At 45.2% G+C, this 70,016-nt stretch overlaps 3 protein-coding genes and 1 long non-coding RNA gene across 6 annotated transcripts; 3 read left to right on the top strand and 1 right to left on the bottom strand.

Moving 5' to 3' along the window:
• Positions 1 to 4,165: 4,165 nt before the first annotated feature.
• On the top strand, positions 4,166 to 21,430 carry LOC135403058 (Ig heavy chain Mem5-like). The gene is made up of 7 exons (XM_064636677.1): positions 4,166 to 4,397; positions 4,617 to 4,937; positions 16,485 to 16,541; positions 18,701 to 18,976; positions 19,600 to 19,671; positions 20,014 to 20,130; positions 20,756 to 21,430. The coding sequence occupies exons 1-6, from the start codon at positions 4,340 to 4,342 to the stop codon at positions 20,127 to 20,129; spliced, it is 900 nt and encodes a 299-aa protein (XP_064492747.1). The 5' UTR covers positions 4,166 to 4,339; the 3' UTR covers position 20,130; positions 20,756 to 21,430.
• LOC135403059 (uncharacterized) lies at positions 5,913 to 7,012 on the top strand. Its single transcript, XR_010425304.1, has 2 exons — positions 5,913 to 6,653; positions 6,690 to 7,012. It is a non-coding gene; the product is annotated as an uncharacterized LOC135403059 (long non-coding RNA).
• Positions 21,431 to 41,836: 20,406 nt separating the features above from the next.
• Positions 41,837 to 62,680, top strand: LOC135403053 (M1-specific T cell receptor alpha chain-like). 3 transcript variants are annotated; one of them, XM_064636672.1, is made up of 5 exons: positions 41,837 to 41,915; positions 59,372 to 59,635; positions 60,098 to 60,145; positions 61,206 to 61,312; positions 61,750 to 62,680. In XM_064636672.1, the coding sequence occupies exons 1-5, from the start codon at positions 41,852 to 41,854 to the stop codon at positions 61,753 to 61,755; spliced, it is 489 nt and encodes a 162-aa protein (XP_064492742.1). In that variant the 5' UTR covers positions 41,837 to 41,851; the 3' UTR covers positions 61,756 to 62,680. The 3 variants fall into 3 exon arrangements, with proteins under 3 accessions (XP_064492742.1, XP_064492744.1, XP_064492743.1); XM_064636674.1 differs by lacking the exon at positions 41,837 to 41,915 and adding an exon at positions 44,866 to 44,950; XM_064636673.1 differs by lacking the exon at positions 41,837 to 41,915 and adding an exon at positions 46,067 to 46,396.
• Positions 62,681 to 66,729: 4,049 nt separating this feature from the next.
• DAD1 (defender against cell death 1) lies at positions 66,730 to 68,806 on the bottom strand. The gene is made up of 3 exons (XM_064636676.1): positions 68,567 to 68,806; positions 67,459 to 67,609; positions 66,730 to 66,920 (listed from the first exon to the last, which is right to left on the bottom strand). The coding sequence occupies exons 1-2, from the start codon at positions 68,775 to 68,777 to the stop codon at positions 67,479 to 67,481; spliced, it is 342 nt and encodes a 113-aa protein (XP_064492746.1). The 5' UTR covers positions 68,778 to 68,806; the 3' UTR covers positions 66,730 to 66,920; positions 67,459 to 67,478.
• Between the last annotated feature and the right edge of the window lie 1,210 nt (positions 68,807 to 70,016).

Here is a 70,016-nt window from a genome sequence, read left to right as displayed (position 1 = left end):
CCCTGGCTCGACCTGTCCCACCATCCCTGTGGAGCAGGGTGAGAACAGCCCTCCTCCTCTTCTAGCTGGGAGTTGATCACCTCCATCCCAGCTGCCTCCTCTGCAGGGTGGGGACAGCAGGGCATGGCCCTGCTGCACTCAGATCTTGGGCCAGAACACTTTGCACTTGGACTGGACACTCTGCTCATGGGGCACTGCAACTCATCTTGCAAAGCCCAGCTTGAGGATGGCAGCACAGGACCCTAAGCCCCACTTGCCTGTGAGAGGTATTTGCCTCTCTCATGTGACTTCACAGAAGTTTCAAGGACAGGTTAGGTTTGTTCCTCACCATCTAGGAGTGGTCATGGCATGTTCTCTCTCTCTGCAGCAGTCACTGGCCAGGTGGTCTTGGAGCAACACCCCAGGGAAGTGACTGTGGGAGAGGGAGATAAAGTCACCTTGCAGTGCAGCATGACACAAGGTGTTATGTGGAATTACTACATGTACTGGTACCGTCAGGACTCACATGGCACTCTGGAATGGATTTACAGGGAGGGTGATATCTATGGAGAAGGTTTCCAAGATCACTTTAAGGGATCAGTGAAGAGCTCCGAGAACAGAGTCACACTGCAGATCCTGGCAGCAAAGCCAGGGGATGCAGCAATGTACTACTGTGGTGCAAGAATCACCCTGGAGCAGCTCTGCAGCAGAGTGGAACAAAAACTGACTGATGGGAGAACAGATCTCTCAGCATTTCTTTCCGGCAGCTGCTCCCCAGGGGCTGTTGTCGGGCAATGGCAGGTGCAGGAAACAGACCTCTGGCTTGCTGGCAGTCCAGGCAGTGGAGGGAAGTGTGGTAGAAGGGCTGGTACCATTTCTGATGCAGGAGGATCTTTTCTGGGAACTTAAGGGACTGTTTAAGCAAGTGCAGTTTTAGTGCACTTTGCCTGAGCCTCTCTCCAGCACAGCCTCATTCTTCCTCTGTGGTTTGGCCACGGAGCCATGGGATCATGGAGATGTGTTGTGGTATCTTCCAGTTCCAGTTCTGTGGAGGATGGAGCCAGGCTGTTCAGGAAAGACAGAGCAACAGATGACATTGCTCTGGGTGGCTGCTACAGATCACCTGATCGGGAAGAAGAAGTAGAGAAGGTGTGGAGGGTTGATGTTATCTGTCCACCCGGTGCCCACCAAAACACTCCTCTCAGTCCCTCTTCTCAACTGGACAGGGAGAAAAATTGGAATGAAAGGCTTATGGAGCAAGATAAGGACAAGGAGATGTCCCAGAGCTTCCCATCCTGGGCAAACAGATGGACTTGGGGAAATGAATTTAATTTGTTGCCAGTCAAATTAGAATGGGATAATGAGAAATAAGGACAAATCTAGAAACCTCTCCTCTCCCTGATCATTGCACCGGGATGGGGAATGGGGCTTGCAGTCAGTTCATAACCTCTTTCCTCTGCCACTTCTTCTGTCTCACGCTCTTCCCCTACTTCAGTGTGGAGCCCAACCCGTGGAAGACATTTCTCCAGGAACTCCTCTAATGTGGGTTCTTTCCTCTGGCTGCAGTTCTTCACAAACTCCTCCATCCTGGGTCCTTTCCATGGGGTGCAGTCCTTCTGGAACAAACTGCTGCACTGTGGGTCCCCTGCAGGGCACAGGTCCTGCGAGAAAACCTCCTCTGGTGTGGGCTCCTCACTCCATGGGAGTGCCATTCCTGCCAGGAGCCTGCTCAGCATGAGCTCCCCAGGGAGCCACAGATCTTTCCAGGACATATCCATTTGCTCCAGTGTGAGCTCCTCTGTGGGCTGCAGAGTCAATATCTGCTGTACCATGGTGTGCAGAGGGACAACCTGCACCACCCTGATCTTCATCAGGGGCAGCCAGGGAATCTCTGCTTTGGCCTCTGGAACAGCTCCTGGTCCTCCTTCCTCAGGGACAGTCAGCATGGCTTTGTGAAGTGGAAATCATGTTCAATCACATTTACAGCCTCCTACAACCAGTCGATGGGTGTTGGTGGATGAGGAGATAGTGGATGTTGTCTATTCTTCATGTAGTTACGTTTTCAGCACTTACTTTTCTGGAAACGTGGACAAAGTCCTTTATTATGGACTAGGAAAAGGGTCAGTGTCATGGATTGTGCAAGGGAACACGTTACTTGCTCCAGACTCTCCCCCAGACTCTGGGAAGTTGGATTCCTTAAGGCCGGTCTGGCTGGTAAAGCCTGAGGTGAATAAGTAATTCAGTACCTCAGCCCTTTTCCATGTTGTTGTGGTTTAGGAATAGTACTCCCCAATTCATTGCCCCCCACTGAGACTCTCCCAAATCAGATGCCACCTGCTCAGTCCCCTGGCTTCCCCTCCCCCTTCCTGCTCCTGGAATGGAGTTGAGAATTGGAGACACAAAGGCTGAAAATTATGGGTTAAGATAAGAACAATTTACTGGAAACAGCAATGAGATAAGAAAACAGGAACATCAACAATATTCGTATAAATTAGTACGAGACAAAGAAACAATGTGCACGGAGTAAAACAGTGTCAGATCATTCTGCCCATACTGTCTTTCCCCACACCTCCACCTCACCATACCTCTCCCCTGGAAATGAGAGAGGGAATCCCTTACTCCAGTCCAGGAACTTGAGATGGTATAGAATAAGAGTAGGGGCTGGCCATGCCCCCTCCCAGCTACTGTAAAAAATTAACCCTGTCCTGGCTGAAACTCAGACATATGTCCTGGTCAGCAGATCCCCATCCCATTCAGCACTGGGTCTGCATTTTCCCTGGCCTTGTTTATCCAAGCAGCCTCCTGGCATGTTGACCCGACTCTTTGCTCACTGGGGAGGAATCCTCTTGAGCTCAAAACTGGTGAGACTGTGGACTGCTGTGTCTCCTCCTGGATGTCCCAGAATGAGAAGGACATGGACATATGGGAGCAAGTGCAATGAAGGGTCATGAAGACAAGGAAGGGAGCAGCTGATACATGAGGAGAGACTGGGAGAACTGGGTTGGTTTAGTGTAGATAAGAAGTTGCTGTGGGAGAAATTTGTCACTTGTACCCCCAGCAATCCTCCAGCAGTGGTCTTTGGGTGGCTGTGAGGGGGAAAGGGAGAGCTTCTTCTCATCATTTCCTGATTGAATTTCCTCCCATGCACTCTGCCCAGGAACGCAGCCTCCAGCAATAAGCGAGAGCCAGCAGTAGACCTCGCAGGTGCCAGGCAACTGGTCAAATGAGAATGTTCTTTCCCATCTTCCCAAAGCCATGTGCTTAGCTAAATTATAAAAAATAACTTCTCTTGGTACTTCTACACTAAGAATCCTTGCCTCCCTCCTCAGGTGGCCTGTAACTGACAGATATTGCAAAGTAAGTTTTCCCCTTGCTGGGGCAAGATGTGAATGGGCCTGTGAGTGAGTCTTTCACAGGATCACAGAGAGGGTGAATTCGGAAGATGCCTCATTTATACAAGGAGGGCTTAAAAGAAAGATGGGCACAGAATTTTTAACACAGTTTGCAAGGACAGGACAAGGGGTGGCAGTCTTAGACAGAAAGAGGATAGATTCAGACAAGATACAAGGAAGAAATTTTTTATAATGACGGTGATGGAACAAGTTGCCCTCAGAAATTGTATCTGTTTCAACCATGAAACAAATAGGGTGGGGCTTGATCAAGTTAATGAAGATTGGCCTGACCAGATTGAAGATGGTTCTGTTCATTGCAGGAGGGTTGAACTAGATGACCTTGAAATTCCACTTCCAACTCAAACTAGTCTATGATTCTAAACCGCTTTATATTTCTATACATTGAGAAGGGAACATCTCCCCCTCCCCAACCCCCAGCTTTTTCTTCTCCAGGGTAAACAGTCCCACCTCCCTCAGCCTTTTGTCATGCAAGAAGTACTCCAGTCCCATAATCACCTTCATGGCCCTTCGTGGGCCTCTTCCCAGTAGATCCATCTCCCTAGTAGGGGGAGTCAAGATGTGTCCACAGTACTCCAGGTGCGGCCTCAGCACTGCTGAGCACAGAGGCCCCATCAGCTCCCTGACCTGCTGGCAGTAGTCTGTGTAGCACAGCCCAGGATCCCAGTGACCTTCTGTGCTCCAAGGGCAAATTTCTAGGCAAGTTGTCCACAAGAACACTCGGTCCTTTTCTGACAATGTGTTCTCCATCCGCGCAGCGCTGTTTTGTGTCCGCGGCATCCCCGTGCTCGCCCCTTCTCGTGTCCCGGGGGGTCCGGGGCGGGTCTGTGGGGTCGAGCAGAGGCGCCGGCGCTGCCCCGGCGAGGCGGGGCCGGGCAGGAGCGGCCCGAGCGCGGCTCCGCTCGGCTCGGGGGCGGCTCCCGCGGAGCCCTCGGCCGCGGCCGGGCACGATGTCGGCCGGGCTGGGGCCGTGGCTGCTGGGCTTGGCCTTGGCCTTGGGGCCGGCAGGTGAGAGCCGGGCGGGGAGGGCAGCGAGCCCGGCGCTGGGGAAGGAGGGAGCGGGAGAGGAGAGGCGGGAGCAGGGGCAGGGACAGAGGCTGGAACAAAAGCGGGGAGGCGGCAGGGGCGGTGGCTGTGTCTGTGCCGGGGCGGGTGGTACCGGGGCAGTGGGGGAACACGCTCGGTCCATGGTCGCGCCCTGCCCGATTCCTGCGCTCTCCCCCGCAGGGCTGTGGGCGCAGCTGAGGCTGGAGGAGGCCGGCGGAGGGCACCGAGCGCCCGGGGAGTCCGTGCTCCTCTCCTGCCGCGGGTCCGGCTTCACCTTCGAGAATCATTATGTTCGCTGGTACCGTCAGGCACCCGGAGTGGGGGTCGAGTGGGTGTCCTGGATAAGCCATTTTTCATCACAGATTCAGTTTGGGCCAGCAGTGGAGGGTCGAGCCACAGCCTCCCGGGACAATTCCCGCTCTGAGGCATCTCTCAGCCTGCACCTCCTGCACGCTGGGGACTCTGCCCGCTACTTCTGTGCTGTTTGCACAGAGATACGAAATCGGCTGAGCTTGAACACAAACCACCCACCAGTGTCCCAGCCTCGGAGCTGGAAGGGGCTGTGTCCCACAGATGTGCAGGTTTGCTCCCAAAGAGTCCTGTGGTCACAGCATAGAATTTTCAAATGTTTGAGTGTACCTTTTACTGTCCCCTAATGAGCTCTAACCCTTATGCTTGTCTTCTCCTCAATTTTCAAGTCAGCTCATCTCTCACCTCCCAAACTGCTTCACCTTTAGAAGCAACTTTTCCTGTTTCCCTTGGTTCCCAGTATTACGGGTACCCAGTGCAAATGGTGAGGTGTGAACAGCCCTGCTGTGGTTTTGGGCAGGGCTTATGTTCACTCAGTCTAGCTCATGAGTTTTGCTCCCTGAGGGGTGAGAAGAGGAAATGGGGAAATTCTAGATGGTCATTTGGGAGCTCAGTGGAAGATTACGGAACCCTGTGTTTCTTTACCAGATCTGAGATTCTAAAGGGAGCAAGGTTTTGCAGCTGCTGGATCCTGGAGATCACAAGCAGAAACCCAGGGATGTGGTGGAGCAGTTTAAGTGACTGCTTAAGCTGTTCCTGTCTGTTCATCTTTGTCTCCTGGGGTTGCAGGTGGCCTTTCCCAAGTGCAGACAAAGGCCTCAGGCCCCACAGGAGGGAAGATGTCAGAGTCTGTCTCGCTTACCTGTCACATCTCTGGTGTCCCCATCACCGACAGCAGCTATGCATGGGACTGGATCCGGCAGACTCCTGGCAAAGAGCTGCAGCACATAGTGCTGCAATATCCTTTCACAGGGCTCCAGCACATCGCTTCATCCTTCCAGACCCGAGTCACCAGCTCTGCAGACCCCTCCAGGAACCAGCTGTTGCTGGAAGTGCTCTCACCAACAGCTGCAGACACGGCCACCTATTTCTGCAGCACTCGAGAACTTGAAAAGGGCACAGTGCTTGAAACACAGGCAGGGCCAGGGCAGAACTGGAAGGAGGGGCTTTAATCCAGTGGGGTCTTTTGGGGTTGCTGCAAGGCAAGACTCTTCCCAGACTTCTCAAGACTAGTCTGGGCTGTCTTTTCCCAGAAACAGATGCAACAGTAGCAATAACAGCAGCAGTCTCCCACAAGCACACCCCAAACCACGAACATGTTGTTAACTTATCCTTCTCAGTATCTCCCACAGGCAGAAAGAGCCAGGGAAACAGGGTGTTTGGGGATTTGTTTTTGTTTGTTTCTTTGCTTTTATTAAATAATGTGCTGATTCTGGCTGGAGTACATTTCTTTATAGTACCTAGAATGGGACTATATTTTGAATTTGTACTGGAAACCGTGTTGATAATTCAGGGGTGTTTTAGTTATTGCTGAGCAGTGCTGACAGAGAGTCAAGGCCTCCTCTGCTCCTCCTACCACCCACCGGGGAGCAGCTGTGGGTGCACAAAGTCTGAGAGGGAGCACAGCTGGTTCAGCTGACCCCAACTGACCAAAGGGGTATTCCAGACCATATCACATCATGCTCAGCATTTAAAGATGGGGGAAGAAGAAGGAAGGGGGGGACATTGAGTGATGGCATTTGCATTTCCATGTAACTGCTGTGCTTTTCTGGAGTAGGCAGAACTCTTGGGTGTTGATGGAACTAGTGAATGAATTCTTTGCTTTGCTTTGCTTGTACTCACAGTGTTTGCTTTATTTATTAAACTGTTGAGTTCTTTATTAAACCCATGAATTTTCTCATTTTTACTGTTTCAATTCTCTCCCCCGTCCAACCAAGGGGAAAGGAGAAAGCAGCTGTGTGGTCCTGAGTTGCCATCTGTGGTGAAACCATGACAAAGAAACAAATGAGCATTGAATGAGTTAAAATTTTAACATGGAAAGGCAGAAGTCAACTGCATTTGGACACTTCATATTGTTTAGGGAGTCTCACAGGAATGTTGCAGCAGCCCATAACCATAGTAAATTAATTGTATCTTAGAAGAGAGTGGCCCTGCACCAGGAACTGCACTGCCAAGATGTTTTTTTCCCAGGAGATGATTAAAAAAATTCCTTCTCTGCACTCCTGTCTTTGGTTCCATGTGAATAAACACAGGTGTTCTTATTCTGAGGACTGACCATTCATTTCTTTACTTGGAAGTGTAGATTTTCAGGGAAGGTATTTGGAGACCCATGCAAATGCATCCATGTGCTTGTGCACATGGGCACAGTGCCCGAGGCATCCTCTACAAGAGCTGAAGATGCCGGAGGGTCATTTGTCCCCAGACTTTGCCCCCCATTTGGCTCTGTGGAAGAATTGCTGCAGTGGATTAATCTAAGAGCCATTCAACACAGGAGACTGTCAGGCCATTGTCAAATGTCTTGCAAAGGCTACAAATACAAAGGAAAGGCCACTTTATTTCTTCTGTTACCACCCTCTTTTCTTGTAGGTGTCAGCAGCTCAGGGACTTCCCCCAACAGACATTGTAGCTCACTTTTTCAAATCACTGCTTTTACCTGTCCTCTCCACAGGGAATGTTGTGACTTACTGTTTCACCTTAAATATCCAGTTTCCTATGATCCCTTATAGTGTCTCTAGAGAATCCATGACCAGTAACATCTGTTTTGGAAGAAAGGTTGAATGGGATGGTTCTGTCCACAGAAGAATAGAATTCCCAGCACAGCCTTTAAGAGAAAAGTTGCCTTCTTGACCCAGGTGTTCCAGAACCAGCTCTCCATCAATAAAAATCCACGGACACAGGCTCTTGTAAATGTGTGATGAAATCAGGTGGATGTGTGTGAAAACAGGCTCAGAGTGAGCTGGTCCCCCCCACATCTCCCCACCAAAAAAAGGAGAAACTTTTGTTAAAATACAAATGGAGATTTTGGGGGGAACAAGAAGAATTATGCTGGAAGGGCCAGGATACTTTCTTCTGGAAAACAGCAGTGTCAACCTTTCATCAAGGACTGAAGGAATTCAAACAAACTCTGAAATGTATCTTCATCTGCCTGTGACACATTTCTAGAGGAGAGGGGGACTCCCTCTGTTCCCGTTTCCTCTGAAGCAGAACTCAAGGAGGGCTCTTCAGTATCATGTAGTGGAACACAAACATCCTCTCCAACATGTCACTGACACTACTGGGGCACCTCCAGTAATTTTTTGGAGGGCCTGCACCGGGACAGACATAGACAAAAGAACGGCAGAACTGAACTTTAAGCCAAAGGGATTCAAGCGTGTGGCTCGTGGGAGGCTGTGAGCACAGCTGTGCTCTGTGGCACTGCAATGGGAACAGGCTGTTTAACGGCCTCGGAGATCTCAGGGACGAGCAGGGCGAGGTCTCCCTGCTGGGGAAGATTTGCCAGCGAGTGAAGGGTGTGTGAGAGGCACCTGTGTGAGCCCAGGCCTGTTGCAGGAGGTGTTTTGAGCTTGTTCTCTTTGTCATGCCAGGCTGAAGGTATCACATCAGCACATTCCACAGCTTTCCCGGAGCAGTGAAGCAATAAGGAGGAGAAAACAATTTGACACACTAAAGGGAAGAGCAGATGAACCTGCCCGTGTTAACAATGGAAAATAGCAGCACTGGGATTAAAAACTGTTGATTACAAATGAGAAATACACTTGGTGACAATGATAATACAAACAGGATGAAATAATGCTATATTGGTTTTGTATCCTAGAACTGGATCTGAGGATTAGGAAACTGCTCTACAATTCCAAGTTACCACTAATAAAAATCACAAAAGTAAGATAAAAATCAAATTAAAAGGCAACTATCAGCTAAACCAAAATAACTTCTGAACAATTCATAAACATGGACTGATTTTTAGTTTGGAGTGAAAATAGGCTTTGAGGACAGAAATGCTTGAAGGTCCAGAAAAAGTTAGGAAATACAGAATGAAAATAAATTGAAAATTAATAAGCCTGCTGCTGATACCCAGCTGGTCTCCAGATACTCTAAAATATTTCACCCTAACTCTCTTGATGTTTGTTAAAAGACAAATCAGTAATCAGATCCTCTCAGTGAGAACAGTTCTAACAGCAAAATTCCTTTTCTACAAGCATGGGCAATATTTTAATGAGATTAATGCTAACTACCTTATCTGTCAGAAAAAGCAATAATGATAATGTTATTTTTAGTGTAGAGCATCCTCTGGAATAGTATTAGATGTTCAGAAGTAGAACAGTATAGAGGAACAGGAAAATAAAAGCCAGCTCCTCAAAGACATGAAAGAGCAGACATCACCTGCCACTGAAAAAAAAAAAATATTTTTGTAAAACTGTCTACCACAGTGTAGTACGTACCACAGTGATTTAAAATGACTGAACCATCGTACACAAACTATCTCACTTCCATGCTCTGAAGGTGGAAACATGGTACCCTACATGGTCTATTTTTCCTCAGACAACTCTGTGCACATACACAAATTCAATTGCCAGAATCAAACAGCAGAAAAATCTTTTTACGCGAAACTAATTTCTTCAACACTCAACATCAGATCTTGGATCTTACAAACATGTCATTTTAGACATCTGATCACCAGCTCAAATTGAAAAAGTGGGCGTTAACCTATTGTATTTAGATGTTTCCATTTTTAAGCTCAGCGTTATGTTTTTCTCTTTGTCTCAGAGCACAGAGGAGGTTTTTTGCTAAGAACAAAGATCCTTTTAACTTCATGTCCAGCACTGGCCAGAAGCAGGTGCCTGAGGAACAAGAACAGGAGACCAGAAAGGGCACTTCCCACTAGCAATGTCCCAGCTATAAACGTCAGAGCAAGGACTTTGAGCCACATATGATTGCTTTGTATTCACCATTTATGAGTTTATTCAGGAGCCCTTTGTTCATTGTTTTGGCCTTCTACCACCTTTGCTTGACTTAGTGCTTTGTCAAGATGAACTATTCTTGAGTTTGAAGGAGTTAATCTCTGAAAATGAGCAGCTCTCCTAGACCCCTCCTCTGTCCAGGATCATAACCTGTGGAATTCCTCCAAGATCCCTGAAGAGCCCAAATTCTGCTCTCCTGAAGTCCAGGGCTCCAGTCTTTTTTACATTGCTCTCTTCTCTCTGGATCCTGTGCTCAAATGTTGCATGGCCACTGCAGCCAAGGCTGCCCCTGGCAACCTCACGGCCACCAGAAATTCTTCCTCGTTTGCAAGTAGGAGGTTGTCACAATTTAGGAATGGTGTTCTCCAATTTAATACTCCTGCTAAAGCCACCCCATTGCTTGCTCTGAGCAGTGGTACGTGGAGGTTTTGACTGGGCAGGCCCAGCTCAACTGGTGGAGCTTTGGGTGCTAAATAACCAGGTGGCCTTTGCTAAATGTAGATCCCAATGCTTGAAGGTCCCACCACCCATTGCTTTCAATGTAGTTTTTAACAGTCCATTGTACAGTTCAGTTTTTCCCAGAGGCTGGTGCATGACAGGGAACGTGATCCACCCACTCCATCCGGTGCTCTCTGGCCCAGGTATCCATGAGGCTGCTTTTGAAATGAGTCCCATTGTCCAACTCAATACCTTCTGGGGGGCCATATCACCAACATCTTGCTTTTCTAGACCCAGGATGGTGTTCCAGGCAGTGCTGTGAGACACAGGGTGTGTCTCCAGCCATCCAGGGGTTGTGTCTACCACTGTCAGCATGTAGCACTTGCCTTGGCAGGTCTTGGGAGTGTGATGGGATCAATCTGCCAGGCTTCTCCAGATTTATATTTCAATTCATCATCCACCATTCCAAAGGGGCTTTGCACCCTGGCCTGCTGGATTGCAGTGCGTGTTTACCAGTTATGGATAACCTGGGAGATGGTGTCCATGGCTGAATCCACCCCTTGATCGTGAGCCCATCTGGGTGTTGCATCTCGTCCTGATGACCTGAGGTGTCTTGGGCCCACTGAGCCAGAAATAATTCTCCTTTATGTGCCAGTCCAGATCCACCTGAGACACTTTAATTTTGGCAGCCTGATCCCCCTCTCCATTGTTGTGATGTTCTCCACTAGCCCAACTCTTGGGTACCTGTGCATCTACATGACAGACTGTCACAGCCAACTTCCCTACCTGGGGAGTGATGTCTTGCACAGTTCAGCAGCCCAGATTGGTTTCCCTCTGTGCTGCCAATCGGTCTTTTTCCATTGCTCCAGCCACCCCTACAGAGCCTTTGCCACCATCCGTGAGTCAGTGGAGAGGTAGAGCTCTGGCCATTTCTCTTGTTCAGTGATATCTAAAGTCAGCTGGACGGCCTTCAGCTCTGCAACCTGACTTGATCCGCCTTGTTCCTCAATAGCTTCTGCAACTCACTTCCCTTCTCAGTCTGACTTTGGTAATCAGCCTTCAGTTGCTACAATACTGCTGAAAGCTATCCCTCCACATCTCCATGATCTCACAGCTCTGAAACCAGTGTTAAAACTGCAAGGCTGAGAGAACTGGGCTTGTTTGGCCTGAAGAAGAGAAGGCTCCAGGGAGACCTTCAAGCCCCTTCCAGTGCCTAAAGGGGCTCCAAGGGAGCTGGAGAAGACTTTGGAAAAAGAGGCACTTAGGAAGAAATTCTTCCCTTTGAGAGGGATGAGGCCTGGGCACACATTGCACAGAGAAGCTGTGGCTGCCCCATCCCTGAAAGTGTCCAAGGCCGGGTTGGATGGGGCTTGGAGCAACCTGGTCTAGTGGAAGGTGTCCTTGCCCGTGGCAGGGAATTGGAACTGGATGATCTTTAAGGTCCCTTCCAACCCACACCATTCCAGGACTCCCTGTTGGAGAGGAGCCCGGGCAATGTGCGCTAACCCACACTGCACCACCCATTGTAGTTCCTGGGTCACATGAGCTGCCCCACCACATCTCTGCTGCCAAAGAGATTGTAGCCCTGCAGCTGCTGTTGGAGCTCTAATTTCTCTTGTTTGTTCCCCACCCTGCAAGTGTTCCTGCACAGGCACTGTACAGAGGCACCCAGCCATGGTAATTTCCCAGAAGCCCAGAGGTATTTCTTTTTCCCCATTGTATCAGTGTGAATTTATGCTGATACTTTTGGTCTGTGTTTGGCCCAGACAACTGTAAAGGTTTTGTTCTTTCCCTGCCAAGTTATAAGAAAACAAGTACTGATAAACGGGCGCCTCGTCCTTGGAGAGAGAGCTTCTTGTATAAACTGCTTTAATTGGTGTTCTGTGATTGGCTAATCGTTCTCCAAGGTCACTTGAAGGAGAGATTCAGGAGGATGAAGTAAACCCACTGACTCAATTAAGAAAGACCCCCCGAAAGCAGTACATGGGCGCAGGGAAAGCCACGTGTGCGCAGAAGAGATGCACTTACATAACCAGGGGGTGGGACTGAGGGCCTCTGGCTGGGTGGTGATGACCACTCCTGCCTAGGCTGAGGTCACTCAGTTAATTGTATAAAAGCAGATAGCGCTTTCTTGGAGGGAGCTAACTTCACATCAGGGACAACGTTGCCTTTGGCGGGGACGCCTGCCAGTTTGTGAACTTACTGACTCTCCAAGGATGCAACTTCTGCTATGGGTAATTATGGGTATGCTAGGTCCGTAAGATAATTTTATGGGCAACAGCTGGGTAACTGGGGAGGTCGTACTGGGGCCTTATTTCTCTCCTCCTTCCTCCCTTTTGAGTTTGTTCATTTTGTTGGCCACCTCTTGGTAATAAATATTGGTTTTTGTTGAGCTTTCAACGGTGTCGTGGTTTCAAGATTCAGTATGATCCGAACCCTCCCTAATACACCCATAAATACTTCCTTATTTAGTGCACACTCTTGAAGTGCAACCCTTTCAGCCCTTTTTTCTCTTTTCATAATGAAGCCTGTCCTGTTCATCCCATTTCTCACTTATTTATTTTCTGCTTCCTCCTCTGTTGTTCCCAGTTTAAAGCTTTTATCAGGTTGGCCAGTCTGTTGGCAAAGAAGTTTTTGCCTGATTGAATCAGGTGGGTCTCATCACTTCCAAAGAGCCCTCAGTCCTCCAAAAGGATCCCATGGTCATAGAAACCAAGTCCATTTGTCAATGCCAGCTGTGTAACCAACTGTTGACCATCAGGATTCATCCACTCTTCCTTCTCTCCACCTCCCTCCTCATCAGCAGGATCAAGGAGAATCCCATGTGGGCCCACACACCCTTGGCCATCACCCCATGTGAGTCAGCACAGACAGGCAGCTGGAACTGGACTCAGGACTAGAACACAAAGAGTAAATTTGTTTCCATTACCTTGGTAACCCTGGGAATCTCAAAGCAACACCCAGGCAGAGGCACAAACAGAGACAGTGGCTTCTGAACTCGGTCTGTGCTGGAGGGTCACTGGCTGCAGTTCACTCTGGGTTATCAAGGGTTATTCCCCACTGCAAGGTCACATGAGTGATTTACAATCCTCCTCACCTCTTTTCTGCTCTTAACCCATTCCTTCCAACACTCCCAGAGCCTGCCTGCTACTTCCCAGGACTGCCATGGCACTGTCATTAATACCCCCAAGGAAGAGAAGGAGGGGTAATGGACTGCAGGTGCAATAAGTTGAGCAGGTCCATTAAAAGTGACCCCAGTTTGAGTCCATGGCAAGGAGATGACTGGTCCAGCAGCTTGGAGCCTTCCATTGCTGTCACTCACCACTTTTTCTGGTGCTCCTGTGTGGCTCGTGGGCGATGGGCTCAGACACCTTGTTTGGCAGAGCTCCCAGCTCCTCCTTTGCCAAGACAGCACAGAGTCTACTCTGTGGCTGCAAATCTTCATGTGAAACAAGAGCCTTCACCTTGGTGCCAGGAGCTCCCAGCCTCTGTCACCATGGCAACCTCCATTTCCCATCCTAATGGGCACAGACTCAACCTGCCTCTCCTTTGGTAGAAAAGGGAGAAGTGGGCTCTTGAAGCTGCAGAGACTCAGAGGTGGAGTCCATCTTTTGCCATCAAGGTCCAGATTGTGTTAATGCTGCACAAGTTGATCATCATGAAAGATTTCATAATTCTGCAACAGCTCCTTTAATCTCTGATAGTCACTCCCATGGCCACAGTGCCTCTACATAACAAAGAACCATCATTTAGCCTACTTTCTCATCTTACCCAAAGCAGCCTAAATACTTTCAAAGGTACTAAGTGACCTCCAGATACCAATTCTAAGAGCCAAGAGAGGCACATTTCTCATGCTTCTGAGCATGACACCAAATTACTGGTGAAAATATAGACAACTTCCTGCAAGTCAGAAGAATTTTCTGAAATGCTTTGAAATAACACTATGTGTACTGATTTTTTTCCTGCTTTCTATCCAGCTTAAATTCATCAGAGTTTTCAGAGGTGTCATGTAATCCCCAAGTTTTCATTTTTAATTCAACCTTGCTGAAATTTTCTTAGACCGTTCCTTCAAAGCCATATTGTGTTTCTTCATGTGGTATGTTGGGTCTTGAACCACTTGAGAAGTCACGTGACTCCCTGTATAATCCAAAATTCTGTGTAGTGGAAGAGAGGCAGTTTTTGCAATGAAATACACCACTGTGTACAGGGGCTGGAGTACCACAATGATATAAACAGCACAGGGCCCTGTACAAAAACCCAAAGAAGGTAAAAAGGCAATATATTTTGGGAAGGAAAGGAGATGGGTGACTGTAATGAATAAAGAGACAAATAGAGCATTCTTTTTTATACTTCTGTTTATCCTGGAAAGATAGAGCTCATGGAGTCTCTAAAATATGAAAGAAAGGGTGAACTTGGAAGTCCTATACTCAATCAAGCTATTTGAAGTCATTAACTATTCCATTATTGTTTTTCTCTTTCCAGTTTTGGAAGAAAATATGCCTCTGGATACCCTCAAGGAGTTGCACACATGGATAATTAGGAAAAATGTCTAACTTTTCATCTCCTGTTTTTTCTACCGTTTTGATTACCATGTGGAAAGAGTGATTTATTGCAATGAGTATTAGCAGTGTGAGGATGATAAGCTCGTATTTGGACCAGGGACCACCATCACAGTTGTACCAAGTAAGTACCTTTTTTAATCTATTTCTAAAACTTGTGTTAAAATTAAAGTGGGGGAAGAAAAAGGAATCTAATGGTTTGGGTTCACTGCAAGAATTTTCTGCTGCAATAACCCCTTGAGTGCACTCTCTCTCTCCAGCCAGGCTTTCAAGCCAAATCCTCAGCTTGGAGCTGCTTAGGAAGGTTTCACAGGAACAACTGGCCTAACTCTGTGTAACACCTTCATTCCATGATCCCCAAACACCAGGTGTGCACTACTGAACATGTTACAATTTATTCCCAGTTTGGACACCACTCTGGCCCAAACTGACTCTGAAGGCTCCTCTTCTCCAGTGATCTTCACTCACTCCCTCTGGGCAGGAATGCACAGCTCAGTGGAGAGCTCACAGTGGGGAGAAGTTTTGAGACAGATCTTTAACTGTCTGGTTGGAGAAGTTTTGACACTGGCACCACACTCACAGTGTCCCCAGGGAAGCAATTCCACTGGAGACAGAGGAGGAAGGAGGATAAATATCCCTGGCCTTCAGTTTTCACAGGTGCCTCATATCCAAGACCTCCTAGAATGAAAGACAACTGGCTTCCAAGTTGTCTGGGCTTTGAAAACACAGGTGTGGGGAGTAGGGATGATAACAAGCCATAGTTGTTATTCCTGTCTTTATTTGGACTTTCCTGATGTACAAAAAAGGTGGATGTCCCACCCTATGGGAATGTGAGTGTTGGGGTGCAGAGGAGATTGTCAGGTTGCTCTGTGTTATCCTGAAGATAACACAGACTTGTTGCTGTGCTTTCAGAGATCTGCATGTCTTTATAGTGCTGCAAAAATGTCTCATGTCATTTTACATTCCTAAAACACCTTGCTCTCGTTTCAGAAGGGCTTGGGACTGCCTGAGGTGCTGCCTAATATCTGCCCATGCCTGTAGGAGATGTTGCATGGGAATAAATGTCTGTTTTGGAACAATCTCAGTCCACTTCCATTTCCAAAGGGGCAAAGGAATGCCAAGTTATCCTTTTGAAGAAAAACCTATTCTTTCTGTGCTGTTAATGACTTTCTTTTTGTAGCTAAAGATGAGATATTTTCAAAGCTGCATGAAGGCTTTCAGATTATGTGTGACAGTAAAAGATAATGGGCCCTAAGTATCTAAGTCTCTCAGTGTCCATTGAAATACTTAATAAGTTGAAGCCTAAATTTCCAGAATGTGAACAACCTCACTCTTTTGGTTTTGATTTTTCTTTGGGAGCTACTAATATGCATTTTAAGATGTTTAGAGTAGATATACTTTATTATCCAAATCTTTTGAGAATCGCTCCAAATCAAAATGACATCAAATAACAACCATTAGTGTTACTATAGAATACCTCAGTCATATTCTCTTGAGGATAGACAAGGTTTTTGTTTTGGTGGGGGTTGGTTTATTCCAGACAAAACTTCCATTAAGAATACTAAGGCCCATGACTCTACAGAATATATGACTCTTCCTGTGACCTCGTTAGACTAAAATGAAAGAGACTAAAATGGAGAGGAGAAAACATGAAAAGCCTTTAAAGATCTTCTCAGATAATGCAGAATGCACAATGCTCTGGCAAACCATGTTACAACACCTGGGAAGGAAATGTGTGTAGGAAGAATAGAAAAACAAGCCTTTTTTGATGTATGTGTTTTAACTGTGTGTAACTGCTGCTCTTGTCTTTGGGAAAGGAACTCAACTGACCGTGGAGCCAAGTACGTGTCCTTTATGTATTATCCTTTTCTGAGTTGTTATTGTTTGAATTTTGCCTTTTTTTCCTGCCGATGAATGTCTGATTTCTGTGGGGTGTCTGGTTGCTGTAGGTATGGACAAGAGTGTAGTTTTGACTGATTTATCAGCAGAGCTGACCCCTGAAGTTGTGGCAGAGCACGATTTGGCTTTCACCTCAGTTCCTTACCACTTTAGGGTGATGGGGAAAGAGTGTAAAATCAGAGCTCCTTGATCAAACTTTGGTGAAGTGTCCTCTGATGCACAAGATGTTTGATATGAGAGATCCCTTGACCAGACTGCAAGGCAGACACCATGCAAAATTAAACCCCTGATGCTCCTCTCTTTAGCAAAGAGACCCACCAGGATGCTCCTGTCAAATTAAACATGTGAATCTCTTTTAGTATGTCTGACAGCCTTTCATAAGCTAAGCCTTTCTGGCAAGGAAGGGTGATAGAGGATTCCTTTCAGTTACATGTTTTTACTATATTTCAAATTACTAATCTGAATAAAGTCCTGACGTTGGTTTGTGAAGTCATCCTGGATTCTCCAAATATGGCCTGACCTGAAGGAAAAGATATTTTGTGTAAAAAAAAGCCCCATGGTATCACAATGATTTTTTGGTTACAAAATTCTTTTGAGACCAACTGTTACCATAAAAGACAGCTCCTGGAAGTAAAGCAATCTTATTTCATTACTTGTATGTCTTCTAAGAAATTCCCAGAGAAGGCTTCTGCTATACCATTGAAATTCAGTCTGTTTTAGTTGTCAACCTCTTGTCATTCATGTATTTCCAGGGGAATTCAACTCTAAAATTCTTTCAAAACTGAAAAAATACATGTAACATTTTCAGAGTAACCAAATTTCTGACAGATCAGAGCAAGCATCTCAAATCCTGTGAAAAGTTGTCAGCATCTTTTAGATTCTGTCTAAACTCTCGTTTTCATGTCTCGATGTTTGTTGGTATTTTAGTGCTAAAGGACCACCACTGAAGGTTATTACACTACTCGAAGGAATATTGTAAGATTTGTCCATGAACATCATGTTTGTAGCCCCAGGATATTCTTTCCCTCCAATCAGTTTATTAAACTCTGCATTACACTTCCCACTGCTCCGGAGCCGTGGGTCTGACGACACGGCACAGCACAGGGGTGAGAATGGTCACACTTTCTGGAACAGGCACAAGAGTTGTTGAACCAAGGACCAATCCTGTTCTCTCCTCATCGCCTGCAGACTGGTTGGAATGTCTTACACCTTGTGCAATGTCTAGGGGGGAAAACCTCCCCCACAATGAAAGTTCTTGGCCTTGTCAGGAACTTCTGGAGCAGAACTAGTGAGTGACATCGCTGCCCATGGCAGGGGCTGGAACCAGATGGCCTTCAGGGTCCCTTCCAACCCAACCCATTCTGTGATTCTGTGATTCTGTGTGGAGATATACAATTCACAGACTTTTGATTGCTTCTCTCCTACTTTCCCATCTTACAGACAGAAGTCCTTCTTGCACCTGAGCATTTGTTATGGAAAAGCTCAGCCTTGTCCCCCCCTGCAGCAGCAGGACTTCATTTCTGCAAGTAACGTCACTCAGAGGGGGAACCTCGCACAGCAGTGAGGCAACAAACTGACCTCTGCTCTCCCTGCCACTCCTGCTGTGGTTGAACCTTTCAACCACAACAGGTGATTTGGGGAGGGGAGGGAGAGTAAAGGGAAAAACAGTTATTCCCTCATGTCTCACGAATATGCAAGGCAGTCCTCATAGAGTTGACATTGTTTGGAACTAAATTGTTGAGAAAGCAGAATAATTGGACTCTTGGAGTGACATGCACAAAAGTTCCCTTCTCCTTTGCAGGTCCTTAATTTATAAAATGAAGAATTCACTTACAGGCACCAGCTTTGGCAAAAGGAAGCTGAGATTCTGTGGAATTAAATCTTCTATAAAATACCTGCTCTTGTACACCCTTTCTGCCTCTAATTTGATCTTTTAGAAGCAACAGCAAGAAGTAATGGCAAAAAAAAAAAAAAAAAGGCAGTTGGTCATTGATAATGCTACAAATCAGTCCCAGGTGGTGTGTCTATTAATTTTCATGACTTAACTCTCAAGCAGGCTTGCAGTAAAATCCATCATGCCCAAACCATACTTTTTTTACAGGCAGTCCAAAACATTCTGTCCCACAAGTCATTGTGATGAAATCAAAGAAACTGGAAGAAGGAGGCAGCACTGGGAAAGCAGCTTGTTTGGCAAGGAATTTCAGTACAAAGAACATCAGCTTGGAGATGTCCTCTGATGAGGTCGTGTATGAACAGAGCACACCCATTCTGGCGTCAGAGGGGCTGTACAGTGCAATGAAGGTGGTCAGTGTGACAAAAGACACAGAGGTGACCTGCAAGGCCCATTTGGACATTGGCACCATTACAGCATTGTCAGGTACAACTTGGGGGCACAGCTGGAATGTATTTGTGGAGACAGTGTCTTGTGGTGCTGCTCTTCCCTGATAGTCTGCACTGCCCAGGGTGGGCAGCAGAAATGAGAGAGACAGTTGGTACTTAAGCAGGGAAAGATGAAAGATGTTTAAAAGCATCTAAAAGAAATGGTCTCAACTGTTTAATAAATTGGAGAAACTTCTCTTTTGATGGGGGAGGAGAGAAGGCACAATCCATTTTTTTAAAATGGGAGTTTACTTTATTTGCAGCAGCAAACCTCCTGGAGCACAACCTGAAACAGCCTTTCTAAAGCCAACAAAAAGTTAAACTGGTGGTGTGATTTGGTTTTGGTTTTTACTAAATCACTTTTTCCTATTTGAATGACCTTCAAGATGACAAAAACAATCGCACAAAATATAAAAACAAAACAACCTAGAAATTCTTTTGTTTCCTGCAACTGCGGGGAGAAATTGTCTCCTCAGATTTATGTTGGAATTAATGACTGATCATCTGAGCCCCAGACTCTACTTCCCACATGTCCCTGTGGAAAGGGCCGTAGGAATAGTTTTTTAATACTTTCTAAAAATTGGATATGGGTTAAAATGCCTTTTCTTTATCATTCTACAGAAAAGGAGGCTGAAGAACCAGTAACGAGGCCCAGTAACAGGGTTTGCAACAGCACAGACACCTCTGCCCAAGGTTAGTGACCGAAACAGATTGTGAAGTTACATTGCTGGTTGGGGGATAAATGCATAGAAAGGTAATTTCTCGAGGGGAGAGGAGGCAGATTATGACATATTTATCAAACACAAGCTGCTTTTTCAGGGTTGCTGCTGTAGGAACACACAAGCAACAGGAAGTAAAAAGCAATGGAGACAGACACCCTCCTCCCCTGGTGTTGCCATGTTCTCTGGCATCTCTTCCTCTGCTGCTGTTCCTTTCCCTGAAGCTGTTACCTGTGGCTTTTTCCACTTTCTGCCAAGATCCCAACATCCAGACTTAGGCCATGGTCTCTCTCCTCTTTTTGCTGTCCCTGAGCAGGTACCACAGTGCAGAGAGTGAACATGCTGTCTGTGGCTGTGCTGGGTTTGAGAGTCCTGCTGGCAAAAAGCATCGCCTTCAATACACTCATGAGTATCAAGTTGGTTCTTTTCTGAGGTAAGGAAGCACTCAGCTTGATTTGTAGAGATACTGGAAGCATGTGGCAGGAGTGACTGCCTGTCTGTGTGTACTTCTCTAACCCCACAGGTAACGACACCTATTCATCTGCTCCTGATTCCATTGAATAGCTCTTGCAGGTTTCTGGGGAAAAAAACAGCAACGATGAGCAAAACCCACAAAAAGCGCCCACACCAGGCCCCCTCCCCAAAAAATAAAACAATTAAGAGAAGCCCACCCTGCCTCCCACGTGACAAAGGGAACAACACTTTTCTATATCCAGAGCTCAGTTCTGGTGGCTGGTTCCCAAATTTTCTTTGCCCGAGCAACTCAGGTATTGCCTGAAGAGCCTAAGAGGTACCTCCTTCACTACTTCAAGTGCCAGAGCACAAAGCCTGGAGAAAACTCCAAACAAATAAGGATTCAGAAGCAAGGATCCCAAAACACAAACCTGTGGGAGTAAAGAGAGGGGAGGCAGGGGGGATTTTCAAATTAAAGTGTCCAAAGAGGCACAAAAGATAGTCCAGCCTAAATTTTGTACTGTACCTGTCTTGACTGGACAGCTCTCAAACAGTGGTTTATTGCTCCAGTTGCATTAAATGTGGTTTAAAACACCCTTTTCCAGACATGTGGAGTCAAGGCAAGAGGGACCTGAAGAACTGCAGGAAAGAACGTGAACCAGCAGCACAACGGGCTGGACAAGCAGTGTCACATCTGCTGACTGAGCACCCAGAACACAACACAGCCCCTTCCCCTTTAGACATTTGATGCTGTTCAATCCTGCCCAGCCAGTTCATTAAATTTAAGAGTTGTAACTGCTTTTGCTATTTCTTTTTCTCTGTGCACTGAGGAGAGTGCATTTCTCCTCATCCTCCTGCTGAGTAGATCTCCCCACTGTTCTGGCATTTACACAGGAATGTCCAACCTGCCTCAATAGCTGTAGAAAAACCCAATCCTCACTATCAATACATATAGATATATGGAGAGCTATGTAACATTTTAAATCAGGTTTCACAGGCATGTTGTGTTACTGTCTGTAGAACTGGTGTGTTACTGCAGAGACAATTCAGGCACAATAGTTGCCATTTATAGCTTTGGTTTTTAGACAGCTTTATTAACAATAATTTCCTATTGTGGTTGAGAAGACCTGTGTTGGATCTGAAGTGATCCAATTCAAACAGATAATGTTCAACCATAGAAGAATTTCTTTCTTAAACCTGTATTTCTTCTGCAAAATATATCCCACATGCATTTTAGTTTCCTGTAATAGTGATGAAAATAAAATTTTCCTTGACCAAAATGCTGTGGTTTGTTCTGTGCTTTTTCTTATGAATTTGGGATGGACATTGCTGAAACCCAACTGTCCTAATGACCACTGAGATTAGAAATACAGCTTTGATAACCCAGATTTCCTGTTGGCTGGATTTGTCTTTTCTAGACTTTGTGCAGGGAAGTATCTCTTGGGACATTCAGAAGCTTCAATTAAGAGATAGCTTGCTGAAAGCATGAGGGAGGAAAACACACAGAGCAGAAGAGAAGAAAACATGCTGGTTTTTTCCACTCAGTGATATGAGGAAGAGACCAACAGGAAATAATATGTGGAGGTTTGATGGGGTGATAGTTTCCACAGCAACTTGGTTATGAACTAATAGACCCCACCACACACATGCCCCAGCTCACCTTTTTGTCCCAAGCAACGGGCAGGATGTTGTGGCCAACATTTCTGACTCAGTTGCACCGTGCAAGATTAACCCTCCCCTTGTTTGGAAAAACAAGTTCACCACATCCTGGAGGAGAAATAAGGCTTTTCTCATACTGGCTGAGTTACTGATGGCTTCAAGACAGGCTCTGCAGAGAACATTGCAAGGTCTGCTTCATTAAGCTTTGTCAGGTTGTCCCTCAGACCCTGCAGACCCCTGGAGGAAGACCCTCACCCTATGCAGAAGAGAAGTGAAATTTGCCTGGCAAATCCAAATCCAGTAAAATGCTTGTTTAGTGCATCCTACCACCATAATGTAAATCAGGGGGAGTCGCTCACTAGTATTTTTATCCTGATTTTCTGATGACACTCTGAACGTTTTCATCTTACACTCCACACCTTTTCCCAATCTCTCAGGCAGATTTAACTTTTAAGAACACTCCCTTAGAGAAAAATGCTGTAATCAGGTGGACAGGAGGGAAAGCTCAATGATTGAGTGCTGTTAAAAACCTTTGCATAAACTGTTGATCAAGTCTGGGACTAGGAATGGTTCGATCCACACCTCCCCTGAGAGGCAGTTGAGAAAACAAGGGGGTCCTTTCTGTACCTTGTGACTCAGTGGGATGGTCTCTCTCTAACAACTCTACCTTCTTTTTGCCCCCCCCCCCCCGTCTCTGCAGAAATCATTCTAAATTAATTCTAATTCGATGTTCCTGTGTATGTTTAATAAATAGAGTGACCATTGCTGTTGGACTTTGCTGAGCTTTTGCAAATTTCTATTAAACCTGCTTTTCCTGACATCTTTGACAGTGAGTGTTTAATCGACCTCAGCCACTCATTTCATGAGAGGCCTCCTCATTGCCTCCCGCTGAGCAGTGGCTTTTCACTTTACAGTTGCAATGCATCACATAGAGTTCAAAAAACCAGGAGAATAGAATTGTTTCCAGAAGAAACCCCATAATAGGGAGCTTTTGTACAGTGCAATAGTAAGATTGTGTTAGTGTGGCTAATTCCACAGAAGAGGACAGAGTCTGCAGCTCTCCCAGCTCATATGATCTAAGGAAAGCTTTTGTAGAGAAATTGCGCTCCACAGTAAAATACTCTCTGTTAAAACTAGCACCTTTGCATTTGGAATTATCCCGAAATCAGAAAAAACTAAATTGTCCAGTGAGAAATCCAGAGATACCAGAAAAATGGAGGACGATTCTAAGCCGAACTCTTTGGTACAATACCTTTTAACAGTACTATCTATATTCTCCTTGAGATTTAATTGTGTCCATATTTGATTGTGTTCAGAGAGCCTTTGAATATCTCCGGGGGTGGAACCACTGTCCCTGGAGATATTCAAAAGCCGCCTGGACATGGTCCTCGAGAAACAGCTCCAGATAGTCCTACCTGAGCAGGGGAGACCAGATGACCCCCAGAGGTCCCTTCCAACCTCAATCATTCTGTATTTCTGTGATATCTTCCTCATACAAAGAATGTTTGCCTAGGAATTTCAAAGAAGAAAGTCTAGTTTAAGAGTATAATTATTAGGACTATTAGTTATTCAAAGGTATTGATTCCTTAAGCCTCTATTAGTTTTTTTATTTTTCTAATTTTTGCAAGCTTTGTAAGTTTTATAAGTAGTAGAAGTGGATTTTAAAAGCAGCAGCCCTCATTCCCTTACCCTGTAGCACAAGTAGTTTACACATTCCTTAACTCTCTTACCCCATTCCATGCACCCCATATCAATCCTACCCCCAAATCCAGTAGAAATGTTTAGTCTCTTGTCAAGGCAAGGCCTATAGTGTTTAGAGAACACTCATATCCAGGCCTGAACAACAGAACAGAGTCAAGAACTAGGTGACCGTGTACCCTTTGTGCTCTGAGGATGATGAGAATGATGAAGAGGTGGTCCCAAAGGCCCTCAGACCCAATTCTCAGGGGGTGGACTTGGGGCAGACCAGAGCAAAGGCTACAGAGTGGACACACTTGGGATTGGACGGATGGTATCATAAAATGCGATATCTCAGGCACAGCTGGGGTGCGTCTTGTAACATCTTGTAACATCTATTGCCTTGGCACAAATTAAAACCCTTTCCTTATCTCACCCTCAATTAACTGCTCCTGAGTTATTTTTTAGCATCAACATTTTACGGCATCAGTATAAATGAGCATTTTTATAGCACAGAAAATGATTCCAAAATCACTAGTGATGATTGTGCTTTGACCTTTCCCTCCTGTCCCTCTGATTACACCATTTTTGTCTAAGGGAGTATTCTTCACATTAAATACTGGCCTAGGGGCTAAAAAATTCCTCCCAAGACTGTTATTGTTTTCATAGAATGGTTTGTGTTGGAAGGGACCCTAAAGCTCATCTCGATCCACCCCCTGCCATGAGCAGGGACACCTCCCACTAGCCCAGGTTGCTCCAAGCCCCGTCCAACCTGGCCTTGGACACCTCCAGGGATGGGACAGCCACAGCTTCTCTGGGCAACCTGTGCCAGGGCCTCACCAGTTCAGGATAAGAAAAACCTTCAGAGATCCATTCCCCCAAGCCAAAGCTCTCTCTCCACCCAGTGTTAGAGCCAACAGCTGATGTGAACATATGGCTCAGTATGCAGGTGCTCATATCCAAGCTGCAGAGTCTGTGGACTTCTATTTTCTCAATGCTCCTGGCCCTTCCCAATGACGCATCCCTGTCCATTCTCACCCCTGGCCCCAAGGATCTGTTAACCAGGTCTGGGTCATGCTGAGTCACACAAAAAATGTGCCTTGTGGGTGAGGAAATTTTCATCTTTGTAGGTAAAGGTCACATGTGTGTCAGACAAGGGGCTCACATGCCTGGAAGCTGTTCATTGTGAGCATCTCCTCATCTCTTCTGTGCAACTCCTGTTGTCTTGTGGGGCCTTGTTTGTTTGATGTTTCTGATTCACAACCTTTCTCCTTTTAATACAGCCCTAAGAAACTCGAGTCATAAAAGATGTTCTTCTGGTCCAGACCAGTCAGCAGCAGGCCTGTAACCCCCAAAGCTATAACTGAAGTTACATTTATTGCAGTGAATAAGACAAAGTGCATGGGCTCTTAGATGGATTGAAAAGTATTCGAGAAGGATCCCATTACTTTATTATCAAAATTATTACCCAAGAAATAAGACACAACAAGAGCACAGACAGTGTCTGTGTCTGCTCTGGCATCTTGGGAGAGGGTTCACCTGCAGAAGAGTTATTCCTCCTTCTGTGTACCTTGGTGATCCAAGATGTTCAACTCTAAGAGGTGCAAAAGAGAGATCTTAAAAAGCCCTCAAGGTCTGATGTAAAGTGGCAGTTAAAGTTTTTGATAGTTTTAAGTTCAGGATCCCTTGCATCCTCAGGGAGTTCAGCATCAGATTCAGTGCCAAAACTTTGGAGAATACTTGGTCCAACATGTTCAATAATTCAGGTTTTTTCAAAGGATTCCAAGTGAGTCAGATGATTTAGGGGTGAGAGCTAACACACCATTCCCTACTAAGTACATGGAAGAAAGTATGGCATTTTTTATTATCATAAACATTAATTGTTTGATTTTTTCTCAGTATTTCTACATCTTACTACATCAGCTGCAATACAATCCCAGTTTGGAAAAAGAGCATAAGGAACCAGTTTCACCATCAGTACTTTTACTTACACAAAATGCCAATATTTACAATATTTAATCAACTTACATCATATAACAGCTTTTTGTAAATCTAAGTGATTTGGTTGCATGTTTCAAATGGTTGTATGGGCTTGTATTGTATTTTTTGTTTTATTTCAGAGTCTCTCTCATTTGTCTAGGCATCACCATGGTTATTTCTCTGCTAGATTTATGTTAACTGTAGAATAACTTCTACAGTCCAGCTCTTCAGAAAACTAACTTACATTTCTGTGGAAGAGTTCACTAACATGATGATGATGATGTCTAGCGTTCAACTGAAAATCTAAACTACTTTGCTAACTCCTGAAAATCTCTTCACCTGGATGCTACTGAAAGAGAACACTGGATTTTAGAAAAGTTGAGCTGGTTAACATTTCTTTGCCAATGGTTCATTAAGTGTTGTTCAATTTGGTCACCATGAGGAAATCTGAGATTTGTGGGTTTGCTTGGTATTTTGTCATGATGGTTCTGCTCTAATCTGTTTTGCTTTTTGGTTTATTTTTTTTCATTGTTTTCTTACTTTAACTTAGTGAGGTCCATGTATTGTGCTCAGCCATCGTTTTATCTCTCTGTAGTCCTCAGGTCTCATCCTGGATCAGGGAGGCTTCAGACCCTTTTGAACTGTGTGAAGCATTAAATCCCCATTGCAAATGGTGTCTTAACCTAGTTTAAGTCTACAGTTCTTTTCTGAGGGCCACAGAGCCCCAGGGCATTCTCTGGCAAAAGTTTACAGCTTCTTGTAGGCAAAGGTTCCACTTTCACCTTTCTCCTGGGGATCTGCTGCCTGTCACTTTGACAGCTTCTCCTCCAGCTGGGAATGTTTCTCAGAAGCCCTTATCCTTCAGGGCTGCTGTGGGCAGGGTGGGAATGCAAAGAGGTCCTGGAGCCCAGTAGGACTCAGAAAGTGCAACATCTGCATTTCTATGGACTGGAGACACCTGCAATTGATCAGACACAAGAGCTTCACTCATCACTGACAGAAAGCAAATTCCGGCCTGGGAAAATCAAGGTGTTGCCTTTCATTTTTCAGCCTCTTCTGGTTTTACGGAGGCTGAGGCTTCTGCAGCCACCATGAACTTTGAGACTTGACTCTCAAAACACCTCCAGACACCTTCTCAACCCTTTTGCTGCCAGCAGGTCATGGTACAGTATGTTTTGTGGCTTCTCATTTTAAAAAGGCACATGCCACCCACAATGTGAACTTAAATAAAACCTTTTAAGTACTTTTTAGGCAAATTTTCACCTCTGGGACATCAAGTTTGATCTTACTCCCTTCTGATGGGCCTCACCCGTAGAGTGTAGTATCTAAGATCTGTCCTGCTGAGCAAGTCAAAATGGTGAGAGCTCTCTCTTGTGGTAGAGAACATTAAAAGCACCTGAAAGAATAAACATCTTTCCAAGAGGTTAAATGGAAAAGCATCACAAAGAACAAGGAAATCTGAATAGCAGGGAGAATATTTTGCATTTCCCCTCATATTTTTATTCATGTATGGGGATAGGAGTGTTTTTGCTTCCGGTCTACACATTTCTTGCTTCTGCAGAAATGTGTGGGAATGCCCCAAGCAAGATTCAGTATCTGAAAGGTTTCAGTGCCCAAACACAAAGGATGGTGAAGCTTCATAGGCAGAAAGGCTCTGGCAGCACCAGGCAGGACTCCCAGTCTCATTCCTGAGCATATTGGCTCAACTGGATGAACATCTCCCCTTTCCAGCTCAGCCCCTGAACACACATACAGTCTTACCTTTGCAGGAAGCCTTGGTTTTTTTTTCATGTGATGCCCCACAGTCTTGTAGGGCCAGAATTCCTCCCCCTCAAGTCTTTAGCTGCTTCTGTGTCCAGCACAGCACCCTGACCTGGGGTTTCTTTAGTTCTCTCTTTCAGAGGAGAGCAGGGAAGTTCGCTGCCAGGTGCTGTTAAAATGGGTCTGGCTGTGACGTGGCTCGTGCTGCTCATTTCTTTCTGCTGTGAACCCGGCTGGGTGTCAGAGCTCTGTCTGTGACCCCCACTGTCTGTCCGGGATCCCCTGGGTAGGGCCTGCCTTTGGAAAGAGGAGTGTACCTATATTCGAAAGGATACTCAAAGCAAACCTCAAAAATTCTGTGAGTTTTAGTCTGGTAAAAGCAACTAAAGTATATGGAATTAGGTGAAAAAATATCCCATCCTTTTTTTTTCTTAAATCAAATTTCGCCAGAATACTCTTTTCAATTTAAACTTTATAGTTGCGATAGTAAGACAGATTTTATTCCACTTTCTCTTTAGAGATGTTTTAAGATGATAAACTTATTGTTTTATTCTTTTTAATTTAAACAATATCAAACTCCACGAGAATGGTAAATACTAAATACCTTTTTGTATTGCTGAATTCTTCTGTTGTCTTACACAGCACTAAAAATACACGGTGAAATTAATATTTCTGCATTTGCTTGTAATAATCTGACCTGCCTCTTCTGTTTCCCCAAAATACCAAGGAGTTCCTGATAAAATTACATCTATTGATGGAAACTGAATTTCTTTGTCTGATCTCTCCTGCTACCTGCTGGTCAAAGTGTTTATTGTTCTCATAATATTTTTGATTTAATGAAATCCAGTAAGTAGGGCAAACAGAAGGAAAAAAAAACAAAGCCAAAACCAAAAAAGCCAGCCAATCACCCAACCAAAAAAAACCCCCAAGCCCCCAGTAAATGTTGTGTCTGCACATGCCACAAATTAAACTGCTTTGCTCTTCACATGCATTTTTGCCTTGCCAGCAGGTGCAGTTGAAAACTCTTGCTGTGTAATACAGAGGCTTTAGAAAGTGCAGGCCCAGGGAGCTGAAAGAAGATGAATAACTGCCGTGAGATTCAGAGAAGCTTTATTTAAAAATACAAACTAAAGCAGGTGCAGAGCTGTGAGTGATTTGTACCAGAAGAAATGGAGTAGAACGTGGGGAGCACTTGCAGCACTGCTTTCACGAGTTATTAGTATTTCTAAAGGAGCTTTAAACTGTATGTTGTTCAAGAAACTTGGTGGTCAGAATGTCCTCGGCTGGAGGAAAGATGCCTTGCTGGGATTAAGGGATGTGTCTGTGCCCCAAAAAGCCATTATGTCTCAGTCAGGTCTCCCAAAGATGGGGATGTCTTGCTAACCAAGGAGGAAGTCTGAACCAGCAAGGAACACAGCACAAGCCTTCGGGCTTCAGGCACTGAAGAGGCTGATAAGAAGATGAGGGAATGCAAGTGCCAGAGTGGCTGGTGCCCTGGGATCAGGGAATTGTGGGAAGCTGTTCCGTGCAGGAAGGCTGTCCTGGGGAGGCTCCAGTCCTTTGAGCTGTGTGGTGTCTGAGGAGGGGGTTTCTCACTGGGGTTTCTCACATCAAGTTCTGCCCATGGACCTGGCTCTTTCTGCACACAGGTAAGTCTGTCTGCATGGCACAAACCTATGGATATAATACTTCTGGAATTTCATCCAGCTGGGAATTCAGAGTGCCATACAGTGGAGTCCTTCTCTCCTTTAGGTATCACAGTCCTCAGGGAGTGCTTTGAAGAGGTGTGATGGAGTCCATGGTACAGGCAATCAAGGGGAAGGTGGGTGTAAAATAACTTATCCTATGGTGTCTACTCTGTGAAATAGGGGAGAGAAATTAAATTCCTTAAAAATTCTTCTGTACCAAAATGCTGCAGGGACTTGGAGGAAGATGGAATGACTTAAAGAGACAGAATTGATCTGTTTTTGTTTTAAATGAATATAAAATTTTCTATCTATTTTATATAAATATATAAAATGTTCCAATGATATGTTACAGTAGCATCAGTGGGAGAGTTTCCATTGTTGAACAAGTTTGTGTATTTAGAACTCTGGCTGAGAGGTTTAAAACTGTTTAGTCACGTGATCTGCTGCTTTCCAGCTTGTAATGAACCAAGCAGTTTTTCCTCCCTCATCTCAACCAGCTTTTAGCAGAAAATCTTCTACTCTAGAAGGAATTGCACATACAGAGCAGCTTGGAAAGCTAGTGAGTTTGTATAGAAATCATTTCTGCATGGGCAGGCACAAAGGTTTCCTATCATTGAACTTATAATTTTAACATTAGAATTCCTCCATTCTTCCCTCTCTCCCTTCCTTTCCTTCCTTCCCTCCTGCCTTTCCTCCTTCCTCACTTTGCTGTACAGTAATTTTGGAAATGGCACTCAAAGAACAATTCCAAATGCCAATTGTGCTATGGTGACCTACAGAGAAAAACTCAGCTGGACATGGGAAGAAGGGATTGTTTTGTGAAGTACTGTGACACTGTGATACTGGGAGCGACTTCTGTGCAGGAACCACAGAGACCCTTCAATTTAGCCACTGTCACAGAGTAAAGACACAAGCCCTGCTGTACTTGCCATCAAGAAGAAAATATCATTAGATGTTTTCTGTTGACTTCAAGTAAAGGCACTTGAGTATTGGCTGGAATGGGAGTGGTGGACTAAGTTGTTTCAAAAGGGATGCCCAGATTTTTTTCATCTGGTCCTGAAAATCCGTTCAAAATGTTTTCCTTCTCTATGGAGTGGGACATAGAAAGAAAGATTACATTCCAGGGAAAAGTAAAAATTTGAAAAAATGTTTATTTTGCTCTAAGGAAAGTCTGCACATATTTGCCGATTGTAGAAACTATTACAGAATTATTGATTTCATCAAATCAAATGAAATTACTTGATTTCTTCAAATCAATGTTACCATACTGAGAAATGTTTTTATTGGCTGGTTTTAGAGGTGCTGATCTACCTAATGGATTTTTCATGGCTTTGAATATTTAATTCCTGTGTGTAGTTATCAGGTTCCTTTAAAATAAACATTATCGACACTTCTATGTGATAAGGAATAATCAAAAATCCTAATGTGCCATGGAAACATTAAATTTCAGGAGGGGATGGAGGTGGCATTTTTGTAAAGGGCTGAGCTGCTGTGGGCGCGTTCATTGAGACGCTCAAATTTGTGTCTGGATTTCAGCTGGTGGTGGTTTCAGGTGAGCTGCTCATGTTTAGCTCAGGAATATGAGGATGCTATTCCCAAGGGTCTTGCTCCCATTTACCATTCCAAAATCAGGGGGGAAATGCTTTTTGAAGAACAAATCCCTTCCCTGCCAACTATAGTAGCCAGTGTGGGGAAGTAAAAGGCAGATAATCAGTAAAATCCTGCTTACAGTGGTTGCTTTCAAAGCTATCGTCTAATATAGAAATGAAGCAGCTCCACCAGAGGTTCCTTTCACAGCAGAAAGTGCAGTCAGGTAAGAAAAATTGGGAAAAACCACTGCAAATGAATGGATATGAGCAAATTAGATCACATTATTCCCTGTGCATTTAAATGAACTTGATACATACAGATGGCAAATTTAATTTTAATGTTATTTTAATTAATTTATTTTTAATTATATTTAATTTTTAAATTAAAGTTTAAATTCATTTTTATTTTAATTTCTTAAATTTGATTTTAATTCAAGTTCATTTAACTTTTGAAGGCCAGGAGCAGTTGAGATCCTTGCCACTAAATTGTGTCTTTTCAGTTTGATGTCATTCTGCAGATTAAGACCTGTTTTCTGACTGGACAAACTGGTTGTGATTGCCAGTCCAGTGTTACACGAGAAAGAGGTTGGAAGCTTCTGCCTGTTCAGAGACAGAAGCACCACGTAGGGTGGTTTGTCTCTGTGGAAGGGTTTGAAGTTATATTTGAGAAAGGAAAATTGGGATTTAAAATCCTGCAATGCTTCTTTTCTGTACTTCAGCAGTTTCAACAAAAAAATATGAAAAAACCCTAGAACTACTGCAGGAGATGAAAAAATAAAATAAGGAGATGTTTCAGTCTCCTCCTCTTTCTTTTTTTTTTTTTTTTTTAACTCCAATTATGTTTTTTTCCAAAGATTTCTATAGTACTGAAAACACTTGGGGCAAATACCAACTGATTTTTTGTCAAGGGGATATATCTGACACTAAATCCCACTCACCACAGGAACTTCTGGGCTTTTTCCCCCCTGTTTTGGTTTGTTTTTTTTTTCTAAAAGAGGGGTTATTTCTTCTTAAATATGAGAAATACACAGACCTCTATAGGCTCAATTACATCCAAGTAAATCCAAATGGGGAAAACAGCTCCATGAGCTCTCTTGGTTTACAACTAAACTAGACAGACAGGAGCAAATAAGTTCTTGTTCTCAGTTAATCATCAGCAATAATCCAGTGTCCCGTGAAGTCCAAGTGAACAATTCACTCTGCTTTGAACATACTTCAGTGCTTTATCTCTCACCAGTCATATCTTACAGAGGAGTAAATCCTTAAGGGTTCATCATCCTTTTGGTGCTGTTCAGGGGATGGGGGACACTTGGATGAGGAGTTCAGACAGTTTTGCTGTGAGGTGCCTCATGCTGCAGGCTGGTGCAAGCTGGGACAAGATAAGCACTATAACTGAGGTGGATGGACCAAGTGCTGTAGGAAAAATTCTGCTGTCTTATGCTTTTTCTTATTCATTTTCATGCTCACAGTTAATTATTCTGACTTCTACAGTTGCTGTTATCACAGAAGAATGGAACTACAATCTCCTCTGTGATAGACACGAGCTGGGCTGGTGAGAGAGGATCCCACAGCTCTGGGATTCATGTAGGGAGTTGTCAGGAGAATTTTTTCAAGCATTTCAATCATAGAATGGTTTGGGTTGGACGGGACCGTAAAGATCACCTCATTCAAACTGCCCTGCTATGGGCAGGACACCTTCCTCTAGAGCAGGTTGCTCACTCAGACTTTTGATCTAGAAAGCTTGAGAATAAACACCCTGAGAAACCTGTGAATACACATCAAAGTTAAAAAACTCCTTTGAGTCAAAAGCTGCTGCCAGCAGTTTTGGTAAAGCTCTTTGTCACAGTGAATCTCTGGAGGCACCTACGAAAAGCTGACTTTTGGAAAAGGAACAAGGCTGTCTGTTCATCCAAGTAAGTGCCAGAAACAAATGTCACAAAAACTGGGCTTGATGATACTGAGATGAGCTTTGGTCCATCCCTGGAAGTGTTCAAGGCCAGGCTGGATGTGGCTCTGGGAAACCTGGACTAGTAGAAGGTGCCCCTGCCCATGGCAGGGGGTTGGAACTGAATAATCTTTAAGGTCCATTCCAACCCAAACCATTCTCTGATTCTATGGTTCAAGGATTTAAAGATAATTTTCCACTTAATGACAAGCTTTCCAACTACCAACAGTCAGTGGATGTGCCACCTTTCAGATAAAGAATAAGTGAATATTCATCTTGAAATTGTCAGACGTGTGAGTTTACTCTCTCTCATACAAAACATTCAAGGTCAAACCTACCAACCCAGGGGGATTTTGCTTCCATCTTCATCACTGCTTTTTGAAGTGTTTTTTTTTGAAGTAGTATCTTCAAGATGAGAATGTGCTTGAAAAATGCCCATATTTTTCTATGGATTATAAGGGACACTGGGACATCTGTAGTAAGTTTAGATAACTCGTGTAGGATGTGTTTCTGGCCTCTCAAGGCATCTCATTTCCCTGAACATGTAGTTCAGAGTGCCAGTTTCTTTTCAAATTAAGGTTCAATTATTTTTAGAAATTGAAAGAGCATTTAATAAGCAAAGAGAAAAAGTCTGTCATGGATTAGAACTTCTGTAGCCAAGATTTTGTAAAGCTCTGCCAAGGTGTAACTTTGGACATGAAAATCAAGAGCTTAAATGGGAATAAGGAATACATACAAAATTAAGCCATGTCAGTTTAAAAAAATCGTGAAAGGCTTTAAAAAGCAAGTGCCTGTAGTTCCAAGGATTGCATGCAGGTAGATTTGGGACACACATGTCCACAATCAGTCCCCCATGGAGTTTAACTGATGAATTGGGTAATTGCATTATTCTAAGTTTCCAGAATGGAAGTGGGGATTGGCAGGTGAGTACTTAACATTTCAATGGTCCAAGAAATTTCACTTTTAATTTTTATATAACTTAGAATTTTAAAAGCACTGGAATATTCTTCCACTGGCTGAGAAGAATTCATGCATGTCATTGCCTGACCCTGATCACTGAAATCTATTGACAAAATATTCTTGAGTGTCTTTATCCTCCAACAAATTTTCTTTGTGCTTTGACAACTAGCATTTTTAGTGTTCAGAAAATACAAGTATGCATGGATTTTTGTCCCAAGGCAGATTATCAGACTGTAGATAGGAGTAGGTAAGAACTTAGTGTTTTCCAGAAGTGCCCACTTGCATCTGTCTTGAGGTGACATTCCAAAGAAGGTTTCATTTCAACTATAGTAGCTCAGTATTTTGGATGAGACTATTCCTGCCTGTGTGATTGGAGGTGGTCCAGTCTTTACGCAGAAGAAGAATCAATTTACTGCAGCATGTTTTGGCAAAGTTCATAGGGAGCAACTTCCTTTGATTTTTAAGCCAGAGCTGATCATGTATTTTACAGCAAAGGAGGTACCAGTAGAAACTGAGTCCATTAAAGCTTTTATTACTGCAGATACCATTACTCTGAGTTCTCCTTGCAACTGGTAATTCTCCTTCAGCAATAGGAATAAACTATTGGTAAAAACAGGTGTTTTTTTTTTCCTAGTGAGGAACTGCCTTGTAGATGCTTTTGTAGCTGAAAGCAGATATATAACTGAGATGGAGTGATAATTACACCTTGGTGAAGGAAATCAATTTCCAGTTTAAAGAAGAAAGAAAAGAAAGGGACACATATAATTATGAGTAATAGGTTCATGGTGATGTCTTTAGTTAAGCCATGAGTCTCATTCCATAACAAACTGTGGATATCACAATATACTACTCCCAGATGGGTTTTTTTAGCTTCTCTTCTAGAAAAGGAAGAGTTATAAAAGTAAATCTGTTTCTCTGCATAGTTTTTGTAAAGCAGTTTCTGACTGTGTGAATACAGGAAACTTTGGGAAAACAACTTTTGGAAAAGGAACAAGAATTATTGTAAAACCACGTAAGTGAGCATGAATAATGTAAGAATTACAGTTCCATGTGCTTATTTTCTAAGCATTTCATTTGTTTGAAGGTATAGGAAAACTTGTCTCTGTTCTGGTGAGAATCCATAAGACTGAAAAACCTTTCAATACTGATTTTTTGTATGCCAACCCTTCCCAAATGTACTGTGTTACAAGGGCAGTGGTGTGGAATGACTCAGACAATATTTTTTTTGGTTTTTTTTTATAATTAATATGTTGGCACAATAATGGTTGCAGGTGAATGTGTCAATACTAAATACTGTCTTTTTGTATCCATGCTTCAACTGAAATATCTTAAATGGAAAAAAACAGGGAGACATAAAACTTTTTTGCTTTTACAGACCCAAAATATATGCTGATGTGAACACTAAAGTATTAATTAATGACATTTATGATAAGATTTAGTTTAGCAAAATTTTAGTGAATAAAAGTAAATTTATGTGGCTACAATCATCAGCAGAGCAACATTTTGCTTCATGCTTACCTCTCCAGATTTTGGAAAGGCAATAGTTGACCCTGTCATTTAGTGGTGATTGGGAATCTGTTCAAGTCAGCCTGCAGTGGTTTATAGAAAGCACCTTCTCACAGTGTGTTTGGTGCTTATGGAAAGTTCACTTTTGGTAGAGGAACTCGTCTGTTTGTGTTTCCAAGTAAGTCTTCCAGGAAAAGCAGTGTTTCAGCATTTGTTTTCACTCCAAAATAGCATCTGGGCACATCCCAGGTCCAGCAGAGTCCATTCCGTGTGACTCCCAAGCACTCAGCAGAGCTGGATACAGAAATGTCCTTGTGCTCTGGGCCTAGAGATCTTCTCCCAGAGATTCAGCAGGGAATAATGAATTCAGGTTCATCCTAGAGGCTTGCAGCAGAATAAACAGGCAGGGTAACTGCAAGCATCTGTTAAATTCTGTCCTGCCCTTGCAATTGCCAGGAGGTACTTTATAATGGGGTTTGTATTCGAGCCTTTGGTGCCAGATTTTTGTTTCCAAGATAATATCTGTCAAACTGCAGAGATTTTTTCAGGGGCTGTGATACAGGTAGGGGGATGCTGGTAATGAAAATTGACATGTAGAAAATTATAGGAGGAAATCAAAGGTTTTCTTAGTAAGTGGGCACCACAATGTGTAGGTTAATTAACCTACAGAATTCATTGGATCTGGATCCTATTCCGGATCCAGCGAGTGATTTATGCCCTGATTGGGTGCAGAAAGGAGAACTAGATGGGGTTGCATTTGTGACATCTTCATTTTTGCATTTCTAAAAACTTCACATAAACAAGTTATCCACTTAAATCTATGTGAGACCACACAGGATAAGCAATGAATAGCTGAAAAGGGCCTATCTATCACAGAAACTCGTTAAGAGGATGGTTAATTATCTGACTGCAAGGGCAAGTTGTCTTTCTCTCTCTCCCTTAGATTTCAGTCAGCATATATGGCTTGAACTCTTAGTGAGGAACAGCGAATGGAGGTTTGTAGTTCAGGTGAGAGCATTTTCCTCTCCAGTAGCTTAAAGAATGGAAAAAACTTATTGAGATCCCAAATATATGCCTAGATTTTCTTTGCTGGGTGCAGTAAGTCTGGGATGGGATTATCTTAGTTTGTTCCTGTGCAGAAATCATCACATATCAGGAGTTTCCCCATTTTGTTGCAGAATAGGAAAGGTTTTTTGCAAAGGAGTTAAATGACTTGTGAATCTAGCATTAGCTATAAGCTGCAGTTTGGCAAAGGAACGAGTCTCAGTGTTAAACCAAGTAAGTGCATGATCTGAACAAAAATGTTTTGAAAAGTATTGGAGAACCTGATACTTGGAATTGGTTTCATGTAATTATCCTGGGAGGGGAATCTCCTTCTGTATCTACTGTTTGTAAGGATGAAATGATAACGTGGCTGGACCCTTCAGTGTAAACTCAGCAGCAAGAAGAAATCTGGGGTTTTTTTGTAAGGTCTGAGAGTTCATGGAGAGTAGCTGTTATGGGAGGAGTGCTTCCAGTAATTACAGTTAGTTTCTACTCACACAAAGGAAGCAAGGACTAGATTCTCAGCAAAATGGAAACCATGTAAATCAGAGTGAGGTGCCAGAGAGAGAGAAATCTTTCCCCAAACTATAGAGCTGTCTCATTACTCAAGTTGCTCAAGCTTCATGGTATTCCTTGGTAGAAAGAGACACTTCAGACCATAGGAAAGAATGGATTTTCCTTGTGTTTTTCACAAGGGCTCACCATGTGTGGAATTACGTGAGCAAGAAGCAGAAAGGAGAAGATGGCCTTTCAGAGAACTGGCAAGTCTCTGTCTTATAAAAGAGTGATTTAATATGCATTAACAGATATAGGAGAGCTTGCAAAAGTTCTTCTCCTGTGAAATTCTGGGCCAGGTGTCATTGCCAGATATTCTGACTGTCCAGTTACATCTTCCCCTGCAAAACTCTTCAGGACTGGGGAATGAAGTGCTTCTGGTAATGTTTCTCTCTCTTTCCAATGCACAGCTTTGAAAATAGAAGTAATAGATGTATGATTTCTGTATGGAGGGCGGAGTCTTAGTTTATTCCTCCTATGACAAAGCATCCTGTGTTCAGGGCACTTCATCTTTCCTAAACTGTAAAAATAATTGACAAGAAATCTGAGAGGAGACAGAAAAGAGACAACCCAGCCTACATTTTGTAAGGATCTGTAACAGGCATTTTGCACATACAGTTTTATTTCAATGACTAATCATGTCTCCTGCCATGGAACTTGAAACATTCAGAAGACCATGGAGTTTTTGTAAGGAAGCTATTCGGTGTGTGTATTCAGGAAATGCAGACAGATTGACCTTTGGAAGAGGAACCAGGATGCTGATAAAGCCCAGTAGGTATCTCTTCACCAATAGGGTTAGGACAGACAGAGTCTTTTAGGTCTTTTGTTAGATCTCCCTCAAAATGCAGAAAAGCTTCTTTTTTATATGAAGCACAGAGGGAATGGGGAAGGAGATCACATTCTGAACAATTAGCTTTTAAGTTGTCTTGTTGCTGGAGTGGAACAGCTTGGAAATTGCTCTTCTGCTGAAAATTAGTGAATGGCCTTTTTATTGTCCAAGCAGTCAGTCAGTCAGGAGACATCCTGAAGGGGAATGTATTTAAGATTAGTGTTCATGAATAGCCTTTGTTTACTCAAAGCATTAGACAGAGCTGGTCTCTCGGACTTGGGTTTGGATCCCTTACTGTGTTCCTTTACAACCAAATAAACAAGAAAAAATAGGACCTTAAATTGGTTTTCTCTGGAAGTTTCCTTCTGCTTAATTTTTCAGACCATGAGAAGTTTTGGAAACAGCTATGATAGTTGTTTAAAAAGTGGTGGAAATTTTATCTCCCTCTGAAATGTCTAGCAGCCTGTTCTGGCTGTTAAAGGCTGGGGCTTCTCTCCTTTACGGTTTTTGTATAAAGGGTGGTTACAGTGGGATAACTGTCTTCCTGAAAAGTCACCTTTGGGAGAGGCACAAAACTAATTCTGAGATCAGGTACATCTTAAAAAAATTGTTATTTCACATTATAAGTGCAAGGCTAAGATTCTCCTGTCTCTTAACCATGACAAAAATCATTCTACTTAAAAACTGTCCAAGAACTTCAGCTGCATTATGCTAAGAGGGAACTGGGCTTGGTTTTCTATTGCATTCAGGATTGTTTCTATCTGAATTTCTGTGGAAAGATCAGAGGCATGCAGCTAGAAAGACATCATAATTTAGAGTCAAATGTATGTGACAAGGATGACACCTGTGTTCCCTCTTGATCTCTTTTGAAAAACACACATATTTGTGTGCCCCAAAGTTGTGTGTGGTTTTTGTTAGTGAATGTATCACTGTGTGAATTCAGCATCCAGCTGGAAAATGACCTTTGGAAGTGGGACACAACTGACAGTGAAACCAGGTAGGTAGAAAGCCTGAAGGCTGAGTTGTCTCTTTTCTGTCTCCTCTCAGGTTTCTTGTCAATTATTTTTACAGTTTAGGAAAGATGAAGTGCCCTGAACACAGGATGCTTTGTCATAAGGATAGGAAAGCTTAATTCCTCTTTGAAACAGCCATTAAAATTCCATTGCTCTGTCCTTCTGTGGGTAGAAGGTCAGCACTGACCCTGTACCAGAAAAAAAACTTATTTGTAAAGCTAAACACCTATTTGGAGGACTGGACTTTCTTGTGTCATTGAGAGCTGTAACATTTGAGTCGTTTTCTTCACTACTGCATATTCCCAGAAAACTTCCAGTCCTGCAGACCTCACACTGTCCTTTTATTTCCATTGTCCAGAACCCAGGCAATGTCCCAGAAGATGCAGTTCCTTCTCAGCTGGGAAAACTGTCTTACCCCTTGCTCAGCTGCTCCTATGTCTGAATACAGGCAGGTTTTGCCAGGTTTTCACTCCTTGGCAAAAAAAAAAAAAAAAAAAAAAAAGCTGGGCTGTCATGGAACGAGATGGGAACAGGCAGGGCATTGTTTGTTTGGGGAATCAAGAAATGTATTTTGAAGCCATGTAGGATGGTTCAGGGGAAGATCTCTGTTTTAATTCTGATCTAATGCTGGAGGAGGAATTTTGGTGTAGCATTTAACTGCAGGAATGAAGGACAAAACTTGCAGTGAGTGACCATCTCTGACCAAACTGAAAGTAGCCATCAGCTAGGAAAAGTCTTTAAAGGAAATGGAATTTACTCCGTAGACTAAGTTAAAAAGATGTTAAGTAAGATCTAATCAGGTACTGGAGGAGAAAAAAAGGTTTTTGTTTTGAAGAAAAACACTGTATGAATAGTTATGGAAACAAATTCACCTTTCGAAGTGGAATGCAGCTAAGGGTAAAACCAAGTAAGGTTAAGCCATTATTTGCTCAATGTGTAAATATAAAAAAGAAAGATACAAAACATCATACCAGTGATATATGAGTTGAGACAGGTCTGACTATGTCCACAATTACTCTGTCAGTTATCTACGTCCTTCCTTTCAGACAGGCAATGTAGAGTCCTAAACACATTTGCTCAGGACATTTTGTGCCATGACCAGAAGGGTTGCTTTTTGTCTCTTGGGATGTGGATGAGCTTGTGTTCTTGTTGAGGTGAAAACAGCTGTGTGAACTATGACACAGGCTCACACTTGGCAGAGGGACAGGACTTCAAGTTTTTCCTAGTAAGTACAACTGCTTTCTTGTAGTCTCCTTCCATGTCAAGTAAAATAGCCCCCTGCCCACTGAGATCTCCAGGATGCCCTTCCTGGGCTTGTGGCCCTTCAGCTATGGGGTTAGAGGCCACCTTCTTTTCTCCAAGACAGGCACTGGCTTTGGGCAGAAGCAACAGGGCTCCCAAACAGGGTTTGTATCCACAGGTCCAACAGTGTCCTTGATCCTGCAATTAGAGTGTGGGGGGTTCTTCACCTAAGGCTGTCACTGCTAATGACATTCAGCACTACCCAGTGGAGATGCAGGTGACCAGTCTTGCCGAGTGGTGAGGAAGGTTTTTGTTGAGGGAAGAAACACTGTGTGAACACAGGATATGGGTCTTATAAACTTGTCTTTGGCTCTGGAACGAGACTCACTGTTTGGCCAGGTAAGTCCAGTGCTGTGTGTTCTCTCTGAGGCCGTTCTTTGGGTGGTTGAGAGCAGCAGCCTGGCTGGTTGTTTGGTCATCTCTGGGTGTCCATATCCAGGGATGGGCTTTGTTTTAAGGGAATGCCCAAAACAACCCTTCCTGCTCTCAGTTTGCCTGGGATGGACAAAGTAGCCACACTTTGATGCTCCCAAATGTCCCAGCTGCCCTGTGGGAAGGCTGTGCTGTGCCATTGCATCCCAGGGTGGTAGGGGATGCAGCGTAAAGCACTGTTTCCTTTCTGCTGGCCCTGTGAGCGTGGGCATGGCTGGGCAAAGGCTGGGGGAGAGGTGCTGCTCTGCAGTGGCTTGCTGGGCTTTTTGTTAAGGAAGGAAATGTTGTGTGATATTGGCTCTGGCTATGGCAAGGTGACCTTTGGCTCAGGGACCAGACTGTCCATCCAGCCCAGTGAGTCTGCAGTTTTCCTTTGCCTAATTTTTGGAAATCCTTGGGTGTCCACTGGGACACACTGCAGAATTACTTTTATCTGGATCACATTACAGATGGAGGGAGACCTTGGGTACTATATCAAGAGACTCTTGTGCCTAGTAGCATGTTCAGTTGGAGGACTTCTGCCCTTTAGAAAATATGATATGGACAGTGAAATGACAGAAATATGGACTGCATCAGAGACCCTCATCCTAGGCTAGGTTCAGGTTCTTATTCCCATCCTTTTTTCCATTCCAGTACAACCAACCTTTGGGGCAGGGATCATAAAATGTTCCCTGATAACTCAGGGATAGGTTCTTCCCATCTCTGACACCTTTAGTGACCAAAATAAAGTCTAGTTATTCCCAGGGATTTGAACACGGAAAAAGGTATTTGGCAAATAGAACTTAGAGGAGATCAATGGAAATGTGTTTGGGTGTTTATAACCTCTTTCAGAGGCAGATCCAGGATGGAATAGACCCCATCCCTCCAACAGCCCCTGAGGGGACTGGATGGAGAGGCCCATTTTGTAATGAGCTGTCACACAGTGATGGTTCGGGAGGGTGGGTAAAACTCACCTGGGGGAGTGGAACCAAACTTCTCGTTTTCCCAGGTGAGTAGTCTCTCCTCTGAGTCAAGGGGGACTCAATATAGACAATGTTGGACTTCAGCTGCAGAAATAACAGTGCAGTGGCTTTGTGGAGCAATTGGGTTGCAATGTCAGTCAACAATTCTGTCCTGGGGCTGTGCTCCAGCAGCAGCACAGGATAAGCACAGAGGATACCAAAGGTAAACTGAGCTGTCGGGGGTAGTAATCTTGGTGCTGAACTACAAACCCCATGGACAGAGTGTGCTTTTTCTATTTTGGACACCAGACCAACACCAAGCCCTGGGGCACCATGTCCTGAAAAGTCTCAATGCCAGTCAGTGACAGGGATTTTGCAAACAGCCTGAGAAAGTGATCCCTGAGGTTTTATTTTCCCTCCTCTCTCTGTTGCAGTTCCTAAGGGAAAGCCATCTCCTGTCCAAGGGTCTCGTCCCTCTCCTCTCAAAAGGAGACCAGAGGGGTGAGAGCCAGGCTGAGCCCTGGGTTCTTGTAGGAGAGTATCACACTGTGTGACCAGCAACACAGGAAAACTGCAGTTTGGGCCAGGGACGAAGCTCCGTGTTCTGCCAAGTATGTTTTCTGCTCCTGTTTCTTCTCTCCAGGTTGTCTCTTCTTGCTGCATTCCTGCTCTAATGCACCTTCAGATCCTAAAGAGAAGTCTGAGGTGTGGGATACAGACACAAGGATTTGTGATTCCCCAGCCCTGGCAAGGCTGGGTAAAGGCTGGGGGAGAGGTGCTGCTCTGTTGTGGCTTGCTGAGCTTTTTGTTAGGGAAGGAAATGCTGTGGGACAGCTCCAGAAAGGTGACCTTTGGCTCAGGGACCAGACTGTCCATCCAGCCCAGTGAGTGTGCAGCTTGCTACTGGTCTTCCAAATTCCTCTCCTGCAATGGGAATGTTTTTATATTCATTCTTTCCTTTTGCCTTTGTGCACTTGAAATGCCTTCTCTGCCACCCCACACTCTGAGAATGCCCTCAGTGTAGTCTGTAATGGGGCTGTGCTCGCACAGAGTAAATCTCAACTTGAGGTCCGTGTGATTATTGGAAAAGTGTCACCTGTGCCTTGCTGGGAAGTTCCTTGGCAGCCGCACCAAGGGCTTCCATGCTCCGGGGAGATGAGAGCACTGCTGTGATGGCTTTTGTTCAGGGCTTTGCATGGGCTCAGGTCTACCTCTGGAGCTGGGACAAAGCGAGGAGTGGCACCTTGTGAGTCGTCTCAAAGGTCCATTTTAGCCCTGCAGGGCAATGCAGTAATGTCCAAGGCTATAACGTCGGGGTGTAAATCTTAGGAAACCTTTCTGAAGGCACACAGACCCCAGTGCCCTCACTCTGGGAATGGAAAAGCTGTGAGCTGCTGTGGGAGGAGTGGGATGGGCAAAAAGTTTTTATTTGGAAAGGGGGAAAGCTCTGCAAAGGCACATAAATCTGTGAGACTGAGAGAAATGCCTGAGTCTCACCAGCTGTGCCCTGGGCAGCCCTGGGTGCTCCGGAAGGTGCTCCAGGCAGAGCTGCAGCCCTGTGGGCAAGGACCCTGTCGCAGGGAGAGCAGCTCTGTGTCAGCCTGGGGAGGGGAGGAGGATGTTGTTGTAGCTCAGGAATTAGGGATTTCCCTTATCTTTTACTGTTTTTTCCAGCCTCTGCTGGCAAAGCCAAATGTCAGTGTCTTCTGGGTGTTTCCTTCCTGGTAGCTGTGGGGTTTTGGTAAAGCTGGCCCAGTTGTGGTACTTTGCAGGGACAGGTGTTAGCAAACTCTCCTTTGGGCCTGGCAGCAGACTTTTTGTGAAAGCCAGTGAGTAGATCCCTGTTAAGTGTCCTGTTGGCTGAAATACGGAGCAGAAAGAGGGACCTGGTCATCCTGTCAGTGGGGGTAACTCTCATCTGCCCACCTGGGCACGTGGTTGGAACTCCCTCTGCATGTATTTCTTGATTGGTTTTACCTGGAGAGGTCAGAGGAATGCGACTAAGAAGATATCCCTATATGGGGATTAGAGGTGTGTGACAAGGGTAATATCTGTTTTTTCCACCTTGATCTCTGTGGGAAATCTTGTACTGCTTTTTGGAGTAAAAGTGGTGTGTGGTTTTTATTCATGGAAGAGTCACAGTGTGAATTTAGCATCCACTGGAAAGTTGCCTTTGGGAGTGAGACACAACTGAAGGTGAAACCTGGTACGTAGAAAGGCAGCTTGGAGGAGTGAGGATAGGAAAGGCATATCTGTTACTTGGCGAAAAGCACTTGGGTTGTGTTGGAAAGTGGTCTACACAGGGATGGAGTTTGTGCATGGAAGGGGGCTGAGAGACAGGGAGCAGCCAGGAGCAAGGAAGGTATTTTGACAGTGCACAGTGTGTGTAGGAAGGCCTCAGAGAAGGTGTCGCATTTTAGGGCCATTTTCCCAGGGCTGAGTGAGGAGCTGTGATCATAACTCTGCATCTTTCCTTGACATGGGACAAAGATGCCCTCAGGGGTCATCTCTGCCAGAGCTGAAAGGGATGAACCAACTGTGAGGTTTTAAAAGAAGTGCCCAGCCAGCAAAGTACAGCTTTCCAGGGAATAACCCTACACAGAGACTGACAGGGTTTTTGTTGTGAAGGCAAACACTGTGTGACTAGTTATGGCAACAAGGTCATCTTTGGAAGTGGAACTCAGCTAAGAATAAATCCTAGTAAGTTTTCAAGCTTTTTCCCACTCTAATCCATGGAACAGTTTTAGGGTCGTCAGCTAGTGTTGGGGTAGTAGAGGGAGGCAGATTCAGTTTGTGAGGAATTTTGCTCTGCTTTCTCTGGCAGCAGAAGGGAGCTTCACTCAACAATGAATTTACTCCTTCCACATATCCCTGCCAGCTCCTGCTCTCTCCTTTCACATAAGCAGACAGATGTTCTGAGCCCTCTTTTTCAGGGATATACAATTCATCTCATTCACACCAGTGAAAATCAGGATGGAATGCTGATGGCTCTCTCTAGCACAGCCCTGGCTGCTTCTCCTTGCAGAGAAAAGGGTGAATTAACAATGCTTTTGTGTGCACCACAATCCCAACTGTCATCCCTCCTGTGGATGAGCTTGCCAAGAGATTTCTTCCCAAGGCTGCAGTTCTTCCTGGCTTCAAAGGCCTGGTGTTGCTTGGAAGGAGCCGATTTCCTGGAGGTCCCTGGAGGAGCAAGTGGCAGGAGAGCTGATGGTTTTTGTTAGGGGGTGAAGGACTGTGTGGACACAGGGAACTATAAAGTGATACTGGGGACAGGGACACGGCTGGTTGTGAAGCCCAGTGAGTACAAGTGCTGCCCAGCTGGTGGGAATTCCTATGCTCTGTTATCCCTCTCCTCTCTTTCCACCTCCCTGAGCACATACCTTGATCTGACTGGAGCAGTCATCCCTTGGATATGAATAGAATCTGCTGACTTGTCCCTTCTTTCCCAAGCTACTCTCTCTTCCTCAGCAAATGGATCTGGGTCTGGGCTGCCAGAAATGTGCCCAATTCCATGGGCACCAACTGGTCTGACAGTCACCTTTGAAATCCACCTACACCCAACCTTGGGAATTTCCATGAGGTCTCTGCACAGGAGCGGGTCCCCATGATTCTGGAAAAGCTTTGCCATGGATGGGAGTTGTGTCTCACGGGTTCTAAAAATTAGGAATGGCAAAGGGAAATGGTTTTTGGAAAAGTGTGGGGGAGCTGAGGAATAGATGTTGCCTTGTTCCAGGGAATGTCATGAGACTGGAGCCTGTTGTGTGAGGGAGATTTGCTGGTGCCTGGATGCAGCTGCTTTGTGCTTGAGATCCTGTGCAGGACTGACAGAGACATTTCTGTAATGAAATGTGTCAGGGTGTAAATGTCGCAGGCAGAGTCACCTTGGGGAAGGGGACAGTGCTTTCTGTCCTTCCAGGTAAACAACCCCTTGTCCTGCAAACTGGAATTGCTTCATTCTCATCTTGTTCTGTTGTTTTGAGGGGCAGAATTTTGGGAAGCCCAATGCCGGAGCACCTGCAATTCCCCAGGTGTCCCTTGGACTTGGTTTTCCCACATGTCCCCCTGCTTTGTCCTCCCATGTGTCCTGTTACGGTGTCAAAGCTTCTTTGATTGCCTGTTCCCATATTTGTCTTCCCTCTGAACAGGGATGGGAGGTGTGTGTGTCACAGAGACCTGACACTTCACTTTGGAGACCTGTTCCCATCCACACTGAAGTGGATCCGGTGGTCCTTCGGCTCTCTGATGTCCCTGCACTCAGCAGGGTTTGCGCTGCTCCGGGAAGCAGCATGCGAGCAATGGTGCTTCCCACTGGGACCCGTCTGGGAGTGGGACAAGGCTCCTGGGGATGCCCAGGAAGTGCTGGCTGGCCAGGCCCAAGTTCCTGATCCTTTTAAAGCTCTCTGATCCCCAGGGAACATGTGCCATCAGCCAGGTTTTCTCTCTCCATGGCAGAGATTTGCCACTCCTACAGCAAACCAGGACACAGCCTGGAGACCCTGTGGGGACAGGAGGAGGAGGAGGAGGAGGAGGAGGTGTGGTGGGTGCCCCTTAGTTCTGGCACCAGCCCTGACCTCCTCCCACTGACTCAGAATGTCAGCCTCTGCTCCTGCCCAGGGACCTCCTGCATTGTGTCACCTTCTGCTGCCCCCCCAGCACTGACATGGCTGGGCAAAGGCTGGGGGAGAGGTGCTGCTCTCCAGTGGCTTGCTGGGCTTTTTGTTAGGGAAGGAAATGCTGTGAGATTCTGGCTCCAGCTCCAACAAGGTGACCTTTGGCTCAGGGACTAGACTGTCCATCCAGCCCAGTGAGTGTGCAGCTTTCTTCTGTGTTCTTGGTCAGAAGTCTTTGAGTGTCCACTGGAGTGTCTTGGAGATGTACTTGTTGAGTCTGGGTAATCTTTGACAGGGGAAGTTGTCATTTCATCGAATGCAGTAGATGCATTGATGAGGAGTCTGAGGTGGTGAACCTGCATGAGATCCTTTCTTTTTTATCCCTGGGCATGAGCAGCAGCCTCTCAGAGTTTGTCCTCATAGTCCAACAGCGTCCTTGATCCTGCAATCAGAGTGGGGGCATGGGCTGTGTCTTCACCCTTCTTGATCTCAGTTGGAATGGAATGGACAGAGTGGCCACACACCTGCTCACAAATGTCCTGTGGGCAGCCCATCATGTGCCACTGCATCCTGGTGGTCTCCTGTTGTAGTGGGAACACCTGCTGCCCCTGTGAGCATGGGCATGGCTGGGCAAAGGCTGGGGAAGAGGTGCTGCTCTGCCTTGCTGGGCTTTTTGTTAGGGAAGGAAATGCTGTGGGGCAGCTACAGCAAGGTGACCTTTGGCTCAGGGACCGGATTGTCCATCCAGCCCAGTGAGTGCAGCCTTCATGTGTTTCATTTTTGAAAATCCTTGGGTGTTCCCTGGAGCACACTGTAGAATTTCTTTGTGTTACTGGGTCACATTACACATGAGAAGGAGATCTTGGGTTGTATTTCAAGATACTCCAGGTGGAGGATTTGCTACTTAGAGAAATGTACTATGGACATGGCACTGACATGCTGATAGTCCAGCAGCCCACAGGAACAGGGGAGAGGTTTAGGATGTGCAGACTGACCAGCTTGTGCTCAGTATCTGAGCAAGGTTGTGGACAGTGGTAGAGGAGATGTAAAGGGGTTCAGTTCTGTTGTTTACATAGGACTTTCAGTTGACTCACTCAGATCTCCGATCATGGTTTGTGCACATTTGCTGATAGTGCTGTAAAATACCTGTATGTAGGTAGGTTGTTCTTCTGAGCATGATCAGATAGAAAAAGATGCAGAGCACTATAAGATTTCAGCCTGGCTGAGGTGTGAACACTGAAAGGAGGACACTAATCTCACTGAGCAGACAGACAGCAGTGTAAGGACCCCAAAATAGACAAGTGAGATTGTCCCCCACTGAGCCACTCTGCAGGAATGCAGCAGGTTTCCACTTCCAGTGGGCATCTTGATTGCCCAGGGTGTAAGTGAGGAGGCTGCCAGGACAGCCCCCTGAGGGAGGTGTAGCTCCCAGCTGGGAGCCAACTCTCTGGGTTTCTGTCCTCTGCTGTTCTGAGAACAGCCTCCAATTCACCTTTGGCTCAGGGACTCAAGTCACCACCTTGCCAAACGAGTGGGTCAATGCCTGAGTGTTGCAACCTCAGCCAATTCTGTCCTGGGGCTCTGCTGTGGTTTGGCAATAAGAGGAATTGCCTACTTGAAATGTAGAGCAATTATTTAAATAGTGGAGCACCTCTGGCATTGCAAACATGCCTCCTGTAGCTGGAAGTCTGGACTCCTAGGAAGGTGGAGTGCATCAGTGACCCTGAGCCTAGGCTAGGTTCAGGTTCTTATTTCAAACTCTTTTTTTCCATTCCAGTACAACCAGCCTTTGGGGCAGGGATCATAAAATGTTCCCTGATAACCCATCCTCAGGGGTAGGTTCTTCCCATCTTAGGTGACTGTAAACAAGACCAGTTAAATGTGGATAGAGCCTTCCCAAATCTTCGTTCGCGAAGCCTAGCCATGATGATGATGATGATATTCACACTCATTCAAAAATTAAGAAAGGTGTTTGGCAAAGAGAACTTAAAGGAGATCTATGGAAATGTGTTTGGGTGTTTATAACCTCTTTCAGAGGCAGATCCAGGATGGAATAGATCCCATCCCTCCAACAGCCCCTGAGGGGACTGGATGGAGAGGCCCATTTTGTAATGAGCCGTCACACAGTGATGGTTCGGGAGGGTGGGTAAAACTCACCTGGGGGAGTGGAACCAAACTTCTCGTTTTCCCAGGTGAGTAGTCTCTCCTCTGAGTCAAGGGGGACTCAATATAGACAATGTTGGACTTCAGCTGCAGAAATAACAGTGCAGTGACTTTGTGGAGCAATTTTAGATGGGTTTAGTATTCCCTGGAAAAAAGTGGTAGACTTTCTGCTTAACTGCTGTGCACCAGATATGCATCCAAGCAGGGGAAAAGTGACAACAAAATAAGTAAAATTTAAGAGCAGAGACGTGTAAGAAAAGTAAGATTTCTGAGATTTTGGACATTGAGCCCAGCAGAAAACTTCAATCCACACAAAGCCAAGGTTAATGTCTGCAAGAAAGTAGCAAAATGCAGTTCAGGCCTTTACCAACAAGTAATAACAGTGATCTGTAGGTTACTGTTGTATCTGCTGGGAACTGTAGAGCAGCAGCGATGGTCCACAGCTGTGATGGGAGTGGCACAAGCTGTGGAGCTTTCCTGTGAGTTGTGCAAATTGGGAGGAGGTATTTGGACAGTCCAAATTGCTAAATTGTATGGTTTAGAGGTGAATATGGTGGCTCTGCGTGAAGGGTTGGACTTTATGATCTTAGAGGGCTTTTCTAACCTAAACAATTTCATGATTCTATGATTCTAAGTATGGATTATTACAACATGAAATGCAGTCTGCAAAGGAAGGTGGACATTGCAAGATAAGAGAGCAGAAAGGTAACACAGACTGGTGAGACTCAACAGCAGCAGTCAGAGCCTGGAAAGTTGTGTTTGCACACACTGATGGACAGATGCTGTGTGGAGACAGAGGAAACCATAAACACATGATGAATTAACCAGGCAGAGGAATGTGACTGAAGGAAGTGTTTATTTCACTGTAGGTTCTGAGGTGGTGGCCAGTAATGTTGGTTAGATACCTCCAACAGAAATCTTGCATTTCTGTGTTCTCAAGTCTTCATCCAGCACAGGTACATCTCAGAGCACCATTTTGCAAAGCACTGTGTCACAGTGCCATACTGGGAGTTATGGCAAACTTACATTTGGAGCTGGAACCAAAGTCGTGGTTTCCCCAGGTATGTCTGAATTCTCAGATGGGATTTCTCTTGGCAGTACTTCTTTCAGTTTACAAGTTATTTTGCCTATTTTGTCACCTCACATTACATTAGCAACAGGACTATAAATTTGGGACTGGTATAAGAGCAAGTGATTTCCATGGCTGCATACATATTTTCCCCTCCCTATTCCCAGTGATGAACCAGCCATAGCAGAAGTTTTACATGTGCAAGAGGATTTTCCTTGGAAAGCTAAGAGCAAGTGGGCTCCTAAATCAAACTCCTCAAGTAGAGGAGAAGCAAAGGGAAATTATGAAAGACAACATGGATCAGCAAAATACAGAGTGGTGAGGCTGGTTACGTAAAGCTGTAGCAGGTAAAAAGGACTTTTCCAGGGTATGGATAGAAATACTTAGAGGTAACCAGACTCATAATTGTATGTGGATGCAAAAAATACACATGTTGGGTCTCTGCTCTGGAGATCCTCAAGCTGTAATGGAGGGAGTGTTTTCTGTCACTGTGAGACATTATATACATTCAGGATACTCAGGAAGCTCAGAAAACAACCTTGAGAATGATACCGAGTTTGTAATCATAGCCAGGTAGTGTTGAGTACTGGGAATTTATCTTGCCCTTCAACATCCAGGTGAAGTTTGGAGCACGTTAAAAGTGAGGATCTGAAACTGTTGGAGAACAGTGTGAAAGGCATAAAATTGGATATGGCATAGACACCTGGATGGAGTGGAAAGAGGGTAAGAAGTAAAGTTAGTTACTGAATGACTTTGGTGGAAGGATAGAAAGGTGATCCTGACTCCAAAATATTTTTTTCTGAACAAAAAAGTGTGGAAAAATGTGTGCTTTGACTGTTGTTGCCACAAATATACGAAAAAAGTCCCCCCAAAACTCCACACCCTATCTCTTGTCTGAAACTCTTTGTAAAAGGGCAAGAGAGATCCCAAGATATCAATATTTTTGTAAATATATCAACTTTTCCGAATTTCTTAAGAATACATTTAGGATTCTTTAATATATAAACAGGTTGGGTTTACTCTTGAAAAGCAATTTTTCACTTTCTTTAAGTTGTAGTAATTGTTAACATAATTTCACCATGATTTTATTCTGAAAGTTACAAAAACCAGCAGCATAAAGAAAGTGTTCATTCTGAAAACTTCTGAAGAAATTGCTCTTGTTTCAAATGACCCTTCCGACCCTGTTCAAAAGCATCTGAGAGAAATGAGAATCTGAGGTTTATATGGAGCTATCAGTAAGCTAAAGGAGCTATAAATCAAAGCTCTGCCTGAGTTAATTTACATGTCTTCAGATTTACCACTATGGTCATATCTGTGTGAACTGCTCCAGGTCTTGCTCTGGTCACACTGTCAGAGCTTCCCTAATGCATCCTGAAACCTCAGTGTTTAATGACAGAATGAACAATGGTCTCTCTGCCACAAAGAAATAACACACAAAAAAGTGCTTTCTACTGAAAAACTAAATGGCACATTTGCTCTGGAATCACTCTAGACTAATTCAGATGGGAAATCCAAGAGAATGGGATGATGGAGGTTGCACTGCACCATCAGTCCCCAGGTGAGGTGTGAAGTAACAGTAAATAAACTAATTTTGAGAGAGGAATCTGACTGGCAGACTAAATAAATGAGGAATAAGATGAAGAATAGATGTTGTGATACAGGTGGCTTTCTGGAAGAAATGGGACAAATACAGTGGAGGGGAATATTAAAGAACAGGTTTTTGGGAGTGTGACAGATGCAATATACCACATGGAAAGAAAGCCAATAAGAAGAAAAGTCCTAGATAAATAGATCTGTCTAGTTAGAGATAAAGAGGATTTCTTTTGGTGGAGTATTTCTTTGTTGAAGGCTCCGTTCAATACTACTCTGGATATTGTAGAGGCCTGTGCTATTGTGTGACTATGGAAGTAACTACAAACTCACATTTGGATCTGGAACAAGGCTTCTGGTTTTTCCAGGTACATTTATCCTGATTTTTTGACTAATGCAAGTTTTTTGTGAATAGACACCAAGATCTGGGGAATGGCAGTTGTCAATGGCAGCGTAGCCCACCTTAACCTTTAGCTCAGGCAGGTGTCCAAGCAGCCCTTCCTGGAGGCAGGTGCAGGCAGGATGTGTTTTCAGTGCTCCTCCATCCATTTAGTCCCGGGATCAGCTAAGACAAAGCCTGGGTTTGCTCTTCTGCCAAGTCAGCCATGTGGCTTTGTTCTCCCCTAAGGATCTATCCATGCCACTTCCACTGCCCTCAAGAAAAGTCATAGATTATATAAGTCATTGAAACACAAGAATATTTATAATATTTGCATTGCCTGACATGAGGCAGAGATGTGAACTGACAGCCCAAAAAGCCAACTCTGTCCTGGGCTGCATGTCCAGCAGTGTGTCCAGGAGGCTGAGGGAAGTGATTCTCCTCTGGTCTGCTCTGGTGAGACCCCCCCCCTCACCTGCAATGCTGCCTCCAGCTCTGGGGCCCCCAACACAGGAAAGACATGGACCTGTGGGAGTGGGTGCAGGGCCACAGAAATGATTAGGGGGAGGACAGGCTGAGAGAAATGAGGCTGTTTAGCCTGGAGGAGGTTCCAAGGAGATTTTATTACAGCCTTTCAGTATTTATAAGTACTTTCAGGCTTACAAAAAGGATGGTGACAAGCTTTTTAACACAACCTGTAGCAAGAGAACAGGGAGGAATGGTTTTAAACTAAAAGAGGGTAGATTCAAACTAGAGTTAAAGAAGAAATTTTTACTGAGAGTGGTGAAACACTAACACAGATTGCCCAGAGAGGTGGTGGATGCCCCACCCTTGAAAACATTCAAAGTCAGGTTAGATGGGGCTCTGAGCAATCTTACCTAGTTGAAGATGTCCCTCATCATTGCAGGAGAGTTGGAGTAGATGACCTTTAAAGGTCCCTTCCAACACAAACAACTCTACCGATCTTTGATTCCATTTATGGTGATTATCACCATTTCAGTCTTTGCTCATATCAGAATCCCATCAAGGAACCTTGCACTACGACATTTGTAATATTACTCTTGAAGGAGAACTGGACTTTAGCTGGTCTGTCTGATGTACAGACACTGTACTATCCACAAATATTGCAAGTGGACTGTTTGTGACTTGAACGCAGGTTTGCTGAGCTGTTGCAGCTGCAAGGCCATGTGTAAATACTTGCTCTGGCTACTGCAGAGCTCAGCATGTGAAACCCCAGGTAATGGAGTTAGAAGGCTCAGATTGCCTTTGCAACCACCTATAAAGCTCTAAGACCTGGACAGGGACGCAGTGTGCCACTGAAACTTGTAAGGAGAGAACTATAACCAAGGTCAAAAGGAGTCCTTGCAAAGGTTTCCTGAACTATGTGAATTATGGAGATGGAGGATACAAGCTGACATTAGAGAAAAGAATGCTGTTGGTGATCAAGGGTAGTAAATATTCAGGAAAAAACATGGACTTACAGGCTGTTGCCCTTAACATCATGTCTCAGGGAACCGGAGTTTTAGGTGATGTTGCAGATGGAAAGGCAGATTGTTCTTTTTATTGCCCCAAAAGATGCAACACACAATTGTAACCAGCGAATGAATGAATGAGTATTTTTTTATTTGATCTCTGTGTTTCTGATCCTAATCATTTTTCAGTAGATTTATTTGGTACTTTAATGGTATCTTAAACCAGTGTGTTTCATCATTGCTCCCTTAAGTTATCCCTGCTCTGCTGCCCTGGGTGTCAGTAAGCATTGAGAAAACCTGCCCACATTTTTGTAGAGGTTGACACCAGTGTGCCAATCAGGGATACCTGAAACTCACATTTGGAACTGGGACCCAACTTGTTGTTACCCCAAGTAAGTTTGAGCTTTCTCTTCCATATTAACACCAGGACTGGTGTTTATTGGGTGGGGGGAGTAGGGACTATGATGGAAGCATATTCTAACTTCCTTTCAGCTTCCCTTGACAAAAGCTGGCTGGACTAGAGATGTTGTCTTGGAATGCAAGGAGTGCTTGGCTGTGGTGTGGCAGTGATCCACTGCAGGAGAAACAGCGAGAGAAGATGGTGATGTCGACACAGGTTTAATAGTCATGGCAGGGACTTGAAGCCTGGATTTTCCGAGTCTTAGCCTAAGAAAACATATCATGATCTTTTGGTTTTAAAACACAAAAATAAAGTCCTCTTCCATATTTGTAACAACTACTGTTACAGTGTGAGCTGTCGGGAAGTACAAAGATTGCATTTGGAAGGGGAACCAAAATTCTTGTCATGCCTGGTTATTCTTATGGTAACTGGGGCTTCTTGTTGAGTGGGAAACTCAAAAATACAGTAAATTCGTGTTTGGAAGAGGGACCAGATTTAAAGTCAAGCCAAGTGTGTAAGATTTGGAGAAGGACAGGCTATCAAGGTGTAAAGGCAGGAGCAGTGTCCTCTGGTCAGTGTCTCTGAATAGCTCTGCCTTCATGGAGAATGAGCATAAACTCTTGACGAAGAGTAGAGGGAAGAGTGAAGGCCAAAAGAAAATGAATCCAAGATTCTTTCTCAGCAGGATTCTCACGAAGGTCGAGCAGGGACACCGGGAATAGTGGGAAGTGAGAGAGCATCCTCAATGTCTCAGGTTAATGATGTTAGTCTGTCATTAACTTCTGAGTCCTGTCAGACAGTAACAGTGTTTTGCCTTAGTCTGAGAGGGAAAAAAATTAGAGATACCTCTGGGTTCATATTCAAGTCTTAGTTTCACACTGCACTGTGAAGAAATGTCCCAGGTGACTTAGACTACAGTATTTGCAATGATTCAAACTGGGGGGTATGGAATACTGGAGCTGGGAGAAGCAGCACAAAGGTATGATCCCAAATAAGTTACCTAATTGAATGTATGCATTAAACAGACTGATTGGGAATGGATATCATTTCAGTGTGAACTAGACATGCCTGAAGCAATTCCACAAGAGTGAGATCAAAAGTTCTTCTGACTTTCTGATTTGAACAAAAAATTAACTTTTACCTATTCTTAGAAAGGGATATCAGGTTGATTCTTTTGAGCTTTTTATTCATTAAACAAATGCACTTTTTTTGTCTGGGGCTACATTAATAGTTAATCCCTAATTTAGAAAGTTTCTTTTATTTAGTTGAAATTTTTTGAATTGGGGATTGAACTAGATGAGCTTTAAAGCTTCCTTCAAACCCAAACCATTCTATGATTCTAGGAATTTATTTTTTTTAAGAAACTAAATCTCTGGCATATAAAGTTGAAAACTTGATCTGGCAATTAAAACTCAGTTTGATTTTGGAAGAAAAAGCATGGAAAAGTATCTTGTGAAAAAGACAGAGGTTCTCAGGAGGTTCATGAGCAGACATTTCAAGTCTTTTTGTTTCCAGGCAACTGTCCCATGGGTGGGTTAAGCCATCTCAATCACCTAGGACAGATTATACTAAATTTCTCCTATGGTTTGGGTGATGCATGAGTAGATCTGTGCATGAACAGAAACAGGGTATTGCTTCCCAATATGAAATTTAAGAAAAATCCATTTAATTTTTTTCTCAATGTCATGGCCAGGCTTCGCAAACGAAGATTAGGGAAAGGTCTCTACACATGTTTGTCACAAGCACGCTGGTGGCTAAAAAGGTCAATATGAGACAGGCACGTCCAGTTGCAAAAGGTACAGCAGAAAGACTCCTTAGATGGTAAATTCTGCAAGGCACGATTCTTTCTGCGTTGCCTTTTCTCCTCAAGGGTGATCCTGTGTGTGTTCTCAAAGGCATCAGCAGCGTTATAGATGGTGTGCCTCCAGACCTCCCAGTTGGAGGCCAGAGTAGACCAGTTATGTTGATCAATATGACCAAGGTTGAGATGTTGTTTCGGGAAGTCCTTGTATCTTTTCTTTGGGGCTCCTCTCTTGCGGCAGCCGGTGGCAAGTTCACCATAGAGCAAGATCTTAGGGAGGGGGTGGTTGGTCCTTCATCCTGGAGACGTGCCCTGCCCAACGCAGCTGTGTTCTCAGCAACATGGTCTCAATACTTGTGACTGCTGCTTGTTCTAGAACAGATGGATTGGTCACATAATCTGACCAGTGGATGTTTAGGATTGTGCGGAGACAGCGTTGATGGAAGTGTTCGAGGAGCCGCAGGTGGTGGCGGTAGATGACCCATGATTCGGATCCATATAAGAGAGTAGACAGCACTATGGCTCTGTAAACACTGATCTTGGTACTTTTCTTCAAGTGTTTATTTCACCAAACTCTTTTATGGAGCCTTCCAAAAGCTCTTGATGCCTTTGCTAACCTGTTGTCTATCTCTCCGTCAATCTTACCATCCAAGGAGATGAGGCTACCTAGGTAATTAAACTGCTGGACTGATTTGAGCTCTGATTGGCCAATGGTGATATGGGGATGATGGAAGACTTCCTGAGGTGCAAGTTGATGGAGAACCTCTGTCTTCTTTAAACTGAGTTCCAGCCCAAAGAGCTCAGCAGCCTCAGGCAGGATATTAAACGCTGCAGGGCTGCTTCTGTGTGGGCAGCAAGGGCGGCGTCATCAGCATAAAGCAGCTCCTGGACAAGATGGTTTAAGGTCTTAGTGTGGGCCTTCAGTTGCCTTAGGTTGAAAGGGCTTCCATCAGTACGATATCGAATGTGGATACCGTCCTGATCCTCGAGGTCTGCCATGGCCCTTTGGAGCATCCTGCTGAAAAAGACTGTGAATAGGGTTGGAGTGAGAACACAGCCTCGTTTCACACCATTCTTTATTAGAAAGGGCTCAGAAAGTGCATTGCCATAACTGACTTGGCCGTGGTGATCCTCATAAAGTGAGATGATAATTTTGAGGAACTTGGGGGGACAACCTAAGTGTTCCAAAATCTGCCACAGACCTTTCCTGCTCACAGTATCGAAAGCCTTGGTGAGGTCAACAAGGGTTACATAGGGACCTTTGTTCTGTTCCCTACACTTCTCTTGCAGTTGTCTGAGAACAAACACCATGTCTGTGGTACTCCTGTTGGCTCTGAAACCACACTGACTTTCAGGTAGAATTCCTTCTGCTATAGCGGGTATTAGTCTGTCCAAGAGTATTCTTGCCAGGATTTTGCCAGTAATGGAGAGCAGGATAATACCACGGTAATTTGAGCAGTCTGATTTAACTCCTTTCTTCTTATACGAAGTGATGATGACTGCATCTCGAAGGTCTGATGGTAGTTCGCCTTGTTCCCAACAGCGTAGTAAGAACTCGTGAAATTTAGCATGGAGTGCTAAATGTGAACACATGATAAAAGCCCCAGATTCATCCTGGTTTGGTACTAGAGAACTATTTAATCTGTTAAACACTTGATATCTCTTCACCTACTGGGTATCTTCCTCTATTAAGTCACTGTTACTTTTAGTTTATCTAGAAATCTTTCCCTTAAATGCTTTGTGAGAGAGGTTCTGGATGGTTTAGGTAGTTTGAATTCTCCAAGAATAATTACAGAGGCAATAAAAAGAACATTTTTCGCCTGGAGACCAGAATTATGCCTGAAGTCTGTCAGCGAAGGAGCATATTCACATTTGCAAACGGTGAATCTCTGCACAGAGTCTCTGTACTCTGGGTGACTTGGCTAATGCTGGACTAGGACCTGGCTTCTGTTACCTGAGAGTCTCCAGACAAGAGCATTGAAAGTTAAGAGAAGGGTTCAGGTCTTATCTAAGTTCATCTAGTCTTGCTGTAGCCATCCCAGCATCCATGCAGGGCTGGCAGACCTCACAGAGGACCTTTTGGAACCTGCATTGGGGGACAGATGGGGAACATCACTAAAGTGCTTGTTAATTCATTGGAGTTGCTCCTCTGGGGTCAAAATCAGCCTGTATGAGCGTGTGAGGGGGTGCAGATGTCCCTGGAATTGGGCATAGCTCTAGGTTGATTCAAGCTGTGGAATATCATGTCTCAGACTGAGAAATGGTAAGAGCATCAAAGACCTCTGTCACACCAGTTCCAGAGTGACCAGAGATTCAGAGAGTTTGCCTTAGGGGGAATGGAGAATGAGATCATTCTCTGTGCAATACAAACTGGGTATTAAACCAGTTCAGGATTTCAACTGAAGCTTGTTTAAGGGAAAAAAATAAAAAAAGGCAGAGGTCTCAGTCTGATATTGGAACAGGGTTCTACTGCTCTCTCCATGAAATCAGCCTCAGAGTTAGCTTTCTCTGTAAACTGGGCAGGAATAGCATTCCAACAGCTCCTGTTCTTCCATCTGGAAAATATTCTTCAGGAAAAATGAAATTAGGCAATGTGGACAGCTCAGAGTAACATGAATCACTTCCCAATCTTTCCTGTAAATAAAGTTCATAAATATGCAGCATCTCCAGCACATCCGCCAGCTCATTAAGACAATAACAGGTCACAGTGCCGTGGTTATAGTAGTTGGTATTTACCAAAACTATCTGCAAACTTTCATAACAGTGTGCAGATACATAAAAGAACTTATCACTACTAGAAACAGCACCAGAGCAAGATCAGCCCCACTCTGAGTAAGATCGAGAAATGAATATTTTGCAAAACAGGTACTGCCGAAACTTCTTGTGAAAAACAGACTATTGTTTTTTCTGCTTGAGATCAAAGCATTGCACAGATTGAAAGGGAGAAAACCACCCTAATTTGGAGAGATGTATAGCTGTTCAGAAAGCACAGTGCTCATGATGAGAGAGAAACAGAACAGCTCTAGCAATTCCTCCTCTTCTCTTTTGTTTCCATGCACCCCGGGGTAGTGATGTACCCTGGTTCCTCTGTATTTCATACAAGGATCTATCACCAAACTTTTTACCTGCACCTGTCTTTCTCTCCCTAAAAACCAATCACTGAAATTTCCAAAACAAAACTGGGAGTATGCGAGGTGGGAAGCGGGGCTGAGGGAGTCAGAACACACATTGGACTGTATTTCTTCATAGTTTGGAAAGACTCTCATCAGGTTCTTCAAAGCCAGGGCAAAGTGAGGACAGATGAACTGCAATTTAGAAGAAGGGCCAGAGAATGAACCACTGGGCTTTGTGGATTAGTTTTTTTCTGATGTCATCCTAATAGGGAATTATGGCTGTTTCTCTATGGTGCTGACAGCTGGCAACCGAACAGATGAAGAGCATTTATCTGAGTGATAGATTTTGAGACAGTTTCTAGAAGCTGAGATTTATTCCAAACCTCTCATATGGGAAGAAATTAAGAATTCTTCATCTAGGAGCTAAGCAGTCTTCAGCATTTCTACAATATTTATCAGTTAGGTATATGAACAGGGAGAAAGCAAAGGTTAATCTAAACTCTCAATCCTACACAATAACACTTTATCAGTTTAAAAACGCGAACTGAAGCTCTGGTTCAAACTTGTGAGGGCCAATGGAAAGTACAGCCAGAGGGTTGCTGAGAGCCCCAAATCTTGGCTGCAGTATGTCTCTAATGATATTTCATTTAGTCATCATGAGAGCACTGCAACATCCATAACATTTTATTGTTAGCCGTCAGCAAAAGTTTAGGAAAGTACCTTCTCATAGAATCAGATGAAATGCTTAGAATACAAGTTTACAGAGCTGAATGTGCAAAAAAGAGTTTAACTGGAGGTTGTGTTTTTATGTGTGGAAAATCCCAGTCTGACTGACTTGCTAGCAGAGTTTGAAGCAAGAAAACAGTAATGAACATGAAGTGTCTTATATCTGCAGCCTTTAGTTCCTCAACTCCCCCTTCTGCAGCGTAAAATTTAGTAAAAAAAACTGGCACTGAGCTGTCAAGTGGTGGAACATGATGAAACATTTTTTTGCTTCATCCACCTCTCCCTGAATGCAGCCATGTGCTCCTGCTTTTCAGTGACTTCTCTACCTTTCTGCTGTAGGAGCACCGTTAGTGAGACTCATGGTAAATGACTGAGATCTATTTAGGTTTAGTGGTTTATCCACTACCCCTCAGGACATGGGGAGAAGTGGGGTTGCACTGGTGGATTTGACTAAACCTTTGCAGAACAGGCTGAATGGCCCTGGGCTGCTCAGCTCTCTCCAGACACATTACATGTCATAGCAGTGAAGAAAGAATCACAGAATCACAGGATGGTTTGGGCTGGGAGGGACCTAAAAGACCATGTTCCAACCATGGGCAGGGACACCTTGCACTAGCCCAGGTTGCTCAGGTGCCCTCTCACCTGTTGTACACATTCCTGAGTGCACCCAGGCTGCAGAGCAGAGTTGAGGAGTTGTTCCAGAGAGGAATGGCCAGGTTAGATGTGAACATCCAGAGTGTGGATGTCCATGAGTGCCTTTTGAGGTGCTCCAGGGGCCCTACCTGACTACTCTCTGTGTCTCCCATACAACCTAAGTCAACAGAAGTAGCTCCTGCATCATCTGCAGTAGAAGCTTTGGTTCTCTAAAGGTGTCCTAGCACAAGATCCCTATGATCAGGCAACTTCCCACTGGAGTAATGGAAGAACCTGCATTTCTAAGGGTCTGTATGTTAAGACTAAAGGAACTGTGAATGTGTACTCTCATCTAATGACTCTTATTTTCTCTACTTTCAGAAGCTCCTCCGTCTCCTTCAGCCTACAGGCTGACCTCTAAAGATGATGAGGATTTGGAAATGTGCCTTATCACAGATTACTCCCCTGAAAATATCGCTTTTTACACTGCTGAGAAGGCCACATCTGCTGTTGTCGAGGTGGCAACAGCTGAGAACAGCGCGGAATCGAGCTACCTGTCAACCTACTGGGCCAGGAGAGATGAAATGCAGTGTGGTGCCAGTCATGTGGGCTTTGGAGAACTGGAGGGCGAGGACCCTGAAAGTGGTAATGGCATTGCTGGGGGGGTGTGCAGGGTCAGAGGTGCTCTGGGCTCTGTGCTGTTCATGTGAGCAGGACTGGTTCAAATCTCCCAGCAATGCAAGCAATGCTCCATTAACTCCCACAGTCCAGAGGAATGTTGTCTTGTTGCCCCTCTTTTCTTTCTCCTCCCTCTTTGGTGGAAACAAGATTAAGGGTCAGTAGATTGGTACAGTCACAGCAGAGAGATCTTAAAAACACTTTGGGGGGGAGTGTGGAAGGAAAGCTTGACATTCCTTTGCCCAGTGGGACCCTGAAGTTTAATTACATCATATTTTATGCTTGCCCCGAAAACAGCAGAAAAGAGTATTTATGGGAGGTTTCAATGGCCAGAAACTCTAATTTATCCCTTCTAAGCAGAGATATCATTATGAGCTTCTGAATAAGTCCATTTCTGTTATTAATTAAATTTGTCTTTACTCTTTGCAGGTACCAGCACTGTCTGTGTTACAGGGCTGTCCCTACACTTCAGGACAGGTATGTACACAGCATTTTAGTAGTAAAGATTGGCCTGATTAAAGGAAATATTTCCCCAAATTTTTGCAGATATTTCCTGCTTGCAGAATTGTTGTTGGACCAAAAAGTTCAGACTGGAAATTTCCCAAAGGGCTCCACAGGCTTTAAACACCAAGGTTAGGAGTCCTGGGGTAAATGTGGCCTTCCAGGTCCAAGCTGGTAATTTTATGCAACCAGTGTAGCCAGTGTTCACGTGCTCCTGCAATGACTCACCAAATAGCTACTGCCCATCACTGGGGGACTTCAGGTTCTGATATGAGTCAGCCTCACTGTCTGCTGCCTTTCAGACTTCAGAAGAGTTGGGTTTATTTTGGGGTGCACAAACACCTAATGAACCAATAGCTAAGCAGGCGGTTTTTGCTGTATGTGCTCAGGGATGCACTAAAGCTGTGGTGCATCTGAGCAAGCTGAGCTCCAGCTCAGGGCTGGGGGGTGTATGAGTAGTGCTGCAGCCCAAGAACTACTCTTCCTGCTGGTTCAAAGGAGCTGAGCCTGCCCCTGAGCTTACCCTGCTCACAGAACAGCTGTGCTTTTGCAAATCTTTCCAAAACACCATTTCAGGGAAATACTCATCAGTAAATGTGCTGATTTGATCAGCCTTTCAGAGAGAGGTTTTCGATGATAAACATCAAATGTGTTTTTGATGATGGCTCTCTGCTTCTCCAGAATAGAACAATGTATTTTCAAACTTCAGATTAATAGAAAATCCAAATACTTTTTTGTTCTATGAATAAAATTTAGATTTGTTTTCCCCCTGCCCATCTTTAAAAAAATTTAGAGAGAGGGAGGAGGGACACCTCCAGCATCCTGAGTTCATAATGCACAGTATTTAGATGGTTGGCAGACTTGCACATCAGATAACTAAGTGGTTATTGAATGGCAGAAATAAAAGTCCATCAGTCCTGCTCCCTGTCCCACCAGCTGACTCCATCTGAGCAGCCTCATTAGGAAGTGTTCTAATCTGTCTGGAACGAGGATGTCTCAGTGCTCTTGTGACTCTCATTTTCTGATGCTTTTCCAGATGAACACCTGAACACACTGTCTTTATCACAGCTGGGCCTGAAAATAATTTTAATGAAAGGATTAATTTTTAATGTGGTGATGACAATGCTCCTGTGGAAAAAAGAAGTGAGTATGGATGGGGGGTCTGAAATCATCTGTCAGAAAATATCTGGATCAGTTCATCAGTTATGAATCTTCCTTCACTCTGGAACATCTGTTTATGCAGTCTATCCATACACCTTTTGTCTATCAACAGTAAAACTCATCTACTTCTCTGGCCAGACCATTTTCACCCACCTCTCAAGTACCTTTCCGTGTCCATATGCAATTTTTTTTGTTTCAAGACATCTCTCCCTTTTATTTCTACATCATCCCTTCCCTTATCTGCATTCATCTGTCAGATTTATCCCCTGACCAGTCTCCAGATGAGAGACTTCAATATAAGACCTTAATATATTTGCTTTGGCCCAGTGTCTCTTTCTTCTCTTTCTCTTGCCTGGTCACTTCAGCAGCTGTGACTGTAACCCAAATAATGATTTAACATACCTTTATTTTTGTCGCAGAATTGAAAGTAACCGGATGGTGCAATCCAAAAAAATCTCCTGAGGAATCTTTGAGAGACCACTGAGAGCAAGAGGGAACACAGGAATATTCCTGATGCAAGGAACATCTCTTGTTGTTCTTATATATCACACCAACCATTCTATTCTAAATTGCTTTGTTTGCATTGCTACAAAATTACTCAAAACTAAGCTTAAAATTTGCAGCTTTCTGCCCCCTCGAATGGTTCATTAACCTCTTCTGCAGGCAGCAGACATTGCTATAAATATAGATTGCCAAACATCACTGTTACTTGCACTAAAATGACAATTTCTGCCTGGAGCAGTGCTGTTTGATGAAAACTGTGAGCTAAATATCACCTGAATGTCAATTTTTCCTATTTTGGTAGATTCAGGGTATGCATGTCTCTTAGGGTGCACCCCCTAGCCACCTTTTCATGTACAAATAAAACAATTTGAAAAGCAAAGGGAGACTTTCTCAGGATGCTGTGCATCATGTCCTGCTATCCTTTGCTAGATCAGAGCAAGAAATCCCTTATTTCCCCTAAAGGATGTGCTGCTATGTGTCCCAGAAGTCCTAAATTCAGTGAAATTGTCACCTCACTATCACAGACAAAAAAAAAAAAAAAAAAAAAAAAAAAAAAAAAAAAAATTATTTTCTGAAGTCTATCTGGCCTTACTATTTCCTGAATTTAAACCAGCTTCAGATTTGGCTTTGTATTCAGTAAAAATACAAACCACCTTTGTTCTTTTTGTTTAGGTCTAACAACCTGAGGTTTCCTAACTTCTTTTTATAACCATTGCATAAAAATATACTGTAATATTTACCTGTCCACATGCCGCTAATGCATGAACTGTACTGGCACCCACACCGTGTCTTGGCATTTCTTTAGGCCTTTGGTTGTTATTAAACAATTCTTACCAAAATGAGAAACTTGTTTGTCTGTTATATTTGTTGTTTGAGGAATTGCTTCAGCCTTCAGCTGAGCTTTAGGAATGAGCCTGGCCTTTGGGGTGAAGGAGGGAAGGGGTTGGATTCACCACGGAGGGTGGGAAGACCTACAAATTCCCTCTCCAGGACGTCTGTGCTCTGTCCATGTGAGAAGAGCATGGCTGGGGAAGGAGGGGAGCAGGGGAGCTCTTCTCTACTAGACTCTGTGCTAGTAAAACATGCTTGGCCAGTGAGAGGACTAGTCATGGGTCCGGGCTGCCTGCTGCTGTGGGGGACACAGGAGCCTGAAGTGTCTTATCTCTAACTGTTTTCCCACTTCTGAGTGTCACTGCAGGACAAGGCAGCTACTTTGCAGTGGTGACACCAACCCACCGCCCTCTGCCTCCAGGTTCCATCTGTCCCTGGCAAGACTGGAAAAGAATTTTTCTCCTTTTGTGACATCAATTTCTCCATCTTCTTCTGAAGCCCCAGAAATTCCTCTGGAGGGAGGAATTAGAAGTGTGCTCTGACAGAAACACAAGCTTGAGCCTTGCTCGTACCTTACACTGGTGCCCAAAGTGAGTGGTGGGAAAAGCCTCGCTGGACTCGTGGGGGTGATTCCCCCTCATAGGGTATTTCTCACCCTGCTGGATTCACAGCCTTCACATGGGGCTGATTTCATAAAGGCTCATGATTCAAATGCTTTTAGCCAAAAGTCCTGGTGCTCCATGTGGGAGGACCATGCCAGGATCTGACCCTGCAGTGTTGAGCAGCAACATGACAGTGTCTCACTGGTCTCTTGCCATGGTCACCATTTATCATAGTGACCATCCCTGACCATTTAGGAGGTGGCCTATCACAGGGTGACAAAGTTACTGACCCCTCCTGCCAAGGAACAACTTTAACCTTTCTGTGTCTATTGCCCTGATTATTTTACAGTACAGATGTTCAGGGATTTGTTCTCTTGTCTCTCCCTTGACGGAACAGTCACTCTGGTATCTCTCCAGATGTAGGAAGCCTGTGGCTCCTTAAGTGCTGGATTCCAGGCAGTTCTTGGAGCTTACACTCTGTTCATGATGAGATCTGTCAAATCCCCAGGAAGCAGCTTGAAGAAGCTGCTTAAACGATATTTGAACTATAAAGCAAGTAACTGAATTTCACAAATTTCCAACTGATTAACCTCATCCAAGCAACTTTCAGAGATGTGGGAGAAAACTTTCCATACTCATTTACTTTTAGCATCATTTTTTAAATCTTAATTTTTTTATGTTACACTTCAAACCTACTCCCAGTTGTAAGGGCAAGGGTTAAGGACTGTGCTGCCTTTGTTTCTACATCTCAGTCTTTCTTCTTCCAGGTTAAACAACCCCAGTGACAGGATTTTCCAAGTGGGGGATGAGTTAAATATTTTGACTAACGTGGCTCTGGGCATGTGACCTGCAAAACACTGTATTTGCAGGTCTAGTTCAAAGACACTTCGAGATATCAGGCTGGCAATCTCCCACCACCACAATGTGCCCCTGCCCCCTTTGTGCTTTCTTGTTTATTTTGAGAAATAAAAACCGCAGAGCAAAGTGAAGGCAGGAAATAATACAGCAGGACAGGAGGTGGAAAGGGGCCCATGGCCCAGGTGAGGCAGGAAGAGGCCACAGCACCAGTTTCATGACGCCACAATCGAGATCTGGGTCACCTTTTGATGCTCATCTACACCTGACCACAGAAACCACTTCCTCTGGAAAGTGGAGCACAAATGGGGGTGGAGGTGCAGGGCTGGGGTGGCACATGACAGGGAGGGGGAGAAGCTGTGGAAAGGAAAAGAACAGCAGACGTTAGACCACAAGCCAAAGTGGAATGAGGTTAGTACATCCTTCCGTCCCACCTCCTCACCACAGCCTGCACTTGGGGAGGGTGGGGGAGTTGTTTTGGTTATAGCAGGAAGGACTGAGCTATGAATAGAGTGGGCAGGGAAAGGAGGGGAGAAAATGCATTATAAAGTGTGGTGGGTGGTGGGGAAAGATCTTAGAATTGTGTCAGATTTCTGAATTTGCTGATAGATCTCTATACAGACCCTTTATACAGACTGAATCCATTCAGAAAAATCCTTCCACTTCTCCTGACCCAGAGGAGAAGGAGGATGAACGGCCAGGCCGGAGTCCTGTCACACTGGCAGGGAAGATGTTGCATGGTCCATTTCTAGCACCCTCTCCCCTGTATCAGCTCGTGTCCCCCAAACCTACCTATGGGTAGATGAATTTGAACATTTTCTAAGGGTTTTGTTGGAGGAAATACCCTGCCCAACATTTGTCATCTCTCACCAAACAAGGCCCTGTGCACAAACCAGCCTCTCTTCTTATCCTTCTCCTTGTGTGACCAGGAACCCAAGCACAGACTTTATGAGGAGCAGGGCTTGAAGGTATTGATGGATTTGTTGAAGCTTATACCGATGTGGGAATAGCTTTGATAGGACCCAAATTGATCAGAGAATCACAGAACACCAGATTTGTTTGGGTTGGAAGAGACATGAAAGCTCATCTCGTTCCACCACATGCCATGTGCAGGGACACCTTCCACTAGACCAGGTTGCTCCAAGCCCTGGCCAATTTGGCCTTGGACACTTCCAGGGATGAGGCAGCCACAGCTTCTCTGGGCAACCTGTGCCAGGGCCTCCCCACCCTCACAGGGAAGAATTCCATCCCAATATCCCATCTAACCCTGCCCCCTGGAAATTTGAAGCCATTCTCCCTTGTCCTGTCACTACACAACCTTGTGAAAAGTCCCCCTGCAATTCTACTCTCCCTCAAGAATTCTGCTTGAGTTACAGGCTGGGGGAAGAGGGACTCAAGAGCTGTTCTGCAGAAAAGACACCTGGAGGTGCTGGTTGACAGTTCGCTCAATATGAGCCAACAGCGTGCCCAGGTGGCCAGGAATGCACACGGCATCCCGGCCTGTATCCAGAATAGTGTGGTAGCAGGACCAGGGAAGTGATCCTTTCCCTGTACTTGGCACTGGTGAGGCCACACCTCGAGTGCTGCGTTCAGTTCTGGGCCCCTCACTTAAAAAAGGACATTGACCAGTGTGTCCAGAGAAGGGCAACAAGGCTCATGAAAAACATGCCTTATGAGGGATGACTGAGGGGGCTAGGCTTGTTTAGTCTGAGGAACTAATCGCTTTCACAAACACCTGAGAAGAGGGTGGGGTCAGTCTCTTCTCCCGTGCCTGCAGTGAGAGGACATGGGGAAATGGCCTCAAACTGAGCCAGGGGAGATTCAGATTAGATATTAGAAGAAAATGCTTTCAGTGTTAGGGTGGTCAGGCATTGGAATAGGTTGCCCAGGGAGGTGGTGGGCTCACCGTTCCTGGAGGTGTTCAAGAGGTGCCTGGATCTGGTGCTGGGTGATGGTTTAGGGGTTACAGTGGGTGGAGGGTTGGACTGGATGACTTTGAAGGTCTTTTCCAACCTTGATGATTCTGTGATTCTAAATCTGAGGGGGGAGCTTCTTCCCTCAGAGGAGCTTCAGTGCAGCTCAGAGGCCCTGACAGCTTGGCAGCCCCTTCCAACATGCTTGTGTTCATCAGTACATCAGAGTGCAGGGACCCCGACACCGTGGCAGGGTGGCTGTAACAACTCACAAGCCTTAGTGGGGCTCTAAGTCCACCTGGGACATCCACACATGGCCCATATGCCTCTGAGGGATGTGGGAGGACCTGCAGGTACACCTGGGGACATGCTGGAGAACACCCACCAGCTCCTTCCCTTCATGACCACTCACCACAGCCTAACCCGAATTTTTCACAGCTTTGAAGCCCAGGGGCACATTGGCAACAGACTCTGTAAGATAAAGGTGTAGGAAAAAGGGAGATGAAAAGGGTGGATGACAACTGAGTTTTCATGACAACTTGTTTCCTGCTTCCCTCCAAAACTGGGGCACAGAAAAAAAAAAGTCTGTTGGGTAGAAAGGGAGAGAGAGGGGTACAATCAGGGAGTCATGCCTGAGAGGTAGAGAACTTGGGTGCAGGAGAAGCTCTGTATTTGTCACCAACAGGGAAAAGGCTGCAGTGTCACACAGGGTTTTATTGATGGAAAGGATTACAGGTACATAACGAGGCTGCAGACCCCTCCATAGGACACTGTGGGGAAAAACCTGAGCCCCTTCCTCCACCAAGGCAGAAGGTGAGAGTCTGCTGGGGAACTGCACTTCCCTATGCCAGGCTTTGCCATCAGAGCTCAGGAGCAATTCAAGACCTGGAAAGAGAGAAGGCAACAGGAGCAATGTTATTGCTAAGGGGGAGGAAATTCCTCCAAGCTCCTGTGATCCTGTGGCCCCTTGCAATAGTAACAACAGGGCATGTCCTCCACTTCCCAACCCAACTGTCCCTGTCCCAAACTGCCTCATCTGTGGAGGAACTTGCAGACTTGGACCCCAGCCACACCATGGCCTCCAGAAAGGACAACCCTCACAACCCAGGAGTTCCAGCTCCCAAAGCCCCTCCTGCAAAGAAGAATGAGGAATATCTCTCATAAGAGAGGAATGTGGGTAGGTTTCTGTAACACTCCTAGTTAAATGCCCTATCAAATGATACAAAAGCCAAAAAACACATGCTCAAAAGCAGAAAGCCGTAAATCCTCACCCTGTGCCAACCCAGAGAACAACAGCCCGGCTGTGCTTGGCCCAGAGGCAGCTGGGAGTCGGGAGGACTCCCGGATTCACTCTGGTTCTAGTTCTCCTCCAGAAACACTGACGCCCTGTGGTTGCCCCTTTTGAGATTCCATGGATCAGTACCTAGCAGCCTCTCCCAGAGCTCAGCCAACGAAGTTGATGACGACGAGGTGGAGGATGGTGTTGGCAAAGAGGAAATCGGCGAACGCCCGCTCTGGAGAGATGCCCTGGAACTCGCCCTTGTTCTGGGGGTTGATCTGGATCCGGAGGCAAACTGCAGAGCAGAGAGAGAGAATGAGAGATTAGTGAGCACAGAAGGAGGTTCTCGTGGGAAGCACAGCCTTCCTGGGGCAGCCCAGTCCAGGTACTGTTCCACCAGTGAAAAGTTACTCCATCATTACTACAGATGAGGAGGACACGGGTAGGGGATTTGCACAGGGCTGTCATGGAGTCAGTGCTCCCACAGCACCACACGCACACACCACAGGGGTGCCCAACAGAGTCCGGAGAGGAACAGGCTCAGAGCAGGATGAGACTCACACAGAAGTGTAGATATTCTTATATCCTCTACTAGGTGTGTTAGAAACACAGAATCACAGGATGGTTTGGGTTGGAGGGGACATGAAAGCTTATCCAGTTCCACCACTTTCCATGGGCAGGGACACCTTCCACTTTCCCAGGTTGCTCCAAGTCCTGTCCAGTCTGGCCTTGGACACTTCCAGGGATCCAGGGGCAGCCACAGCTTCTCTGGGCAACCTGTGCCAGGGCCTCCCCACCCTCACAGGGAAGAATTCTGTCCCAATATCCCATCTAAGCCTGCCCTATGTCGGTGGGAATCCATTCCCCCTTGTCCTGTCCCTCCAGGCCCTTGTCCCAAGTCCCTCTCCAGCTTTCCTGGAGCCTCTTTAAGCACTAGAAGGGGCTCCAAGGTCTCCCCGGCGAACACCCCAGGTGAACACCCCAGCTCCCCCAGCCCGTTAGTCCCTGCGCTGGGGGGGCTGCAGAGGAACAGGGTGGGTTTGGGGATACTTTGGGAGAGCAGCGCCTGCAGTTGCCCCTGCTGGAGCCTGCGATGATCCCGGGAGGGACAAGGATCGGGGCTGGCCCCAAGAAGCCCCTGCCCGCCCGGGGTGCTGGAAGTGCCGAGGGGCCCCGGTGGGTCCCTGTGGCTGCCCAGGGACCCCCGCCAGGTTCCGAGGCTCCCCCGCCGCCTGCAGGGCCCGGCACTGACCGCCCAGGATGAAGCTGCCGACGGCGGAGATGAAGCCGCTGAGGAAGGAGTTGAAGGGGAAGGTGCCGACGCCAAGGCAGTATCCGAACTGCAGCGCGCCCGTGAGCAGCACGTAGAGCAGGAAGGCGTCCAGCGCCTTGAGGCGCCCGGCGGTGCCGCCGCCGTACTCGGACAGGAACCGCCGCGCCACGGCCCGCACCGACCCCGCCATGTCCGCGCCGCGCACTGCGCACGCGCGGCGGCGGAACTGCGCCTCCGACTGACGTGGCGGGGGAGCAACGGGGTCAGGCGTCTCGGACCGCGCATGCGCCGAAGATTCCGTGCAGTCCGCGCCCCCGCAGCTTGTCAAGAGCCAATCAGAACCTAGAGCCGCCTGTTGCCAGGCAGATTAGATAGCATCTCCGCCCAGGAGCCAATTAGCGCCGAGCTCCGCCTTTTGCCAGGCGGATTACAGCGCCCTCACCCGCGCCCCAGTCCCTGCGTACTGGGAATGGCGGATCCTGTTGGGAGATGCTCTGGCCGAGGGAAGGGGAGGCTCAGCGGGTGCATGGGAGTTTGCTGCAGGAGGACTGTCCCGGTTCTCCCAAGAGGAGCCAAAATCCTGTCGCCCTGCTCGGAGCTGGGGAAAGGCAAACCACCGCTTTCATTGCTGTTGGTTAAAAACCGTCACGACACGGAGCCTGAAGGGGGAGCAAAACGATTCTGCTCTGGAGGAGGGAACGACTTTTCAGTGAATCGGAAACAGAACTTTCCTGTTTATATTCGTCCCGTTTAAATCATTCCAGCCTTCCCCTCTCTCCCAAACGAGGGATGTGCTCAATTCGGAGAGCAAATACCCCTGAACGGGCTCTGCAGTGAAGACAGGGCATTTCCCTATCATAGAATTACAGACTGGTTTGGGTTGGAAGGGACATTAAAGCTCATCTCATCCACCTCCTGCCATGGGCGGGGGCACCTTCCACTATCCAGGTTCCTCCAAGCGCCGTCCAGCCTGGCCTGGAACACTTCCAGCCGTGGGGCATCCACAGCTTCTCTGGGCAACTGTGCCAGGGCATCACCACTCTATTATAGTAAAGAACTTCTTTCTAGTATCTAACCCAAATCTCTCCTCATCACTTAAAACCATTCCCCCTTGTCCTGTCACTATCTGCCCATGTAAAAAGTCACTCACTCTTTTTTATAACCTTCCTTTAAGTACTGGAAGGTCAGAGTAAGGTTTCCCTGGGCCTTCTCCTTTCCAGGTTGAACAATCCCAGCTCTCTCAGCCTGTCTCCAGCCTTCTGAGCATCTTTGTGGCCTCCTCTGGACCCGCTCCAACAGGTCTGTGTCTTCTTGTGTTGAGAACTGCAGACCTGGACACAGTGCTGCTGTCACTGCAGTCTTGGGGCACTCTAAAAATTTTGGTGGTGCTCAGGATTGCGGGGATTTGTTGGAACTTTCCCTGCTGCTG

This window comes from Pseudopipra pipra, chromosome 26, assembly GCF_036250125.1.
Source record: "Pseudopipra pipra isolate bDixPip1 chromosome 26, bDixPip1.hap1, whole genome shotgun sequence".
NCBI lineage: Eukaryota > Metazoa > Chordata > Aves > Passeriformes > Pipridae > Pseudopipra > Pseudopipra pipra.
Note: the sequence above shows the minus strand (reverse complement) of the source record. Positions and strands in the feature narration are given on the sequence as shown.

Coding starts and splice junctions, on each gene's coding strand:
- LOC135403058 (XM_064636677.1), top strand. CDS start 4,340: ATGTCGGCCGGGCTGGGGCCGTGGCTGCTGGGCTTGGCCTTGGCCTTG. Junction 16,542..18,700: donor TCAACTGACCGTGGAGCCAA/GTACGTGTCCTT, acceptor CTTTTTTTACAG/GCAGTCCAAAACATTCTGTC. Junction 19,672..20,013: donor CACAGACACCTCTGCCCAAG/GTTAGTGACCGA, acceptor GTCCCTGAGCAG/GTACCACAGTGCAGAGAGTG.
- LOC135403053 (XM_064636673.1), top strand. CDS start 46,261: ATGGGCATGGCTGGGCAAAGGCTGGGGAAGAGGTGCTGCTCTGCCTTG. Junction 46,397..59,371: donor CGGATTGTCCATCCAGCCCA/GTGAGTGCAGCC, acceptor CTCTACTTTCAG/AAGCTCCTCCGTCTCCTTCA. Junction 60,146..61,205: donor GTCCCTACACTTCAGGACAG/GTATGTACACAG, acceptor ATGCTTTTCCAG/ATGAACACCTGAACACACTG.
- DAD1 (XM_064636676.1), bottom strand. CDS start 68,777: ATGGCGGGGTCGGTGCGGGCCGTGGCGCGGCGGTTCCTGTCCGAGTAC. Junction 67,610..68,566: donor CGGCAGCTTCATCCTGGGCG/GTCAGTGCCGGG, acceptor TCTGCTCTGCAG/TTTGCCTCCGGATCCAGATC.